This window comes from Pelophylax lessonae (genome assembly GCF_965119305.1).
Source record: "Pelophylax lessonae genome assembly, chromosome: 1".
NCBI classification, from domain to species: Eukaryota; Metazoa; Chordata; class Amphibia; order Anura; family Ranidae; genus Pelophylax; species Pelophylax lessonae.
Window position 1 is genome coordinate 772,601,727 of NC_138768.1, and position 72,089 is coordinate 772,673,815.

At 42.3% G+C, this 72,089-nt stretch overlaps 1 protein-coding gene across 1 annotated transcript; it reads right to left on the reverse strand.

The window, feature by feature from the left end:
• Window positions 1-25,185: 25,185 nt before the first annotated feature.
• On the reverse strand, window positions 25,186-47,263 carry SLC34A2 (solute carrier family 34 member 2). The gene is made up of 14 exons (XM_082261774.1): window positions 47,032-47,263; window positions 44,059-44,091; window positions 40,799-40,904; window positions 38,461-38,598; window positions 38,218-38,346; window positions 37,657-37,800; window positions 36,873-36,984; window positions 32,017-32,212; window positions 31,822-31,908; window positions 31,205-31,319; window positions 29,765-29,932; window positions 29,142-29,258; window positions 28,917-29,041; window positions 25,186-25,883 (listed from the first exon to the last, which is right to left on the reverse strand). Exons 2-14 carry the CDS (start codon window positions 44,068-44,070, stop codon window positions 25,311-25,313), a joined length of 2,022 nt encoding a protein of 673 aa, XP_082117900.1. The 5' UTR covers window positions 44,071-44,091; window positions 47,032-47,263; the 3' UTR covers window positions 25,186-25,310.
• Between the last annotated feature and the right edge of the window lie 24,826 nt (window positions 47,264-72,089).

Genomic DNA, 72,089 nt, shown 5'->3' on the forward strand with positions numbered 1-72,089 from the left:
GGAGCTTTTTTAGTCCTACGCATCGCCACAGCCCTTCGGGGTCTACCCTCAGAGAACGACTCGACCGACAGGTAGCAGACTACCTTGCCTTAACTGCAGATATCGACACTCTGAGGAGCGATGAACCCCTTGACTACTGGGTGTGCAGGCTTGACCTGTGGCCTGAGCTATCCCAATTTGCCATTGAACTTCTGGCCTGCCCCGCTTCAAGTGTGCTGTCAGAAAGGACCTTCAGCGCAGCAGGAGGTATTGTCACTGAGAAGAGAAGTCGCCTAGGTCAAAAAAGTCTTGATTACCTCACGTTTATTAAGATGAATGAGGCATGGATCCCGAAGGGACTGACAGTGGGGGATGCATTTGACTAAAAAAGGCCTGGTGATGACTGAGATGCCTTGGGCTAAAAATGGTCCACACGCTGCTGTATTTAATCATTCTCTGCATGCCGGATGACTTACGTGACGTCTCCGCAACCAACTACGGTTCAAGCCGCAATGTTTTAGTGCACTTTCTGCCTTGAAAACCTCAATTTTTCAGGCCGCTGCTACAGCAGCGGCTGCAACAATACCTACTTTTTCATGCATGTGTACATGGTTAATTTTTCTGGCCTCTGGTGCTACACTGTGGCTGCAAAAAAACAAAAAAAAAGGCACATACATGTGTCAATTCCCCTTCGTGATCGTTACCTTGTCATGGTGAAGGGGCTTGCGTATCACAATGAAGCGATCACCTCTAGGAGTGTGTTGGCACACCCCAGATGATAAGGTCGTTGCTTCATTGTGAACAGACCAAAAGCGATCCGCGGGATGATTTTTCATAGAAAAAACATTCATTTTCTTTCATTCTTTGGGTATTTTTTGGCCGCGTTACTGAATGCTCATGAACAATGGCTGTAGGCTCATGCGTCCCTTTGCGGAGGTGACAACCCTGGTGGTCAGTCGAACCCAAGGCAACATCATCGACCTCATCCCATATGCGTTTTTTCTGGAGCGTGCCCTGCGAAGAGTACTGGATCAGGCTGTAGATGAGCATGAAGAGGAAGAGTTGTGGTCCCCATCACCACCAGAAGCAGCCTTGTCGTTGTCAATTGCTGGACCTGTGGCAACGCAGAGAGAGGAGTCTGAAGAAGAGAAGTCAGAGGAGGAAGGTGGCTTTGAGGAGGTGGAATACCAGCCACAGCAGGCGTCCCAGGGGGCTTGTTGTCACCTTTCGGGGACCCTTGGTGTTGTACGTGGCTGGGTGGAGGAAGAGACCTTCAATGATGTCAGTGAGGACAAGGAACGGGACATGGCTAGCTTGGTATCCAATCTTGTGCAAATGGGGAGTTTGCGGTTGTGCAAATGGACTGACTGACTGTTAAACGGGGAGTTTGGTCTGTCAGAGTTTGGTCTGTCACTGTGAAGCGGGCGACGGGCGTAACCCTTACACTGCTTGACCGATAAAACATCATACCTGATCGTATTCACACACTGGATGTTTTAAAGCACGTTATTCCAAACAATTTAGGAATGTTAGGTGATTTCTGCCCTTTATGGATCAAAACCTGACTCTGCGTAAACTACGTAATTTTCCATGGGAGTTTTGCCATGGATCCCCCTCCGGCATGCCACAGTCCAGGTGTTAGTCCCCTTGAAACAACTTTTCCATCACTATTGTGGCCAGAAAGAGTCCCTGTGTGTTTTAAAATTCGCCTGCCTATTGAAGTCTATGGCGGTTCGCCCGGTTCGCCCGGTTCGCCCGGTTCGCCGGTTCGCGAACATTTGCCGATGTTCGCGTTCGCCGTTCGCGAACGGCAAATTTTAGGTTCACGACATCACTACCATACAGCAGTTTAACAGAGCAGGTTCCACTAAACCTGTCTAAAAATTACACTTTGGACTTTTATGATTAATTATTTTGGTCACTTATGAACTTTTTTTGCTTATTTTTGCACATATATTTCCCCTTACCCTTCAGTTCTCTGGGAATTCTGTCTTCTCTCCCTGATTCTCCACCTCTGGACTGGTAAATCTGGGAGTGTGAATTCTGGCACAGATTGCCAGTGAAGTGCAGAGATCGCAGCTTTATAAACTAGCCGCTTCTGTGTCAGTCAATGACAGATTCTTTTAGAGCGGAGATGATCAGCAGAGAACATGTCCTCCCCCGATCATCTCTGTTTCATAAACTGATAATGATCCAAGATAAGCTGCGATCATTAGGATCACAGCTCATCTCGGTTTAATAATGGACACCAATGAGAGATGATGAGGGAGTGGGGCCATTGGGAGGAACTATGACTGTCCTGAATGTCCTGAATTGGCAAAGTAACAATGTCTCTTTATAATAAAACAGTTTTATGTGTTAGATAAAATAGGGTAGTGTTAGAACTGGCTTTCTGTATTCTCATGGGGGAGATTGGCGCTAACTTCCTTTTATGTCACAGGGAAAAGAAGTGAGAAGAATAACTTCAACAGTTGCAAAGACAGCTAGTAGAGCCCCGTACACACGTACCGAATGTCGGCCGAACAATCGGCCGTCTTTTGTCCGGTGCTGTCCTGTCTGCTGAAAAGTGCAAAAGACTGCACACGAATTTTGTCGGCCAACAACAGCCGACTGCAGAAGTGATGTCATGTGATGGTTAACTTTCCGTGTGTTTTTTCTTTTCTGAGCATGCCCAGTCTTGCTAATCTGCTGTTTGTCGGCCGAATTCTGTACTGACTGGCGAACAATAGGCCGTTCTGGTGTCGGCCTACAAAAACTTTAAAGCATGCACATCAGATTCTATTCGGCCGAATGTGCGCTGTCGGAAGCATCATACTAACAAGCCTACAATCGGCCGATCGGTCGTCGGCCGAATATTTACGGCCGACAATCGGTACGTGTGTACGGGGCATAAGTGTATGTATAGTCAAAAGACTTTTTTTGTTTTAGAGTTTTAGCCAAAACTACTATTTACAATTATAAATTGATAAGCTGCAGCATATTACATTTTCGTTTTTGGGTTTATTGCTGCTTTAAAATGTATTAAAGAATTCAGAAAAGCAAAAAACTGTCTCCTCCCTATTTGTGATTCAACCCTTTAGGGGCTTAGTAATAGGCCATAAGCTAGATAAAATAAACATGTATGCACATGCAAACGCACAACTCCACAGCAAAATATGAACAAAATGCTGAAAGTGTGGGCAACTGTGACCAAGGACCCCTACTGAGGAAGTCAACGCCTGCGGTTGGGCTTCGACGTCACGCGTATAGGGGACAGAGCCTGCGTGCTGGAAGCTGTCTCTTCCTAGATACCGTTTATGCTGATTGCTATGCGCTTTGGAAGCGCCACCTTTGTGAGTACCATTCCTTTCACTCAATAAAGCGATTTACTGCAACCATGCAGAGAGTACTAGATCTCTTCCTTTGTTCCCCTTTTATGTCTATCGGTGAGAATCCCTCTGGAGGTGATAGGCTATCCATAGCCTTTACTATCTGAAGGTCCCTGTGTATATACAACGCTGTGATTGACCCAGCAGTGGGTCTATAGTGGAGGTGAGAGACCAATTCACCTGGTGGTGGGATTGCACTAATCACAAAAGCACTAATTAAGTTTTGCACAAGATTCTTTTGGACATGTGGATTCACCGTTTATTTGATTGATTGTATGGACATTGGAACATGTATGGACACTGATTTTGAGTTTTATTACACTATGTGTGCACATGACTAGCGCAACACTACTTTTTGGTTTATTTAGTTTACATTGTATGGTTTAGACACTTTTAGTGTGTGCAGCTGGTCTTTTTATCATTTGTTTATTGCACCATTCACTATTGATATTTTTTTGCGCTGATAGTTTTTGTTATATACTATTTGTGATTCAGCCCGTTAGGGGCTTAGTAATAGGCCATAAGCTAGATAAAATAAACATGTATGCACATGCAAACGCACAACTCCACAGCACAAATATGAACAGAATGCCGAAAGTGTGTGCAACTGTGACCAAGGATAAGGGAAAGTATGAGTGTGACATAATCCTCTACAAGTCAGTAATCCAAAAGTCCAAATTCCTCCATAAATGTAAAGGATGAACACTGCCAGCATCAGCAGATTCTTTCCAGATGACAGGATTGAGCTGACACCTGCTTGTAGACTCTCATATGTATAAAAGACAAAGGAAAGAGAAACAGCGCCACCGACTAAGTGTAGTCGTTTATTAGCTCTCATAAAACAAAGATAATATACACTCACAGTTTGTAATCCAAAAAGCAGCATGTAATGCAATTCCACTTGGTGGCAGCCTTTCCCCAGCCCAGGCACTTCCTCATACAGATAGCCTCTTGCCAGGAACCAGAATGGCTGCTGTGGACCACATAGAGATGGTCAGGGCAGCCTCTTGACGTTTATTACGTTTTCTTGAGAAAAGGGAAGGAACGCCCGAAACATGTTGCCACACCATCCCTGATGTCACCACGCCATTCTGGTGCCCTGCTTCCGCCCTGTCGATCTCCATGAGGTCCACTTTGGCCCTTCCAGTTCCTGGCAAGAGTCTATTGGCATTAGGAAGTGCCTTGGCTGGGAAAAGCCTGCCAACAAGTAGAATTGTATTACATGCTGCTTTTTGGATCACACACTGTGAGTGTATATTATGTTTGTTTTTGTGACAGCTGATAAACGACTACACTTAGTGGTGCTATTTCTTTTTCCTTTGTCTTTTACATACACTCACCAGCCACTTTATTAGGTACACCTGTTCAATTGCTTGGAAACACAAATTGCTAATTAGCCAATCACATGGCAGCAGCTCAATGCATTTAGGCATCTAGACATAGTGAAGACGACTTGCTGAAGCTCAAATTGAGCATCAAAATGGGGAAGAAAGAGGATTTAAGTAACTTTGATTGTGGCATGGTTGTTGGTGCCAGATGGACTGGTCTGAGTATTTCAAAAACTGCTGATCTACTGGGATTTTCGCGCACAACCATCTCTGGGGTTTACAGGGAATGGTCCGAAAAAGAGAATATGTCCAGTAAGCGGCAGTTGGATGGACAAAAATGCCTTGTTGATGTCAGAGGTGAATGGGCAGACTGGTTCAAGATGATAGACAGGCAACAGTAACTCTAAAAAACACTGGCTACAACCAAGGAATGCAGAAAACTATCTCTGAATGCACAACACATCGAACCTGGAAGCAGATGGGCTACAGCAGCAGAACTCCACACCGGGTGCCACTCCTGTCAGCTAAGATTAGGAAACAGAGGCTACAATGTGCACAAGCTCACCAAAATTGGACAATAGAAGACTGGAAAAACATTACCTGGTCTGATGAGTCTGATTTCAGCTGCGACATTCAGATGGTAGGGTAGGATTTGGCGTAATCAACATGAAAGCATGGATCCATCCTGCCTTGTATCAATGGTTCAGGCTGATGGTGGTGGTTCAATGGTGTGGGGGATATTTTCTTGGCACACTTTGGGGCCCTTAGTACCAATTGAGCATTGTTTACAGGGTAACTCCACTTTCATAGGAAAAAAAAAAGCAAATTAAAAAAATAATAATATTGGGTATACAATTGCGACACATGTCATATTGTAACTGAATGTTATTAAAAATGACCTTTCCTTTTTAGTCTGCAGCTCTGTGGCACCCCCTGCAACAAAAATGTAATTTTCGGTGAGATACTCCCAATAGGAAATAAAGGCTAAAGGGATGCAGACCCTGCAACTTTCCTCATTAGAGCCCTAATTCTGCAGCAGCTGATTGATAATTATGAAACCACATCATTAGACCCACTCAGCACAAAGGCACCAAGGAAATTACAGTGATTTCTTCAGAATAACAAAAGGTAGAAATCTGCAACAAAGTTTGGTAAAATCCTTGTAATGTACAGAGATCACCCAGAGAGGAATGTTTATTTCTCAACAAAAGTGGAGTTACGCTTTAAACTTATGATGGCTCCTTGTAGCAGGATAATGCACCATGTCACAAATCTAAATCATCTCAAACTGGTTTCTTGAACATGGCAATGAGATCACTGCAGGGCCGGCGCCACCTGTAAGGCGACCCAGGCAGTCATCTAGGGCGCAACTCGGCAGAGGGCGCCAGCATCCTGCTTGCTGCCTTCACGGCTTCACCGTCCGCAATGAGTATGCCGGCCGGGCGGCGCGCCGGCTCCCCTCTTGCTGTGCTAACCACCTTGTGTCGGCTCGGCGGCGCCCTCTCAGCTCGGCTGCGTGCGTCATCATCATCATCAGTCACACAGACACAGACAGGCAGCGTGAGTCTCCTGGCTGGCCCCAGCATCTGAAAGCTCTGCAGCGGTTGCTGCGCATGCGCACTAGGTTCCCCTGCTCTGCCGATGACATCACCCGGACCCGGTGGAGGAGACGGGAGAATGGGGGCGGGCGGGACACATCGCATCCAGCCCAGGACAGCGGGAAGGGACATTTTGAATCTGCACAAGAAAGGAAGGACCCCAGACCAGTCCCCAGATCCAGGAAGAAGATCCAGGAAAAGAGAACCTGTCCGACCCGGTGCTGGTGCCATTTGAAGTGAACACATATAAAAACACGGTTTATGGTAAGTGAAAATGGGCATTTTAAATGGGTATATTCAGTGAGGGAGGGGCTACATTACATTTATCCTGGGGATAGAGTATAATTTTTTTTATTGTGGCTGTTTTTTATTGAAAAAAATCTTCTCTGCTTCTCTTGTGCTCCCTATTTGTATTCTGCCTAGTGCCGGTTCACATTATTGCGGCTGCGGAGATCGCATGTAATTCGGAGCGCACTGCTCCTTCATTACATGCGATCTCATGTGCGGATGCGAATTCAGCCATACACTTTGTATGGCTGAATTTGCACCGCATCCACACCCAACACGCACAGTGGTTCACACTTGTGCGATCCGATACTGTGCGAACTGTCAGATCGCACTGCGATATGCGATCAAACTGGGGGTGTCGTTAACATTTAATTGACACCCCCTGCGTATCGCATATGGCAGTGTGAACTGCCAGATGTGCGGATGCGATGCGGGAACAGGCTGCGTATTCGCAGCCTTCCCGCATCGCACAAGTGTGAACCGAGCCACTGCCATATGCGATACGCAGGGGGTGTCAATTAAATGTTAACGACACCCCCAGTTTGATCACATATCGCAGTGCGATCTGATAGTTCGCACAGGATCGGATCGCACATGTGTGAACCACTGTGCGATCCGATCCTGATGTGGCTGAAAAAAAGGGTCCTGTGCCAGGGCCGGTTCACATTTGTGCAATGACAGAGATCGCATGTAATTCGGAGCGCACTGCTCCTAAATGACATGCGATCTCTGTGCGGTGCAAATTTCAGCCATACAGTTTGTATGGCTGAATTCGCACCGCATCCGCACCCAACACGCACAGGACCCTTTTTTTTTATCCACAGCAGAATCGGATTGCATAGTGGTTCACACTAGTGTGATCCGATTCTGTGCGAACTGTCAGATCGCACTGCGATATGCGATCTGATCTGGGGGCATCGTTAACTTTTAATTGACACCCCCAGCATATCGCATATGGCAGTGTGTATGTTGTATTGCACTTTCAGAATGTTTATGTATTAAACTATTAAGATTTGCACTTTATTTTACATTATGGCTTTTTGTGCTTTTGGGGGGGGGCGCAATTTTTATTTTGCCTAGGGCGCCAAAAATCCTTGCACCGGCCCTGGATCACTGCACTCCAATGGCCTCCACAGTCACCAGATCTCAATCCAATAGAGCACCTTTGGGATGTGGTGAAATGGGAGATTCTCATCATGGATGTGCAGCTGACAAATCTGCAGCAACTACGTGATGTCAATATGGACCAAAATCTCTGAAGAATGTTTCCAACACCTTGTTGAATCTATGTCACAAAGAATTAAGGCAGTTCTGAAGGCAAAAGGGGGCCCCACCCAGTACTAGCAAGGTGTACCTAATAAAGTGGCCAATGAAGGTGTATCTATGTCTAAGCCCCTTTTCCTCCTTCCAACAAACCAGTACTGGCAGACAGATTGTTGTGCGGGGCTGGGGATGACCCAGCGGTCATGGTGCATGTGGGCACTAATGACAAAGTTAAAGGTAGGTGGAGGATCCTTAAGAACGATTTCAGGGACTTAGGTAATAGATTGAGGAAAAGGACCTCCAAGGTGGTTTTCTCTGAAATACTGCCTGTACCTCGAGCCACACAGGAGAGGCAGAAGGAGATTAGGGAACTTAACAAGTGGCTGAGGAATTGGTGTAGGAAGGAGGGGTTTGGGTTCCTGGAGAACTGGGCTGACTTCTCAGTCGGCTACCGACTCTTTAGTAAGGATGGGCTGCACCTTAATGGGGACGGTACAGCTCTTTTGGGGAGAAAGATGGCCACCAAGTTGGAGGGGCTTTTAAACTAGGAGACGGGGGGGAGGGCTCAGAAGTGGGAATCAGTCAGGAGGGAGCAAAGGACTGAAGGCAGTTGTTGGGTCAGCAGCGACAGTAGGTCCACAACGTCAATTGGTAGGTCTGTGCGGGAGAACCTCAGACCGAACAGGAATAAACATAACCACCAATCACGTTTAACTTCCGTAATACTAAGAGGGGTATATGTTAATGCCAGGAGCCTAGCTAATAAAATGGATGAGTTGGAAATGTTAGTACATGAGGAGGACATAGACCTTGTGGGAATAGCGGAGACTTGGTTCGACCCCTCACATGACTGGCTGGCAAATATCCAAGGGTATTCGGTGTACCGGAAGGACAGGATAGGAAAAAGAGGGGGAGGGGTATGTCTCTATGTCAAGAACAATGTAAGGGTGATAGAGCAGAGTGACATTACGGAAGGGATGAGTATGGAGTTAGAATCCGTGTGGGTAGAACTCCTTAGGGAAGGAGAAAAGGGAAAAGTAATTGTGGGGGTTTGCTATAGGCCACCTAAACAAGGGGAGGAGGTAGAGCTGGAATTTTTAGCACTGTTGGGTAAAGTGATAAAGCTAGGATCTGTCATCATATTGGGGGACTTCAATTATCCCGACATTGACTGGGGAGAGGGGACTACACACTCACAGAAGGCCCGTCTATTCACGGAAACCTTACAGGACAACTACATGTCACAGTTGGTGGACTCTCCGACTAGAGAAAATGCAGTCCTGGATCTATTGATCACTAATGACCCAGACCTCATCTCGGAGGTAGGAGTCCAGGACAACCTGGGCTCTAGCGATCACAGGATGATCACATTTAGTGTAAATAACAATAGAACAAGGCAAGTGGGGAACATAAGAACCCTTAACTTCAGAAGGGCAAACTTTCCAAAATTGTTCTCATTGATGGAAAGGGTAAACTGGGACCGAACCCTAGGATGCCTGACCACAGAGGAAAAATGGGAATGCTTTAGGAACATATTAAGCAAAGGCATCTTGCAGTGCATTCCTATGGGAAATAAATTTAGAAGAGACAAAGCCAAACCTGGCTGGCTAAACTGTAGCGTAAAAAAACTTATTAGGGTAAAAAATTGGCCTTCAGGAAATATAAATCAGAAGGCACAGTATTGGCTTTCGAGCAATACAAGGAGGCAAATAAGAAGTGTAAACACGAAATCAAGATGGCTAAAATAGACTTTGAGAGACAAATAGCGGAGGATAGTAAAAAAAACCCAAAGAAATTCTTTAAGTATATCAATAGCAAAAAAACTAGGGCAGAGCATATTGCACACATAATTAACAATGATGGGAGGATGGTTACAGAGGACACTGAAAAAGCAACCGTGCTGAATGCTTTTTTCTCGTCAGTATTTACACAGGAAACGGAGGGGTACACTGACCATGACTGTTTGGTTAGTAGTAATACACAGGACTTGCCGCTATGGCTAACAGAGGGGGAAATCAGGGAAAGGCTGGATAAACTTAACACAAACAAATCACCAGGCCCGGATGGCGTTCATCCGAGAGTACTCAAGGAACTCAGTAAGGTTATATCCAGACCACTGTTCCTGATCTTTGCGGACAGTATTAGGTCAGGAGAAGTACCAGGAGATTGGAGGAAAGCTAACGTGATTCCGATATTCAAAAAGGGTCAGAGGCATATCCCGGGAAATTATAGGCCTGTCAGTTTGACATCGATAGTATGTAAACTTCTGGAGGGGATGATAAGGGACTATATCGTAGAGTTTGCTAAAGACAACAACATCATCAGCAGTAACCAGCACGGGTTTACAAATGGGCGTTCTTGTCAAACCAATCTATTAGCATTCTACAAGGAGGTGAGCTGTGAGCTGGATAGGGGCAAACCAGTGGATGTGGTGTACATAGATTTCGCTAAGGCGTTTGATACAGTTCCCCACAAGCGCTTAATTTATAAAATAAGGTCTGCAGGTATCGACAGCAGGGTGTGCTTTTGGATACGGAACTGGCTAAAAGGGCGTGTCCAAAGGGTGGTAATAAACAGCGCATACTCAGACTGGTCTGAGGTTGTAAGCGGGGTGCCCCAGGGCTCAGTCCTGGGACCAACCTTGTTCAATTTATTCATAAACAGCATTGAGGTCGGGGTCAGTAGTACAATAGCAGTTTTTGCAGATGACACAAAATTGGGCAGGGCAATAACCACACAGCATGAAGCAGATATCCTACAGAATGACCTGGACAAAATAACGGAGTGGGCAATGACTTGGCAAATGAGGTTTAACGTAGAGAAGTGTAAGGTTTTGCACTTGGGGACTAGAAACATAAAAGCACAATATACGTTAGGAGGGGAACCCTTGGGGGAATCAAAAATGGAGAAAGATCTGGGAGTGTTGGTTGATGATAGACTAGGCAACAGCATGCAATGTCAGGCGGCAGCTGCCAAAGCTAGCACAATATTAGCATGCATAAAGAAAGGGATGTATTCCAGAGATAAGACTATAATCCTTCCACTTTATAAAACTCTGGTCCGACCGCATCTGGAGTATTCTGCCCAGTTCTGGTCGCCAGTCCTCAGGAGGGATGTGTTGGAGCTGGAGAGAGTCCAGAGAAGGGCAACTAAACTAATTAGGGGATTGGAGGACCTTGATTATGAAGAGCGTCTGCAATCGCTTGATTTATTCTCCCTGGAGAAGAGACGCCTGAGAGGGGGACATGATAGCAATTTTTAAATATCTCAATGGGGATCTCAGCTTAGAAAAAAAGCTGTTTAGTCGAAGGGATTGCATGAGGACTCGGGGGCATACAATGCGATTAGAGGAGAAGCGTTTTAACCTCAGGCAACATGGGGGGTTCTTTACTGTTAGGGCTACAAGATTGTGGAATTCTCTACCACAAGAGGTGGTTTCTGAGGGTAGTATGGTGGCTTTCAAAAGACTATTGGACGTGCATCTCAAGGATCAGAACATTCAGGGGTATGAGAGATGATTACAGCCACACACACCTACACAGGTTGAACTGGATGGACTATTGTCTTTATTCAACCTCACCTACTATGTAACTATGTAGCTATGTAAGTACTTTGCGCTGTCAGAACAAAGTAACAGGTTTATTTTAATTCCCCCCACCCCTTCCCAGCAGCTACCCCGATGCTCTGTTCAGAACTGGGGGTCAAAAAACATTCCATACTTTCAGGTATGGAGGAGCATGTGACTGTCCCCTTGTGACAGTACTGCCCCAATCAGCACTGTCACACCAGTGGTCTATAGTCCTGTGCAACTATGATTCCATTGACCTGTCCCTTACACTGGACTTTGTTCCAGAAGATGAACAGTGTGGTGGGGAAGGAAAAGCAAGGTAAGTATATGCTACTGGAGAGAAGGGTGTTTAAGTAAACCTATTGTTTTGCCGTGTGTGGGAAAAGCATACATAAAATGGAAGTACCAATACCATCCAAGAAGTACTTGCTTTGCTGAAATCAAATCCCAGGAAGATGAATTCTGATCAGTTGCCATGGGTTTTTAGTGGGGAAGAAATAATAAGGTATTGTTTCTCGAATTAATCAATTATTCCTGTAGGTGGCGCCCACCCTCCCCTCTGATGCAGCCCCACACTCGCCCTCCAGTTTTTTCCACTCTCCAAATGCGAGCGGAAATTTTGAGGGTTGATATACTGTACTGATATACTGCAGCTCCCCAGGTCAAAGATGCTGTATCTGCATTTGCTTCTTTTTAGGGCTTTTTGTTTTCACCTGGTGATCCTGCCAGGTTCACACTTCCTATCCTAGGGTGACAACTGTATCTGTGCCAGAGCAGGCTTATTACCCTAGGATAGGAAGTATGTTAGGACTACACAACACTTCCACTCTCCTCTTTTATCTTACATAGAAGAGAGATGTTCTGTTGTCCAGAGAAGTGAGCTGGAGCTGGGCAGGGTTTAATATATCATTTCAGATAACACTGCAGAGGGCACAGAACAGCACTGGATCTCTGACAGGATCAACAAGTATTATTTTGCACTTATTAAATAGATATAACAAAATGCTTTCAATGGTATATTTTTCCAGACCAGAAAATAATAGGGAGCAAATGAGCAAAGTTTGTTGTTGGGGAATACATATACTTTATGACCACTTGTGGTAGGAATGAAGAACCTAAAACCAGACATATGTATTTTAAAGGGTAACTTCACTTTCGTGGGGAGAAATAAATAGCAAATAAAGAAAAAATAATATAGCATATACAATTGTGACACAAACCATATTGTAATTGAATGCCAATAAAAATTACCTTTCCTTTTCAATCTGCAGCTGCTGTCATTTTCTACAAATGCAATGCAATATGGCTACCTGGGGCTGTTCTGTACACAGAATGTTACTGACCACACCCCAAAAACATCATTTCCTACTTGGGTGATTGGCTTACTGATTTCCCAGAAGTCCGCCTAAGATATAAGTCAGATTTCGGGCATCCCCTGCAACAAAAATGTCATTTTTGGTGAAATACTCCCAATGGGAACACGTCTAAAGGGATGCAGGTCCAGCAGCTTTCCCCATTAGTGCCCTGCAGCTGATTGAAATTAATGAAACCACTCCCATTCAGGAACAGGGATTTCTTCAGGATAACAAAAGGTAGGAACAAAGCTGCAATAAAGTTTGTTAAAATCCCTGCAATGTACATAGATCACCCAGAAGGGAATATTTTTTTTCCAACAAAAGTGGAGTTACGCTTTAAGGGTGCATTGGATAATGCAGACAGGTCTCTTCAGATTTCAGATTTAGGGCCCATTAACACTGTTGTTTTGCAGTGTGCCATTCTATTTTGGCACCCCAGCAGAAGATATAGAAGGGCCCTTTTAGAAAAAAAAAATCAAAATGGATATTTTCATTTTTGATGGCCATTAAATAATTTGTGCTCTTCATTCTCCTTGAAGACTCCATGGAAAATATTTTGGTAAGAGGCACCGGAAACCCTTATAGAGATATGAGCCCTAATAAGTCAGCATGTGTTTTAGCCCAATAACAGGGAAAATTGCTAGAACACCACGCAAAGCCAACCAACTTTATCTCACCTTTTATCAATTTACATTGCTGGCTCTTTCTTTTAATAAAAGCTGAAAGGGTGTGTGCAGTGAAAATATAATTTGTATACAAAATGAAAGAGACAGAAACTCTCCCTGCTGTGATTCATAATTACCCAACAATTAATAACAGTAACATTTTAATGGTGTTGGGTTCAAGCCAAATTGTGGAGCAATCCAAAAAGATTGCTCCACGATTTGACTTGAACCCAACACCTATATGCTGCTGTTATAATTTGTTGAGCTAAAAGAAAAAATATAAAACAAATATAAGGGGGAAAACTCCATTGACAAATTGGTCTTTTTTTCTGCAATTACTTGTGTGTTACTTCTAGAGATTAATACATTCTTGAATAACTATTTTCATAAGATGAATTGCGGTAGATTTGTAACTGCAGGGCATTTCCTTCCAGTGTCCCTTGTGCATTCTACATTTTATTTGAAAATATTTAAAATGCAGACATCAAATTGGAAAAAGTCAGTACTGTAATTGAAGGAGATATATGGTCACAGTATACACTTCCATTTTATAACATCAGAATTGTAATAGCAATACAAACAATAGTTATTTTTACCAACCCAAGATAATCTTAAGCCCCGTACACACGTACCGATCATCGGCCGAACGATCGGCCGTCTTTTGTCCCCGGGCTGTCGTGTCTGTTGAAAAGTGCAAAAGACTGCACAAGAATTTTGTCCGCCGACTACAGCCGACTGCAGAAGTGATGTCATGTGATGGTTAACTTTCCCTGTGTTTTTTCTTTTCTGAGCATGCCCAGTCTTGCAAATCTGCTTTCTGTCGGCCGAATTCTGTATTGACTTGCGAACAATCGGCCGTTCTGGTGTCGGCATACAAAAATTTTAATGCTTGCACAACAGATTTTTTTCGGCCGAAAGTGCGCTGTCGGCTGTCGGAAGCATCATACTAACAAGCCGAAAATCGGCCGATCGTTCGTCGGCCGAAGCTTTTCGGCCGACGATCGGTACGTGTGTACGGGGCTTTACTTACAAAATCTCCTTTCATGTTGTGAGTTCTTCACCTCTGCTGATAATCTCTTTCCACAACTTCCTGGTTTTCCTGTATGCTTTGCAGCTTCTCCTCTGCTGTTTACTTTTCATTTCTAAGGACTACATATCCCATAGTACCTTGCTGCCTGCAAGCAGTGATTTCTGTACTGACTCCTGAAACGTCTCATCTCAGTACCTCTGTAGTTCAGAAGTCAGCGTCTGTGAAATGTGTGACACATCAATGCCTACATACAGGGTATAATGAATATTGGTCACAGATGTCAAGGAAGTAAATGAGTGGGGATCCTCACAAAATAAAGCCGGACAAAGATGGAGCCATGTTCATTCCTGCAACTCCAGAGGAGACATATTGGAGACATATTGAGCCCGATAAACAATTGTTTTCCCCACATTTCTTGGTGCACATGTGATACACACCAAAAAATGTATTGAAGGAATGTCAGTTTCTGTGACCTATAAACTAATATTTGTGCTACAATGTGATGCAGATTTTAGCTGACAGATGCTTTCCAGAGGAAGACTGAGCCAGAAGAATCTGCCTCCTCCTCCCTTCTCCCTCTGCCTACCTGAGCGAGATTGGAGACAACCAGGCAGCTTCTTCTGATGAATGTCTAGAACAGGCATCACTAAATGGCGGACCATGGTCCGTACCCGGACCGAATGACAGTTCTCTGCCATCCAGCAGTCTGGGTGTCCTCTCCTGGCTGATGTGATGTAAAAAGGGGGGCACTGTGGTGTAAAGGGGAGACTGTGATGTGAAATGGGCTTTCTTATAAATGGGAAGGGGGCTGTGATATAAAGGGGAAACTATGATATAAAGGGGTACCTGCATTGTACGGGGGTTGGAAGGGGCTGTGATATGAAAGATCTGGGTCATAGCACAAATATTTGACTCAGACCCCTGCTGGAAGAAAAATGATTATGTTCATTCCATACTCCTGGTCTAGACAGACACTGACCAGAGGGAGCCGACATTGGGAAGCTCTGTTCTGCTCTGCTGTCTGCACTTTTCTCTCCCGGCATTCACCACCTGATTGTGGGCCAGAGAAGGGAAGAAGCAATACATTAAACTGCTACAGCTTAATGTATTGCTTTGTGTAAAGTGAAAGCTTACCAGGCACAGGCATAGCTGGAAGCTTGTGGGCCCCGATGTAAAAGTTGACCTGGGGTCCCCACACTACCACCCGCTATTTCCACCTTCTCCCACCACACGCCAAGATACTCCAAGTGGTTAAATAGTTATTTCAGATCTTTATTTACATATTTAAAGGGTGATTCATTTTGGACAAACTGTTCACATTTTGACAAACCTTTCCAATTCCTTTGAATACCCTGGAAAAGGGGTAGGCAGGCTTTGAGAGGTGCAATTCTACCTAAAACACATAAAGAGATTAGGGATCCCCAAGGTAATTAACTAGCAAGGCATAACTAAATACTGTAGTTAGGCAAGCTTAGAGAAATATAATAAAACAAAAATATAAACTTAGCCTACCATAAAAGTGGACGGTGTCAGTATGGCAGTGAATTTTGTCAGTAGGGCAGAGGACGAGATATGTAGAGCAGTTGATGGTGTCAGCAGGGCAGTGGATGGTGTCAGTAATTTTTTATTTTTGTTATTTTATTTTTTTTGTTACTTTTTACCATTGTATTTGTTTTTTTACAATCTTTTTTAGCAGCCTTTTGGGGCTTTGGTGAAATACCAGGTCTAAAAAGACCTCTGATGTTTCACTTCTGAGACAGAGAAAGGAGACTAAGGACACAACCCTCAATCTCCATCTCTGCAGCATCAGATGAACAGAATGAATGCACAGGAATAGTTCTGTACAGAGATTCCCATTCATTCACAAACAGAAGCATAGTAAACACAGTTTACTATGCTTCAGTTATGAATTGAGTGATCGGTATCAAGCACTCACTGTGTTTATTCAGAAAAGGAAGGGGCTTGTTAGTTACATATTTACCAGCCCCTTCCCCCGCTCTCCATCCTGAAACATCCCCACAGCAGCCATTAGGAGAGGAGAGGGGGAAGCCATCAGCACTGCGGGGGGGGGGGGGGCAGGGGAGTACACAGGGGGCCTGGCCAGCAGTGATTAGTAACCTGGACAGGAGGGGTGGCATATACAGGAACCGATCCTCTCCAGTTTCCTCCTGCAGACGCTGAAAGCCGGAGGGAGGGAAAGGAGGAGAAGCTGGCTTTAGCAGTTGCAGGAGTAAAATGGAAGGGATCAGTTCCTGTATATGCTGCCCCTCCTGTCCATGCTACATTTGTAAAACGGAATGTGACCGGGAGGCTGCATGGGCCCCCTGGAGCATGGGGCCTGGTTGCAATTGCGACGCCATTGGTACCAGGAGTGCACTGTCACTGTGCAAAATTTGACCAATAAACAGAGATCCCTCAGGGGCTTCTGTTTATTTGCAATACTGTGCTATGTGTACTTTATTGGGCCCGTGTGTCTCCTCTGCAATAAAAGCCTTTCCAGCAAATTTTTATATATCAGGGCAGAGTTGCACTTTAAATTTCTCCTGAAAGTTAGCAGTGAGCTTCTTGGCATTTGAGGTTCACTTGGGCACTCCTGTTCTGTGGCCTCCCATTCTTGTGACACGTGTCCAGGAGGGAAGTTCATCTCACTTTCAATCTGCTGTTGTATCTCTGGGACAGATAGTGAAAGAAAATCCCCTGGAAGGGACACAGAAAGAAAAAAAAAAAAAACCCTGATAGGGGTCTTAAACATTTCCTACTCTATCCAAAGCTGAAACAATGTTTTGGCTTTATTCTGCTTTAAATATTTGTGGTATTGTTCTGTCAATGGCTGAGATCATTTTTGTCAGTTCTTGACTCTCAGAATACTTAGGCCCCTTTCACCCGGCTCCGTTCCGTCGACGGAGCCGTGCTGCTCAGCGGGGGATTGATCCGCCGATCCCCCGCTGAGCAGGCGGATGACAGCTCCGTGTGCGGAGATGGAGGTGTCAGATCCCCGCTCTTCTCTATGGGGGAATCGGATGAGAATGGACCACCTGTCTGTTCTCATCCGATCCGCTGGACGGATGGAAAATAGGGTTTCCATCTGTCCGGATTTGACGGACAGGATCGGATCAGATGTCAGCGGACATGTCTCCGCTGACATCCGGTGCCCCATAGAGATGCATGGGGCATCCGTTCAGATCCGCCTGAAAAACTGACAGGCGGATCTGAATGGTCTGCAAGTGTGATAGGGGCCTTACTGTAATGTAGCACAGACAGAAAGAGAAGCAGCAGATCAGTAGTTACATGACAAGGGGGGGGGGGGTGCGGAGTGCCGGTGGTGCGTGGAGGCTGTTGTCTGGCAGCCTGTCTGATGGTGCTGTGGTGGTGGAGGACTCTCAGTGGGGCTCCACTTCCTACTTCCTGTCAGCCCGACATCACTTCCTGTGAGGCGGAGGGAAAGATGGGCTTGCTAGCTTTCGGAGCATCTGTGCTCCTTCATTAGGCGGTCAGCACCATCAGCCAGGCTGCCAGGCAACAGCCTCCACACACCACCGGCACCCCGCACCCCTCCTTTCTGCAACAGTATCCAGAACAAGAAGATGGATGATCCCATTCACCTACCGTACCGGCCTTTACCTACCTAAGAGTAAGTCACTATGTGTTTTTTGTATTAATAAACCTTATGCTTCACTAAGCTGGCGCTGCTTTCTTTTTGTTTATTCTCCTCAGAGCCTCTCCTTGCTCCAGCTGGCAGCTGCTTTTCGTGGGCCCCCTCCCCCCTTCCACCTCATCCTTTTTTATATTTTTCTACCCATTTTTTACTTTCTATATTTTTACCTCTTTACCTCATGGTATGCCACCCACCATCAGAGAGCACCATGTAATCATTGACATGACAAGGGACAAGTGACTATCAGTCCTTGTTCACACACCCAAGTGAGGGCCATATTTTCCCTGCATGGGATGCACAGTTGTTCCGTGCATCCCTGTGCAAGCAATCCCATTCATGCCATTTGGTATGCAGTGGCTACATAGACACAGCTGCTGCTCCCAATTTGACATCCGTGTGGGTGCAGGTGCGTGTCCATGAACCCACACCGTCTGCGTTCAGGTACACGCACTTGCACCAATGTCAAATTGAGAGCAGTGGTTGTGTCCCTGCCGCCGATGTGTCCCAATTGACACAAATTGGACTGCTGGCACGGGCATGTGCTGACGTTTTCATAAAACTATCACTATTTTTAAAGGAAAATATAAACCTGATCTTTGTGCATAAAGCTAAAAGGTCCTTGAGTCTCTCCAAAACCGCTCCTACTGACTGGCTTAAACATTGGGGCCCAGAGTCCTTGTGCTGAAGCGCTCAGATCTATTGTATTCCATGGTTAACGGCATTAGTCCTCATATTTTTCCCCAAGTTAGGGTAGCGCTGTCCCTTTAAAGCAGATTAGGGTGGTTGTCGCTAGCAGCTTCTCACCATGCAGTCTGTAAGGAAGCCTACTGACACTCTCTGATGATGGAAACCTGTGGTGTTGGCGGGGACCTCCACAAAACCAGTGATGTCCTTCTCCTCCAGGGCGCTAGATCTCCCCAACAGCTGTAGCCTCTATGGTAATGCAGCAGCACAGTCTTACTCATCCTGGGCTCTGGAAAGAGCAACGTCTCTGACTCAGTTGCATCCTCAAACATTCACCTCTCATTCTCCAGTTAAGACTACCCAAGCCTTGGCTTCTCTTTCCATTTCTACTTTTCTTCAGCGCACCATTCTTGGGGACTTGTAGTCCCATACATTTTGGCTCTTAATAGAGGCTGTTTTCTGTGAACTATGTCCCCCACAGTTCCAAGAGGCCTTCACATGTCTAAGAGGCTCCCCATAGTCTTTTACAGTTCCCAGGCTGCACTGCAGTCAGTCACAATCTCCTTTGTACACTGGGTGACAGTGGCTCTCCTCTGGCGGCTGTGGCTGCAATTACAGGCCTATCAACCTGTGTTCTCTGGCCGATTATCTCTTGTTAGTCTTCTGTCACCCTCCAATATAAACAGTCTCTTCCCTGTATAAAGATATTCTTTTACAGTGGCCAGGCTGGAGTCTACCTCTCCCCAGGCCTTCTCTCCAACATCAGTGCCTGACCTCACAAATGCACTTCAGGAAGAATGGTCAAACATTCCCATAGACACACTCCTAAACCTTGTGGACAGCCTTCCCAGAAGAGTTGAAGCTGTTATAGCTGCAAAGGGGGGCCAACTCAATATTGAACCCTACGGACTAAAGCTGGGATTCCATTATACTTTTGACAATATAGTATATACTTTGCATATATTTCATTAATAATTACCAAAAATATAACTTCACTTTAAGACCCGGTTCACACTAATGCGAGTGCCGGGTTCGCATGTAATGTCGGAGCGCACTGCTCCGACATTACATGCGATCAGCTGTGCGGTGCGAGTTTAGCCATACAGTTTGTATGGCTAAATTCGCATCGCACCCGGTGCAAACACGCACAGGAGGCATTTTTGCAGCCGCATCAGGATCGGATCGCACAGCGGTTCACACTTGTGCGATCCCATCCTGTGCGAACTGCACGATCGCACTGCGATATGCGATCAAACTGGGGGTGTCGTTAAGATTACATTGACACCCCCAGCGTATCGCATATGGCAGTGTGAACTGCCGGGGGTGCGTGTGCGATGCGGGAACAGGCTGCGAATTCGCAGCCTTCCCGCATCGCAATAGTGTGACCCGAGCCTTAGTTGTCCGGAATTTCAGCCAACAATATTATTTATTTATGTTGGTACTTGGAAGAGAAAGCAAAAACAATGATACTTTAAAACAATGATGCTTTGTTACTAAGCTCTGGCATGTTTCCTGTCTTCATTAAAGCTGAACTTCAGGCAAACAGCTAACTGCTCAGGTGATATAAGAAAGTTGTTTTATCTGTCAAAGTATTTGTATTTGTGTCATCCAGTTCTGAGATTTACACAGCTCCGTTGCACAGCCAGATAGATAACACCACTCTGTTAGAATTATAGATGGTAGAAGGAATATACAGTAGTTAGCAGTAATTTGTTTGCTAATTCTGGTCTCTTCTTTTATTAGCATCCTGCTTGCCAGCATATCCTGATCATCTCCCAGTTCTGCCACTCCCTCTTCTAGACTGAGGGCTGCTGTATACAGGATTTCCAGTAGAAGATACCAGTTCAACTTCAGGAACCTAAGCCTGGTACACATAGGCCGATTGTTGGCCGACATTAGTTGGTTCAATAGAAACTGGTTAACATTTGGCCTGTGTGTATGGTAGCTGATCCGACAGCTGGGTTCTGTCGAAGGTTTATGACGGAAAAAGGTCTGCCGACCGAGTCCTGTTCAGCGCTCTCTGCCAATGGAGGAGAGAGCTGACCAGAGTGTGCCTGGTGGGGGGGGGGGGGGGGGACACATTATCACATTGGATTGTTAGTACGTCAGCTCCAACGGGACTAGTGGTGTGTACGAGGCTTTAGAGTAGTTGCATTTAAAAATAGATTTATAGATCTATTAATTAATTCAGTGCTTATATCAAGTAAAAAGCAATATAACTGGCCTGAACTGGGTGAAGAAACTATCAGAAAGGCCAGAAATCTGCTCCATGTACAAAATGACTCCGCTTAAGGCGCCCAAACAACCCTCCAGTCCCATCTCTGGTGCTGGCTTCCTACGGCTATTTTCCAGCCTATCTACCTGCATTTTTAAGATGTTGTGGACTCATAAATCCACTTTATTGAACACCCCACACGGACTTCTCCCTCTGACTTGACTTTCAATGTAAGTATATTATTTGCCTGACTCTGATATTGCCTGATATTTTAAGACTACTAATAATCAAAATCAAATTGTTTGCCAAAATGCATTGTAGTCAATGGTTTAGACCACTAAGATGTTTTTTTAAAGGAATCCATTGGGCATTAAATGGTTTCTGAGGATTAATGAAAGTGGTTTTAAAGCACCTACTGAAGGCTGCCTGTCTTCTCTTTTCTCTCTTCTCTAACTAAACTATATTGAGAGCAGTGGGAGTCATTGGCTCCTGTTGCTGTCAGTCAAATCCTGTGAGCAGAAAGTGGGGGTGGGGCTGAGCCACGCTGTGTGTGTCTGTAGATGCACACAACCTGACAGAGCACACCCACAAGATATACCCCCATAGCAAGCGGCTTGCTATGGGGGTATACAGAGAAGAAGAGAAGCCAAGAGCACTAGCAGGAGACCCCAGAAGAGGAGGTACAGGGCTTCTCTGTGCAATACCATTGGACAAAGCAGGAGAGTATACAATATGTATTATTTTTATTTTAAAAAATAGCCTTAAGTGCCGGTTCACACTTGTGCGATGCGGGAAGACTGCGAATTTGCAGCCTGTTCCCGCATCGCATCCGCACATCTGGCAGTTCACACTGCCATATGCGATAAGCAGGGGGTGTCAATTAAATGTTAACGACACCCCCAGTTTGATCGCATATCGCAGTGCTATCTGACAGTTCGCACAGGATCGGATCGCACAAGTGTGAACCACTGTGCGATCCGATCCTGATGCGGCTGAAAAAAAGGGTCCTGTGCGTCTTTGGTGCGGATACAGTGCGAATTCAGCCATACAAAGTGTATGGCTGAATTTGCATCCGCACATGAGATCGCATGTAATGAAGGAGCAGTGCGCTCCGAATTACATGCGATCTCGCAAGCCGCACAAGTGGGAACAGACACTTAGAAACACTTTACATTCTTTTCCACTATTCTGAATTTGTTGTTGTGCCAAAACTCAGCCCTTTACTAGACTCTTTATTTTATTGGTTTTATTTGTTTGTTTTTTTGTTTCACAGAGAGAAAAAATAGACAGTGAACAAAAATAAAAATTAAAAACAAATTGTACACAACTTGCAATCAAATATAAAAAAGGGAAAAAACACAATTCACCAAATGAATGTCTCAAGCTTTTACACAGCTGTCACAAATAATCCCTGTATTTGCCTATGTTTGTTTCCCATGATTGTCAGCTCCATCTAGAGTCCATAATGCAGTATTTTCCTGGAATATCTCAATCAGAATAATACAGCATTTTGGCCACTAGATTGAGGTGACAATCGCAGGAAATAAACATATTTGTCAAAATACAGAGATTTATCATGAGGACTGTGCAAATGCAAGTGGAGATCATTGAAGTAGCGATTTCAGTGATTTCCCACTTTCAGAGGCATCAGCCTGGTATGGTATATGCATAGTTAGTTTGTTTCAAACAGGACTAGTGTAACTTTGTATAAAATATCCATACTTGGAATTGTTATTTAGCAGTAGCAGCAATGTGGCTCGTTATCGTCCCTTGTGGGCGGCGCGCGTGCGCCGCCAGAGGCTCGCTCCCGCTGTGTTCAGTCACAGCGGGAGTCGGGCCAGGAGAGGAGCAGCGGCGATCGCCGCCGCTCTTCCCCGATCGTCGGGGGATCTAGTTTGGAGATCCGCCCGCTTGTGTAAACAGAGCGGGCGGATCTCCTAAGTGACAGGGAGTGACAGATCGGAGTGTTCAGCATAGCTGAACATCCGATCTGTCCCTGGCTCACTCAGTCACCTCCCCCCCACACGTTAGTAAGCCCCAGGCATACATTAACCCCTCCCTCTCCAATAAAATTAACCCCTTCCCTGCCAGTGTCATTTTTACAGTAACAGTGCATATATATAGCACTGATTACTGCAGTAATGTCACTGGTACCCCCAAAAGTGTCAAAAATGTCAGTTAGGGGTCCGATCTGTCCGCCGCAATGTCGCAGTCCCGCAAAAAAAATCGCAGATCGCCGCCATTACGCGTTAAAAAAAACACCAAAAATTACAGAAATCTTTCCCTTAGTTAGTAAACGCAATAACTTTTGCGCAAACCAATCAAAATACGCTTATTGTGATTTTTTTTACCAAACATAGGTAGCAGAAAACAAATTGGCCAAAAATTTAAAAAAATTTTGATTTTTACATTTTTTTTGGGGGGGAATTTCATATAAAAAAATGTTAAAAATATTGTTATTTTTTCAAAATAAATGCTATTTTTTTGTTTATAGCGCAAAAATCAAAAATCAAATACCACCAAAAGAAAGCTCTGTTTGTGGGAAAAAAAAGGACGTAAATTTCGTTTGGGTACAGCGTCACACGACCGCGCAATTGTCAGTTAAAGTCGCACAGCGCAGAATCGCAAAAAGTGGCCCAGACGTAAGACAGCAAAATCCTCTGGTGGTAAAGTGGTTAATGTACCTTTTTGTTTCGGTGAGAGTTGTCCATTCATATAGACAGTAGCGTATGTTGCATGGCCCATGTCAATATGTAATGTGTAAAGTAATATTATAGAATGCACAGATTTGAAATAATTTACCATAATGTTGTTATTTCAATCTAGTTAAGACATTGTTGTAATATAGAATATTTATTAGGCATTGGAAAACAACAATATCTTACAGTTTTTACATTTACCCCGGCAATACCCCAATGCCAAGGGAATACAAAGTAATACAAGGCACATGTCCTGCATTGAACATTACATTCAAAATATTTTTTGGATATATATACATAATCAGAACTATACTGAAGTATTTTAATGTACACAGTACACAATAAATTCTGTAGGAAGCATTTAAAACTTATTACTGCTCTCTTATCTTGTTCTTCCTGATATAAGTCCAATAGATTCATTAAAAAATTGATTCTGCCACTTTAAATGGCAGAGTGGGGCCTTTCACCTAAAATGGACTTTCAGCCAAAAATGTTTTAGTTTTGAGTAGAGTAGGGTAGGATTGAAATCTCTGGTATAGTCCCTATTTGGATGACTCACCACCACTTTCTGTCCTTGAGGCAGTTGTCACTAAAGCAAAAATTGATGGCAAATCTAAAATGTTTACAGTTGTCATGAGAACAGGAGTAGAGGGAAATCTCACGTAGAGGGCCCCCATTTCTGTGACAACTGAAACTGTGACCTCTTGGACAGGAAAAAAAGAATAAAAATCTAGGTCATTGGGGAAACAACGTTCACATTGAGGATGGTATTGGCTTGAGATCGACTTTAAAAAACACCACCAAATAGGCAAAACAGAAATGGCTATGATTTTGCCAATGCATTGCTGGCTGGCCTTTGCCAGCAATGGAACCACTCAAATCCTATTGTTATTATGACTTGATTGATAAGGAACTCATATGTAGGACAAGCTCTACTGGTTATAAAGATCTTTAAGTATTTGTGATCACCTAAAGAAAAAGTTTTTTCCGGTGGACTTTCAGTAGATAAATATGCATGGACTTTAAAATAAAAGAGCTAGCAAAAGACAAAAGGAACACAGCAGCAAACCAGGCAGTGCCACTCCTATTTAGACATTGCCTTTTAAGATTGTTCCCCTTTTCCCACAGAAACATGTAGGATCCCTTCTTTATTCACATTAAAAAATATATATATTTATTTTAAGATAGAGACTAACGGGTTTAATCACCCACCATCTTTTTTGATTTCTAAGAGACTTTCAGCGATCTTTAAGAAAGTGCGATATTTACATTCAGTTGCTTGTTATTCCACAGGTCTATAGCTATGATGTCACTCTCTCATCAGACTCCCCAATTATTTACTTTTTTTATTTAATAAACAATGGTTCATAGGGGTCTGACATCATTATTAGTATATGGCTGCAGCACTTAAGTAGCATTAGTTAGACGCTAAGAGATAGAAGTCAGAACTTGATTCACTTAGAACAGAGAATACGGGTTATTATTTAGGCACTTTCTGATGGGCAGAGCCACTCATAGCATGAGATAAATAGTCATTTTTATCATGTCATTAATAAATATGAAAGTATAATGATAGTCTATACATTTCTCATGGCGGACCTTCCTTAAACTTATCCTACAAGGAAGTAAGGCTCAGGTTCTTCCCTTGTTCTTTGCTGGCGATTTTTGGCAGTTCATCACTCAAGTCCACCACATTCTCATGACATTCCAAGGCCTCTGACTTGTCGAGAGACAACTCCTCGTCCTCACTGGGTTGGCAGCAACTACAGCATTTACACTTGCAGCAGCAGCAACAACGGCGTCCACAGAAGAGAGCAGTGTTGGTCATCCAAGAATCCCATGGGCTTAGAGAATGCATCCACTTGGGAAGGAAGTTCCATGTCTTCAGAAAGTTTGGCAACACACGTGGACATTTGGCTTGCAAAACGTTGATGATAATGGTGACAATTATCAAAAACACAATAGGGACACAAACTCCCACAAGTATCTTCCACCCAGCAATTGACAAGCCAAATATTGATAGAGGTAGCAAGAAAAAGCACATAATCAAATAAATGACAGCAAACCACCGGTATCTGGCTGTTTTGTCTCCCAGACCTTTAGCTAGCCTAATAGGTATTCTTGTGAAAGGAATGGGGTAAAAAAGTAGGATCCCGGATATATTGAAGAAAAAGTGACATAATGCAATCTGCAAAGAGAAAAGCACAACATTTATTTTACTTTTAGGTGAATTTAAACCCTAAATCAACATTTCATATTTGATTCCTTTTCAGTTTTGTGAATGCAAAATAAAATACTTGTTGATCCTGCCAGAAATTCCAGAGCTGCCCTGTGTCCTGTGCACTCTGCAGTGTTATCTCAAACAAGGTTATCAGAAAGTGGCTTAGGGCTACAGAACACCACCCCTCTATGTTAGGAAGAAGAGAGGGAGGTGACCTGTAGTCCTAACACACTTCCTGACCTCGGGTGACAACAATATTTCTCTATGAATACAGTACGCTGAATGTGCATTTTACCCTAGAACAGGAGGTGTGTTACTGCCAGGATCACTTGGTGAAAAATTAAGGAAGCCTGAAAAGGGAAAACTAATTCAGCCACAGCATCTAATTATTAGTAAAGTGCAATATATTATATTATTTTCTTGGTTTTAGATATGCATTATTCAAGCAGTCAGTCAGTATTCTTCAAGATAAACAAGTAAAGTTAATTGACCGCGCTTCAAGTGAACATAAACAAAAAAATATATATAGAAAGTGAAACACAGTGCTCAGAAGTCCCAATATTTGTTGTGAACGTTGCAATTCAAAATGTGTTCGATCTCCTTCAAGACCATCCAGTCTTAAGAAATCACCCGTGAATATGTGGGTCCTTTCTCCACCGACATTCACATGCAGAGAACACTCACCAGATGGATTTGACCCCCCATTACAGGTAGTCAAAATCAGCATAAATAGTAATCCATAAACATCTGGAAGAGCCTGACAATATGGGTACAGATTGTTGGGGTACAGTGTGGATGAAAAAAGAGAGATAGGCTTCTCATAGTATAGTATATGTCCAAACAATGCTGATGCTGATTTTATGCTGATTTTGACTGCCTGTAATGGGGGTCAAATCCATCTGGTGAGTGTTCTGTGCATGTGAATGTTGGTGGAGAAGGGACCCACATATTCACGGGTGATTTCTTAAGATTGGATGGTCTTGGAGGATATCAAACATATTTTGGATTGCATTGTTCACAACAAATACTGGGGACTTTTGAGCACTGTGTTTCACTTTCTATATATATTTTTTCGTTTAAGTTCACTTGAAGCATGGCCAATTTACTTTACTTGTTTATTTGTCAAGCTTTCTTTGCTTTATGACATGTTGCTTTATGTATATAATTGAATCACTATTTTTTTGGTAATAATTTTGTCCGCAAGTGTAGAGGTACCTAGTTACTTAATCCATCACAGTATTCTTCAAGAAACAAAGCATGGTAACACATAGGACCCAATCAAACATCACTTTATTAAAACCAAAAAGGATATTTATAGGTAATTTTGAGTGCTGCATTGTGCACTGCTTTTTAGCTCAGAGGTCATTGTAAGAACAGAATTTATAAGAAGAGCCTTGTAAAGTTAGCACTACATTTGAAAATCAGTCATTGTATTAGGAAAATAAATGTCTAACATATCATCCTTAAAAATGAATGATTGTGAAGTCTTGTTTTACTCAATTTATCAAAGTTTGAATGTGCTGACACTGAAAGAACTCCTGTTAGTAACTTGTTGAATCCCTGTTAGGACCAATTATATTGTCATGGGATATCCTGATAAACTTGAAAATGTACCTATGGCTCACTAAAACAATGAAAGCGATATTTTGTGAACTCTTTACTGCTGATCCCTGGAGGACAAGGAAACCCTGTAAAGGATAAATATTTTTAACAGAAAAATACCCCTTCATTCTAATAGTAGTTGATTCATTGCTGGATCAACAAATTGTTAATATGTGTGTTATTTGTCAGCACTGGTAACCCATTGTATGTTGTTCTTTTAACAAAAGCATCCAACCCTTACTAAAAGCCCAACCCCAGGCATGGATTAACTGCTCATTTTGTCTAGGAGCGAACACAGAGCCTATACTTACCTGATCCTTCAATCACGCAGAAAACAGCACTCCCCTATTTCCAGATTTGGACTATTCCTAAAGTCTTCACATCCAGAGCTGGTCTATGGGCGTGATGACGTCAGGAACAGTCCACTGCACAAGACCACGTGTGTGTGTGTGTGTGGGGGGGGGGGGAGCCCCAGGGACCAGTCTTGCACTGGGAGGATCAGAGGATTAGGGGAGTCTATCTCAGCTCTCCCATCCCCCCGACAAAAAAGAAAGCAGTTAACCCATGCAGTGCAGGCACAGCCCCACTTCATGGGGAGAAAATAATTGCGCAGAGTTCAGTCTTAAATCTCTCTAGCATTTCAGTTAGGCCTCGTTCACATGAGCTGCCAGGGAAAGCGAGGTTGCGCGGGGTTGAGATGGCACTCAAAACAGAAATGCAGCCGCTCAGAGCTGTACCCATGCAACGGCTGTGATGCTTTGCCATTGAAAAATTGAACATCATGTCCTATTCAACAGATGATACTGCCCCGTTCAAGGCCATGCTGCAACTGTCCTTCAACCACATACAATAAATGTGTTTGCAATGCTATGGGTGAGCATTTCGAAGGTTAAAGCAGGCAGCCAGGGTGTGACATATCACCTCCTTACTGTCTGTCAAATGCCCTCTGAAAAGAAAGCCACAGTGGTTCATTTTTTAGAGGGGTAGCAGTATAGCCACACGGAGGTATCAGCTGAAGATTAAATGTCTCTTCTTCAAACTTAGTTTAACAGCATGTAGTTTGGGTCAAAAATATAGAGGCTAAACCAATAACCGTTATGGGAACCTGTAAGCCAGACTTCTGTCAGCTAAAATTAGAAATCAGTCTGTTGTCATTTTACACTTAACATATGGGATGGAAAGGACCTGCCATTGTAATCTTTTTGAAATGTGTTACATTTTAATAAAAAAAAAAACTTTACAAAACAAAAATGCTCAATTTTTCACAGGACCCCCACCAATACACCAAATGATGTTCATCAAGAATCTTATACTTGATTTAGTTTTCTAGATGAAGCAACCTAAACACCATGGATCATATTGTGAGAAACGAAGATTATAAAGTCTAAGAAGACAAACCTGCACAGAGTTGTATAAGGTTTCCCCAGGACTGGCTAAGGCAGCTAATAGCGCAGTTGTTGTTGTTCCAATGTTAGATCCAAGCGTCAGGGGATAAGCTCTCTCTATGCTAATCACACCAATGCCTACAAGGTGACACAAGCCAAATGTTAGACAATGATAATAGCCACCCAATCATCATTTTCCCAAAGACATACAAAACTTCTGCACATTTATGAATCATACCAATGAGTGGAGTAATTGCAGATGTGAAGACAGAGCTGCTCTGTACAATGAATGTCATTCCAGCTCCAACCAAAATTGCCAAGTAACCCGTCAGCCATGAGAATGGGAAAGGGAAATCTGTGTAATTATAAAAAATGAGTTATGACACAATGAAGTGCTTAACACTCTAAAATATTGATGTATATGGGCAGCATGCTGTTGTAGCAATCTAGTAAAGTATCTAAAAAGTGTGGTGGTGAGGCAGGGGGATACCTGCGTCCCTAAAAACAGGCTTACAAAGGACAAGGGAACTAATTAGGGGAAGTGTCATGGAGGTGTAGAGGCTCTGAATATCGAAGAGCTCTCCTTTCTTTCTGATGGTCATATAGGCTTGCAGTAGAGAGACCAGTGTAAGAATAAAAATATAATGCTTTATTGTTTAAGACCAGTTGCGCCGGATTTAGTCAGTAGTGTTGGTAATGCACAGAATATGATGAAATGTTCAACAAAGTTAAATGGGAAGCTAGTGTTAGCAAGCACAATACACTGTGTGAGCCCAGTGGGACAGATTCTAGCCAGGTGACATCATGGCAAAAGGAAAAGCAGGAAAAGCACCAAATCAAAGTGATTATATGTATTATTACCAGTGTTAATGACTTTCTTGATGACTACTGATACTTGTCCCTTCAGCATTGAATTCAGGAGCTTGACAATTAGGATCAGACAGACGCAAAGCACTAGCAGTGACAGGGCCAAAAGGATAAGTCCAACTGCCAGGTCTGGGAGATTTGCCTTGGCGAACATGTGTGCACCTAAACAACAGAATATTGAAAAATGAATGTACTAGTTTATTCAATTTCTACATCCATATACATGGTAGCAGTGGTCTTTTATTTTTTATACAGTAAGTCATCACACTCAAATAGGGACCCAGTGTCCGCAAACATCCTTCAAGGCCAAACCGTGAGGCCTCAGAGATTTGAGGCTCCTTGTATTGTACTAATTGCGCTTTCAGGCATATTTATCCATGGTTGTGGTGGAAATACAAGGAATCTTCAAATGTAACATCTAGATAGAAATTAAAATGAAGGTTGTGCATTGAGAAGTGAATGGTTCCAAGAAAAAGTAGACTTCCAGATTAGTATTTCATTAGAAGAAAATGATAAGCAATTATTTTGCTTATGAGTTTTGCTTGCAGTAACACAGAGCAACATTAGACATAGATGCCAGTGGTCTCATTGTGCTTTTATTTTCATAACTGTTGTTCTTGTAACTTTTTTATTTTGTGCTAAGTGGCCCTTTAAATTAAACCTGTTATGAAAATTATTAAGGCACCGCCATCGCTGATATACTCTAAATACTAGGGGACTGGAGTTTATGTCAATCCACAACAAGTAGGCAGACCTAGAAAGTTGAAAAATAGCTAGTAATTCTTATCTACATTGTTCTAGGATGGTGACTCAAAGTATTGAGGAAGATGGTCAGCAAGCAGCCAACACTTCTAGGTCAGCAATGGCAGCTTCTCCTAACAGGTTTTCTCTTGGTATTTCAGTTCGCTTATTTCCATGTTTTCCTAATTTCATTTGCAAAGTGCTTTTCAAGGAGAAAAGGAACACCATGTAAAGCCTCGTACACACGCACCGATTGTTGGCTGACCGATCGGCCGTCTTTTGTCCAGTGGTGTTTTGTTGGTTGAAATGTGCTCTAGACTGCACACAAATTTTCTCGGCCAACAACAACCAACTTCAGAAGTGATGTCATGTGCTGGTTAACTTTCCGTGTGTTTTTTCTTCTCTGAGCATGCCCAGTCTTGCTCATCTGATGTTTGTCTGCCGAAATCTGTACTGACTGATGAAAAATCGGCCGTTGTGGTGACGGCCAACAAAAAATGTTATAGCATGCACACCAGATTTTGTTTGGCCGAAAAGTCACAGTCGGTTGTCGGAATCATCATACTAACAAGCCGACAATCGGCCGATCAGACGTTGGCCGAAAATTCACGGCCAACAATCGGTGCGTGTGTACGAGGCTTAAGGTCTGGCAGTTTGACCTGTATGATCTTAGTAACATGAATAAGTACTTACAAGTGGCTTTGACTTGTTCTTGGATCTCTGTCCATGTCACGTTGTTTTCATCTGTCCAGCAGAATCTACCAGAAGTGCAGTTTTCCATTCCCGGCACTGAAGCATTCACCCACATCTGTGTAGAATAGCAAACATGCATTTTCATATGTATAACCTCTGAGTAACAAAGATTTATATTTAAATTCATGTATAGTTTTCTCCATTTAGGACTGCAGGAGAATATTTGTGGCCGCTGTCTACAGCAGCCCCTGTGAGTTATAAAAGTGTAGCCACAGAAAAGCTCCTACCTCTCATCCACGGTAACATAACATTTACACTCTATATTGTGGGTGGTACTGAGTGGGTGGAGTATGTTTCCCTTAATCCTTCCCAAGAGGAGTGCTTATATTAGCCCTCTGCAGACAGTCAGCTTGGTAGGAGCCAGTTTTAAACAGAAATTGGAAATAATAAAAATAAGAAATTTCCATTTTCAGGAAAACCATAGTTCTAGCTGCATCACATATGATTTTCTGAATGGCTACAGTTCAGGTTTAGTCTCCACCTGGGCCATGGACAATGTAATGAATGTTATCTCTACTACCCATAATGATACATCTCTGAAATCACAGACACTTTACCTTCGTTCCACAATCTCTTTTAATCAGACTCTTGTTCTGAGCAGCCGGATCACCATTGGCAATTTCCTGTATGACTTTCTTATCAAGCTGCAATATAGAAATTTTATATTTAGGGTGACCTGTTTTTTTTTTTTTTTGGTTGAATTAGCATTAGGAATCTGAAAGAAGGCGACAAAAGCCTAAATTTATTCATACCTGGATGATTACTTTGGTGAGAGGCTCAGTAATAACCTTCAGCATATCTGGGGCATCCTCTCCTGACTCTAAGTTGAAGGATTTCACAATGGCATTGGTGAGATGGTACAGGTATCCTGATGCTAGTTCAATGGGTAGCAGGATCAGCACCGAAAGCCAGTTGAAGAAATCATGGACAGTAGCTCCAGCAAATGCCCTATTAGGAGGAAAAGGTAAGAGTTATTACATTAAATTCCAGTTTATGGCATGTTATTTGCAGATAATATAGAAGTCTGTCACATTATATGTGTTATGCAATTTAAAGTGCTATTAAAAGTCTTGTTTATTTCTTGTTTGTTTTCTTTTTTTTTTTTTTTTTAATAACAAACATGTTTTACTTACCTGCTCTGTGTAATGGTTTTGCACAGAGCAGCCCAGTTCCTCTCCTTCTCAGGGCCCACACTGACGCTCCAGGCTACTTTCACCGGCAAGGTGCCCCCACAGCAAGCAGTTTGCTCTAGTGGTTGTGCTCCCGAGCCACGGCTCTTAGTGCCTATTCACACACGGAGGCATGGCTCTGCCCCAACCCCTCCATCTCCTGATTGGCTTACTGGCTCACTGGTCAATGTCTCCCGCTGCTGCCAAATGCCAATCAGAAGTGTGAGTCCCAGGAGAGGCAAGGCTCTCGTGGACATCGAGAGGGGGCTCAGGTAAGTTTTAGGGGGGGCTGCTGCAAACACAAAAGGTCTATGCATGAAGGTAAAAAACCTTGTGCCTTTACAACCACTTTAGGTTTTAAACAAATTTATGATGGATTTCAATTTTAATCTATTTGCTAAAGCCATCAGTGACACACTGTTGCTGAATATTGATTTATTTCTATGTTATCAAAGATAAAATCTTAAGCAGAAATGTATCTGTACTGCAAAACTTTTAGGAACTTTTAGGAATAAAGCAGGGGTGGTACTGTCCCAGGAGGGCAAGCAAACACAGGGAGGGGACAGAATAGGTACATTAAAACAAATCTAAACCGCAAAACACAAATAAAATACAGCTTACTGGTCCTTAATTGTGATGACAGCATTCGTTTTATTTTTTTTAACTTTATTTTCACCTTAGGACCCAGCTAGTAAGTCTGTATTTTTTAACGTCCTTTGAAAGACCAATTTTTCGAGCCAAAGTAGCAGTTAGAGGGTTGACCTAAACCATTTTAAACTAACAGGGGTGCTTACAATGGTCAGCTTTTATTCATTTATGTAAAATATTTTCCCCAAAAGCAAAAAAAAAAATGTTGCTTTAACTGCTTGGAGTTTGACTTGAATTTGTAGGTCAATTTTATCTAAATCTGCTAGTTCATTTAACACTTCTATCTTCACAGGTGGGCAATGCTACTCTCAAAAGCTGTCTCCATTCTCCTCCATCGAAGGTTACATAGTTACATAGTTTGTCAGGATGAAAAAAGACACAAGTCCATCTGGCTCAACCAATAAAAAAACAAAAAACAGTAAAGAAAACCCAACCATACAATCCCATATACACAATCCTATACCCGCTGTTGATCCAGAGGAAGGTGAAAAAACCCCAGCAAAGCATGATCCAATTTACTACAGCAGGGGAAAAACTTCCTTTCTGATCCCCCGAGAGGCCATCGGGTATTCCCTGGATAAACTTTACCTATAAATATTAGTACCCATTTATATTATGTACACCTAGGAAAGGATCCAGGCCTTTTTTAAAGTAATCTAGTGAGCTAGCCAGAACCACCTCTGGAGGGATTTGTGTATTAAGAAAGAAATCAAATCAGCGCAATCACAAAATATCAAAACACTTATAAGATGCCAATGGCTACATGAATTCAGTGCTTTCACATCACAAATAAACCAGAATACCATAAGTAATGCTGCGCCATTTAGATTTTTTGATTTACAATATGAGGAGGACATTATCATTTTACTATTTATTATTGATGTAAATTTATAAGATTTAGTCACTGTTTTTGTATGGGGATTTTAGATTATTTATTGATCCATTCATATTTGTCTTTATGAGATTTTGAATATTTTTCATTTTTTCACTCATATACCTTTGGCGCAGCATTACTTACGCACCTCTGGAGGGAGTCTATTCCACATTTTCACAGCTCTTACAGTGAAGAAACCTTTCGGTATTTGGAGACCAAATCTGTTTTCCTCTAGACGTAAAGAGTGCCCCCTTGTCCTCTGTGATGATCTTAAAGTGAATAACTCAACACCAAGTTCACTATATGGACCGCTTAAGTATTTATACATGTTGATCATATCCCCCCCTAATCTCCTCATCTCAATAGAGAATAAATTCAGTTCCTCTAATCTTTTCTCATAGCTGAGCTCCTCCATGCCTGTTATCAGTTTGGTTTCCCTTCTCTGCACTTTCTCCAGTTCCCCGATATCTTTTTAAAGAACTGGTGCCCAAAACTAAACTGCATATTTCAGATGAGGTCTTACTAATGATTTGTACAGGGGCAAATTATCTCTCTCTCTCTCTCTGGAGTCCATGCCTCTGTTAATACAAGAAAGGACTTTGCTTGCTTTGGAAACAGCAGCTTGGCATTGCATGCTATTGTTAAGCTTAGCATCTACCAGAATACCCAGATCCTTCTCCGCTATGGATTCCCCCAGTTCTACTCTGCCTAGTATGTATGATGCATGCATATTCTTCCCCCCTAGGTGCATAACTTTACATTTATCAACATTAAACCTCATTTTCCACATAGTTGCCCAATTAAACAGTGCATTGAGGTCAGCTTGTAAGTTGGAGACATCCTGTTAGGAAGTTATACCACTGCAAAGCTTGGTGTCATCCTCAAAGACCGAAATGGTACTTTTAATCCCAGACCCTATATCATTTATAAATATATTACAAAGTAAGGGTCCCAACACTGAACCTTGGGGTTCACCACTGATAACTTTAGACCATTCAGAGTAAGAATCATTAACCACTACTCTCTGAATTCTATCTTTTAGCCAATTCCCTATCCAATTACAAACTGATCTTTCCAAGCCTGTAGACTTTACCTTACACATTAGCCATGTGTGGGGAACTGTGTCAAACACTTTTACAAAATCCAAGTCTATTACATCCACAACCACCCCCTCTATCCAAGGTTTTTCTTACCTCATCATGAAAATAAATCAGGTTTGTTTGACAACTTCTGTCTTTCATGAATCCATGCTGTCTGTTGCTTAAAATATTTTTTCCCAGCAAGAACTCATCTATGTGGTCTTTTATTAAACTCTCCAGTATCTTACCGACTATAGAAGTTAAACTAACAGGTCTTTTTGAAAAATTCCCAGTTCTGTTCTGTGTTCATCGATGCTAATATTCCCTCCCAGTCTAAATCCTGGAGAGCAGCCCTCATCCTTGGAAAATTTGCTCTCTTGAAGTTAAGTGTTTTTGTATTTCCTGTATGTGTTTTTTGCTTACAGCTAACATTAAATTAAATCATTTTATGGTCACTGCTATCCAGATGTTCTTTTATATGAACATTATTAATAAGCTCTGCATGGTTTGAGATTAACAGGTCATACAGAGCATCATTTCTAGTGGGGGCCTCAATAAACTGCACCATAAAATTGTCTTGTAATAGGTTTATACATTTTTGCCCTTTAACTGTTCCAGCAGTGCCATTACTCCAGTCAATGTCTAGGTAGTTAAAATCCCCATTATTATCACTGTCCCAGCCCTTGCAGCCCTTTCTATCTGTGCCAGGAGCTGAGTCTCCACCTCCTCAATAATACTGGTCTATAACAAGGGAAGTGGATACACCATAAAGAAGAAAGTGTGCTACTAGCCGGATCACCAGGTGAAAATAAAGGAAAAAAGAAAAAAAAATGCAGCCACAACTTTTAAGAATTAGTAAATTGCAATATATAAGTTTTTTTTTTGTTTGAGGTTTAGCTACGCTTTAAGTGACAACATGAGAGCTTTGCTACCTCAAAAGGTGTATAATGAAAAATAGTACAAGAGAGCTAAAAGGGGTATAAAAGATCTGTCCTTGTGATGCACAAACCTTCAGCATATCCATCCAAAACCTTTTTGCTCATATTTGGATAGAGCAGAATTAGTATTAGAATCCCTGTCACTGTTTTAATGGTATTGGGGGCTTGGTTAAGGTCACATCCTGCCTTACGTTTCACCAGACATGAATTGAGGGTAACTCTCCAGTCAGCTCTTGCCGACTAACTTTTAAAATGCTAATTGCCTGGCATCAATACCTTTTGGATCACTAGCCAAAAACAGACATGCAGCAAGCAAAGTCAAAGTAAAAGTTGTATACTTGTTCTGGATTTGAGAAAATGAAACCAATGAATCAGCAATGCTGACCATACATACAGATAGCAAAGCTGAATGGAAAGAATCAAAGAAAGAACAGATTCCTCCAACCAGGTTATATGGCATGGATGGACAAATCTTTCACTGTGGCCATTGTATTTTGACAGCAAGACCTGTCAGCTGTCATAATACCTGAACAGTGCCTGTATCTAACTGGATCTAATTGGACAATTTTCTGCCCGGCTTCTTCGATATTTTGATCAAGGGATGTCCAGCAAGAGAGGGCTGACAGGGCCACCCAGTGAGTGATATCAATTTCTAGCTTAAGAGTTTAAGACACCAGAAATGGCAGCCTCAATGCATTTTAGGGTAGGTTTTATTTAATGTACACTCTGTAGGCAGTGTTAATTTCGACGCAAAATTTTGACTAAATGCCATTTTAGATTTAGTCATATTTTAGTCATCTGAATTATTTTAGTTTTAGTTGTATTTTAGTCAACTAAAGTAGTGTTAATTTAAAATTGATTGTCAGTCTCATAGTCATGAAAAAGAAGTAGATACTGTACCTTCTAAACTCATCCCGGTCACCAGACTGCATCAGCGCAACAATGGTGTTTGTGACTGACGTGCCAATGTTGGCTCCCATGATGATCGGAATGGCTGTTCTGACCGTTAGAACTACCAAAACAGAAAATATTGACTCTGGTATTAATCTTATAGTGCAATCAGGGACACAATGGAAAAAACAACATGGTTGTGCCTTGTCACAACAGTCTAATGCAATTTGTTTGCCTATGAATAGTAAGTGGAACTCCAGGCAAAGAGCTAAATTCATAGTTGAAAAAATATGTTAATCATTTTACCTGCCAAAAGGATTTTAAGTTCTGATCAACCAGTCTTGTGACTTACATACTTCACAGCCAGGTAGATGATACACATTTTCTGGTTCAGCATGTTTTACTCCTCCATCTGCAGCCATCTCACTGGACATTGCACCAACATCATCACCTCTGCCCAGTGAGCTTTAAGAAGCAATGCTAAACCAGAAAGTAGGAGAATATTCTTCCTGACTAACAGAGAAGTACACCTTACATTAATGGCAGGTATAAATAACCAATCTTTTGGTAGGTCATACAGTTCCTATACTGTATATGTAATTGAAGTGTCTGTTTGTCTGGCGTATCACTTTAAATTGTCCTGGAATTGACCAGGTCAATGTACCATAAATAATCTTCTCACTATGGAGATTGTCAATGTGAATAAGACAAATTGTTTTGTTACAACAATAGAAAACCAACTGTTCTGACAAACACACATAGCTATGTTCTATAATTAGGAATTCCTACTCACGTCCAGATGACACCATGCTGACCACGATAGATGTGGATGTACTTGAGCTCTGTACAAGGACAGTCACCAGGACACCAATAACCAGTCCAGCAACAGGATTGGAGAGAACAGAGTGGTTCTTGAAAATCTCTCCTGCAGCTTTGCCTAAAATAAATCAATTAAATGAATGAATTAGTTTGTTGGTTATTGCAATAAACATTACAATCCTAGTCCAATCAAAATCTCCAGAGTGTAACCTAACTAAAAAATCTAACATGAAGAGTATGACCATCTTATGGAGGAGCTCTTTCAGCCCTTCATCTAGTACCATATACAAACTTGCTTAAACTCCTGAACCATTTCACATAGTGCAGTTTACCAGTCCCTTAGTCTATGTGCACTGGAAATTATGAAGTAATTCCCAGTGCACTGAATGCAACTCTGGAAGAGCAGCAATGAGAGAAAATACTCTCAGCCCCCCTCCCACTTTTACCCCCCTTCTACCCTCTTTAGATCTGTATTAGGATGACCTTTGTATTATAGCATGCTGCAAATATTAAGAATAAAGTATTACTCACTTACCGCCAACCAACTGAAAGGCAGAGCTTAACACATCTAGTGAACACACAAAGAAGTACAACAATCCCAGTAAGAGGATAAACCGAGCGATCGCCTTTAGAACAGACAAGACTCGTTGTTTTGTGGTCATTTCTAAAAAACAAGAAGACACTTAGTTTGTTAACCACAGTGAAAGAAGCACAGTCTTCACCAAGATCTGTGCTATAACAATCAGAGAAATAATAGCAAAGGCTCTGGCACACCTACCTGACCACTTTGGTCCGGTACTTTTAAGTTCCGGCATGTCCCATGGATCAAACTCCTTTTCTTTTTCAGATACATCTTGGCCAAGTACCACAGCGGAGTAACTTGGTGGCAAGTCTGCAGAAGCTAAACTAGTATTGTCTGAAAAACATATGAATAAGTATATGTCAAGAACAATACCATTGTGTGAACCTACATTTTAAAAGCTTTGTTTTCTGTTGGATCCAGTAACTAATGCGATCATTTATCTTATCAATTCGTATTATTATCATTATCATTTTATCAGTGCATAGTAATGTTTTAAAAAAATCCTATTTATATAATGACGTTAAATTATATATTTTATATATGTACATGGGATGGCTGTATTTGTCCATTACTTGTACATAGCCTTAACATTACATAGAAGGGGAAATCTAGATAGGATTTTAAAGTAAGTAAAAAGTTAAGCAGCAATTTTTAAACATTTCTGTTATGCCATGTGAATGGATAGGTAAAATAAACATAAAGTCGGTGTTATCCCAATTCAGCTGCAAATGTGAAATACACTTTTAAGATACATTTCAGGTATAGATATTTTATACATAGTTACATTGGTCCAGCTAGGACCAATGTAACTATGCATATTATACCTGATGCCCCTTGAAGCTGGAAATCACTGAAGTAGATACCCACTACTCCACTTATCTCCACTTGCTTCTGGATCCTGTGCTGAATGACTGGCCTAATGCGTTCTGACCGGAGGTTGGCTGCTCGGCAAAAGCGCCATTTATAAAATGCTTTGCATTTTCTGAATAAATGCAAAGCATTCTCTGATAGGATCAGGTGGAGAGTCATCACCCTACCTCATCCAATCAGAGAAGGCTTTGCATTCATTCAGAAAATGCATAGCATTCCCTAAATAGTGCCTGTGCGGACCAGCCCGCCTCCTGTGTAAGGGACCTGGAAGCAGAGGTGTCTACTTCAGTGATTTTCAGCTTCAGGGGCATCGGCCAGGTATGGTATAATGCAAGCTGGACCAATGAAACTATATAAAATATAGCCATGCCTAGAATTATTCTTCAAAGTATATACCCACTGAAAATGAAAACAATAAATAAAATAGTTTTTTAGCAAATAATGTAACACAAAAATTGCTAAAAAAAAAACGTTCTCTGATGTTGCCTGAAAAATACATTATCATCTACTTCTAGAACCAACTGATGCCTTATATAAGAGCAAATACTAATATTTTTAAATTAATACAGTATGTAAAGTTTAAGAGAACTTCTAGAACTAAAGAAACTGAGATAAGATTCAGGTCATGGGCTGGGGCACTTCCCAAATGCAGCACATTTCCCGACCTTAATTCCCTAATGCTGACTCTTAATGAACCCCTTGAAAATAGAATGGCCAATAACATAAACCAATAAGTTCCTTGCATCTTTATATACAAAAAAAAAAAAAAGAGAAAGATTGAGGGTAAAGTAATTAAAGAAGTACAATCAACAAGGCTTTATACACTGACAGATTGCAATATCCTGGCTATTTCTTTGATTTATGCCAATATAGATAGATTTGTACTTATGATCATGAAAGGTTTAAGTAGCTCTCTTATGTTATGAAGATATATTTTAGTCTATCTGACATAATAGGAATCTGCCAAGAAAGATTTGTCTCTAACATGACCATAAAACATAACCTTGGTGTAGTTTAGTTTTAGAAAAACAGCAACTAATTCTATGAAAAAACAAAAACAAAACAAAAAATCATTGCTTGAGGGCCTGCTGTGCAATGGAGGAATTAAGTAACTCTTGAATATTTTATTAGCTCTTTAAGGTTATATTTAAAAATCAAAATGGCCTAGTCATTGGATTTCCCAGAAAGGTTTGTTTAAACTAGATTTCTTCTTTAAAGCCCCGTACACACGTACCGATCGTCGGCATACAAATGTTCGTCTTTTCTCCCCGGGATGTCGGTGTCTGTTGAAAAGTGCAAAGACAGCACAAGGACAGCACAAGAATTTTGTCTGCAGACTTCAGCTGACTGCAGAAGTGATGTCATGTAATGGTTAACTTTCCCTGTGTTTTTAATTTTCTGAGCATGCCCAGTCTTGCAAATCTGCGGTCTGTCGGCCGAATTCTGTACTGACAGGCGAACAATCGTCCGTTCTGGTGTCCGCAGACAAAAATTTTCATGTTTGCAAGAAAGACTTTTGTCCGCGGATTGTGCGCAGACAGCTGTCGGAGGCACCATACTAACACGCGTACAATCGGCAGATCTTTCGTCCGCCGACGTTTGTATGCCGACGATCGGTACGTGTGTACGGGCCTTAACACACCACTTTGTTGGAGGTACTTACCAGGTGGAGGGAATGTACTGCCATTAAGGGACATATCCGTGTGTTTTTTGACATCTTCCAGATCATCAGCAATATGGTTCTGGAATTCCGGAAGGGGAGCCATTTTCTGGAAACAATACAGTTTACAAGTGAAAATGCTGGCAGGAGTTTTTAGATCAAAAACATACAAACTTTCTATCAGTAGAAGGCAGCGACCCAGCAGCTTTTGTCAAAGATCCTGTTCACCATCAATAAGTTTATCCAATAAAGCAGCATCCAAGCAATAATGGTGTGCAAACAACCGATACCACATAACCCAAAAGCATTTCTCCACCTATTAGTATGCAGCTGGCAGAACAATTTTAGTTGCATTGTGATTGGTTGTTGTACATGCTTGTTGCGCATTAACATTTAACACAACGAAGACTCTTTCCTCCTTAAAGTATGGAATCCAACCATTGTAGGTAGTAACCAAATCTCTGCATAAAGTGGAATATTTCTGTGTCCAATGTGCTGCTTTGCTTTCCATATCTCTACCATATTTTTTCAAATGTTTACTTTACTTACTTTTTTTACGCATACAATGATTTTGCACTTTTGTATTCAAACTGAGACCCAAAGAGGGGAATTTCAGAGGGAGTAATTTCCTCCCAAAATCTAATTCTGAAATTCCCAGTGATGCTTGTATTTGTGTTTGTTTTACTGGAACAGACTTCTAAAGTACTTCAGGTAATGTGATGGCCATAATACAATGGTTGGATTCTCTCAAAGAAGACTTTGTATTAAAAAGTTAATGAGTTCTTTACACACAATGAGCTATAGAGTGTCCTGATTTATTGACTTGTCACACAGTGTTCCTGGTGCCACTGTGTCTTTCACAACAGCCCATGAGCTATCAGTATGTGTTTTAGGAAACAAGGGACAAGAATATGCTGTAGAACTCCCATGTATTGATCAGTGACTTTATTTTTAATCTGATTTTCTTTTGCATTAGAACTTCAATAGACAGTTCATCATCAAGAATGTGTGAACTAGTAAAGTTCACAAACATTCCCTATTGAGGGTGGTCACACACACCCTAAAAACAAGCTATGTCACAGACCCAAGCATCTCTTCTCCAGACTGTGCAGTGTAAAATTTGACTAGACAAGCAATACTGAGAACTTCTGAGCACCTGGAATACTGCATAAGGACTGCATGGCGAGATTCTATGATGCGGAAACATCTTTGCACAACTAAGCAGCAATTTCTCCTGTTTTTATGGAGAAAAAGAAAGGGATTGTTGGCCAGATGTATGTTTATTAATAATGTTCCTTCATGTCAGAAATTAGGTTCTATAAAGTGTTCTTTTTTGGAGAAATCTGGTGAACTGCATAACTGTTCAGGACATCAGCATTAAAGACCAGCTTCTAATGCACACATATCCAGATTTAGGGAGCTGCCACATATCTTTGTCTATATGTAAGCATACTGGTCAAAAAAACAAAATGCATTTTCATAAATACACGACATACACCTATTTATTACATAGAAGGTGAAGTATGGACACAAGCTCTTGCGTGCTCATAGAAAAGGCAATAGTAAAGTAAATTCGAAAGCAAGGCACATAATCTAAATTTAGTCAAATGAATGAGAAGATAAAAATACAAAACAAGAGTGACATGCTTCTGAGGTCTATGGCCTATTCAGATAATGATACTGGGGTTGATTTAATAAAACTGGAGAGTGCAAAATCTGGTGCAGCTGTGCATGGTAGCCAATCAGCTTCTAACTTCAGCTTGTTCCGTTAAGGTTTAAAAAAAATACCTGGAAGCTGACTGGTTTCTATGCAGAGCTGCACCAGATTTTGGACACTCCAGTTTTAGTAAATAACCCTAACTGAGTCTCGTGCTGCAGTCACTATGCTCATTGCATGTATTGTTCTACAACCTATATCCTATGATCTCAGATTTTCCAAACAAGGGAGGGAAATGTATAGAGGACAATGCCAAGACCTGCCTATAAAATCATACACTGAATCTTTTCTGTCATCGATGTTTATCCTGCGCCATTTCCAACAAGTCAATCCTACTCAACCTGCCGGTTCACTTTTTTATAATTACCATCTCCACCTCCACTCTTTTTTACCTGGCATACAATTATAGCACCTTGCAGGAGTACATGGGAACATTTACTGTACTCCATGCAATAAATCACTGTGCAAGTCAAGATATTGGGTGTAAAACGTGAGTAGTTAATTGTTTGGGTTGGACAACAACTCTTATTACATTCAGGTGATCACTATAAAATAGATGGGAGTGGAAGTTTCATGGGAGTGGGAGTACCAACATCACTTCTGGGTTTTGAGAATTTATAGAGCAGAGAGGAGATCCTTTATAAAAACAATGCAAAAAACATAAAAACGCGATGAAAAAAAAAAACTTCAGCAAACCAAAGGAAACCCTCACATTTGTATAATATATATTAATTATACCTGCTCAGACACAATTTCTAAATGTCTGCTAGGGGTTCCTACACTTTGTATATTGCCTAGGTACTGAAGAATAAGGTTGTTAGAATTGCTGTGCATGTGCATGTTACAACTATGGCTTTTAATTGCTAAATGGTTACATAAGTTTCAGTATCAAAGGGCAAGCATGATTGAAACATTGCTTCAATTCACGGACAATAAATTAGGCTCTCTGTGCTGCAACTCTTCTGATTTTTGTTTTGGTGGTCACTGAGGACCCCTGCTTGCTGTTGACCCATATATAATACGTATTGGGGGATATGAGTATATATATATATATATATATGGCCAATATTTTTTTTTTTCTTGTGCTTGGCTCTTCAAGTTTTCCAGACTTGACACCAGTGAAATCAAATAAATCAATCTCTTTTTTTGTACCCCAAATGTTGCAATAGTTTCTTACCCTCCAAATTAGTTTTTGTTATTGGGTTTTAACCTTAAAGTATTATAAGACCGGTATACTTTAACTCTCTGAGAATATTGTTAATGTTATGGCCGATTATTCACCCTATGTAATTTTTTTTAAGCATTTAAACATACAAAGATTATAAGACCACAACATATAAAAATGAACAACACCACTGCACCAGCATAGCAAGTGAAGCTTCCTTTTAAGACAATATTCACCTGAGCAATTTAGCCCTTGTGCGGAGCTTCCTATATACATACACCATAGCCCCTTCACCATAGAGAAGCAGAGCAAACTCTAGCAATAAAAGCAATGCCCTCTGCAAAACAGAGCTCTATCCTTCACCATTAAACTCCAAAGTACCTTCTTATCCATGTTTATGGCTGGAGTCAAGTACTGGAAGGCAATTAGTATAAATTAAATAAACGTGGAATATATATAATGAAATTACATAAGCTTTATCATTTTGTAAGTCTAAGTAAGATTTTCAAAAATACCTATAAAAAGTAACCTGACATTTCCTTTTGGCTTAGACATTACCTCTTGTTTCTTTCCCAGTCTAATTTCTTGATTTATCACTAGTTCTGCTGCTAAATGTGCAATCCCAGTTCCAGTCTTGGTTCCATCATTTAAAAATTGGGAACCCTCGTATTTGAAGAACTACCTTAATTACATTCATTTTTTTAAACATTGTTTTTTTAGTTTTTACTAATCATGGCTTTCGAAGTAAAAGTGACCTCATCATATCCCACCTTACCTGTCTGAGACAAGGCGTTCTCTAGAGGTATTTATACCCCCCCCCCCCAGCACTTTACTGCTTCTATGCCAGGCTTGTCCATGTCAGTAAAGCTAAACAAGTGTTCCTGAAGAAATAGATAGCTGGGGGCCAGATGAAAGCTGCTTTCAGTAGATGTTTTTAGCTTGTAAGAAGGGCATGAAAAAAAAAATCCCTTTATGTTTAATCTGTTAAAATGTGGACATTTAGATCAAAATCCATTGGAGTCAATTATAGGGATGACATTGTAGACCACTTTTTGAATATACTAGTTGTCTTGATGTCATAATTATCCTCAGGCATCACTATTTTCATTGACCTGTAACAAGTACTTTCAGGTAAGTGACTCAAAAAATGTCAAAGTAAAAGACAGCCAAGAAAGTAGCATTTTCAGGAGGAGGTGGTCAGCAAAGGGCACATCTGTATGTCTATTGACATATTTTCTTGCTTAAAACATATTTTGATCTTCTGTAATCTACAGTCATCCCATTCTTTGACAAGATTTCCTGGAAATTATTTTAAATGTTGAGAGCCTATACACTAATTTGTTCAAAAATAAAGTCACATACCCATAAAGTATGTTACAGGAGCAGTAAATGTTATCAGCAGGGATGGTAAATCTGCCTTTGGTCTATAACCAAAGTAAATTAGTAAATTGATTTGACTTGTTAAACATTCTTCATTGCCTGTGCCTGAGCAGGAAATTAAATGAGCCCCAAAAGTTTGAACTGAGCAAACTTTAAGTAAGAAAAAAAAACTTGAATGACTAAAACTTCGGCTCACATTATAGGTGAATTAAATAAACAGTGGCCTTGTCTACTGCTCTGATGCACATCAGGAATGTGGAAAATGAGAACACTGGGGCAGATAACAGAACATTACTATGCAATGAAGCAACAGGTTCACGCCAGGAAGGGACAATTTAAATACAATCACTTCAAATCCTTTTTACTAATTTGCTCAACAGTGTGGAAATTGCAAAACACAATGTGAGCACACTGTGCCAGCCAAATTTACTCATGCTTCAATCAACCTAAAATAATTATACCCAATAACTGAATATAAAAGTAATACATTGAAAGTATTTAATGCTAATGTTATTAATTTATAGAGTACAATTGTTCATAGGAACACAAGATTAGGTAAAAGCTGTCAGAGCAAATAAAGTTGTTGTATCTGATTAATTGTTTGATTGATCGTTTGTTTGCTAGGAGTTACTACTGTCTACACATTGCTGTGTGCCCTTAAGCCTCGTACACACGCAACGATTGTTGGCCGTCTTTTGTCCAGTGTTGTTGTGTTGGTTGAAATGTGCTCTAGACTGCACACAAATTTTATCGTCCAACAAAAACAAACTTCAGAAGTGATGTCATGTGCTGGTTAACTTTCCGTGTGTTTTTTCTTCTCTGAGCATGCCCAGTCTTGCTCATCTGATTTTTGTCTGACGAAATCTGTACTGACTGACGAACAATCGGCAGTTCTGTTGACGGCCAACAAAAATTTTATAGCATGCACACCAGATTTTTTTATAGCATGCACACCGATCGGACGTTGGCCGAAAATTCACGGCCAACAATCGTTGCATGTGTACAAGGCTTTATCAGCAGGGCAACTATTAATATTTGAGCTTTTGCTTCCCATTAAAATTTGAGTTGCAATGTGCGTATTGAGCATGATTATTATTTAATTATTTGGCACAAACTTAATAGAAGTTTATACTGAGGAAAACACTTTGATCTTCTTGGTCCTCTAGAACAGTACTTAACAATGTACTAGCAGTGCAGCGTCCCTTGAATTTATTTAAAAATATTTTTATATTTACTTTTTTTTATTAATTGGATATTAAATGAAGCACTATACTAAATTCATAACAATGAAATTACAATTAATATCAAGGGGCAGCACTTTTTCTAAAAACTATTCTCCATATGCCTGACTTTGAAAACTAAAAATAAAAGTGTTATATATTTATTTCAAAATATATATTTTTTTTTGTGCTGTTAAAGAAGTGTGCGACATTAAAAAAAAAAAACTGAAATAACCTTTATATAGATGATATAGTAAAGCAACTTGGTCTTTTAAAACAGTGTAGCAGTGATGCAGTGCCCCTGGAAAATATTTTAAAACATTTTTATCTATGCCTTTGTTTAATATGCTGACATCAAATAAAGCACCATAAGGAGTTCATAACATAAATAAATGAAAAAGGACTAAATTAACAGGGACAATGCTATTTCTAAAAACGTCATGAAAATATCCCTGCTTTTGAACACAGATCAACTTTAAAAATGTAAGCTATTATATTTGTAGTTCCAAATACATTTTATTATTTTAGGCTGTTGAAGAAGTGTTTGTCATTTAAAAAAGCAAAAATACAAAAAAAAAAAAAAAAAACAGAAAAACCCTTTATATGGGTGATTTTCATAACAATTTTATCTATGCTTTTATTTATTATTCTGGCATCAAATAAAGCACTATAATAAATTCATAACATGAATCAATGAAAGTATTATGCTCATGTACAGGTAAAGACCATAATTTTGTAATAAGTGATGTCTTACCTTTTGATCCCGTGGTAGAGGAAGCAGGGGAAGGAGAGATGAAGTGCTGGAAGTTGGGATGCAGGTACCAAGTATTTCAGCACTTATATACAGGATGAGAGGTGTACCTACACACCCAGGTCACACTATGGCATCCCTCCCCTTTACCCTTTAGCACTGCCTCCCCTACCTGATTCCTTACTCCCAATCTTCCCCATCAGCACTTTTCAATCAAGGAGATGATAAGTCACTTGCTCCCTCTGTCTCTGGCTTATCAGCGTGTGCTCCATGCTGATCCCAGGGAGGCTGGCTTATCCAGCACCTGACAGCAGAATTTTCCTGTAGAAGGGAGGGTGTCTGGCTCATCATGTGCACACTAGTGCTGTACTCAACACACACATGCCGAGCTGTTCATAACCTGAACTGCTACTGAGGAACCCAGTCTCCCATCACAAGGAAAAGATAAAGGAAATCAATACACCTGAGATTACCTGTCCATGTCAATGTTATCTGGGGTACCTGGCCTTGGACCTGGCAAAAAAAAAAAAAAACTGGGTTATGAGACGTAGAAAAGAGTCAGCGAGGGCTTTGGATTCCCTTGATGAAATCATGTAACAAAAAGCAATCATCGAATTAAAATAGAATGATATATAATAGAATATACTGTATAATAGAAGTCATTTCCAGGAAATTAAGATATGTTGATAAACATGTTATTGGTTTTCAATGGTGATCAAATTCACAAGAAAATGAATGTTTGTGGTATGTTTATAGGTACTCATGAACATTTTGCATTTAAAGAAGGGCTCCGGAGTTAGAAGATCTCTGCCTCTGGGTGGGGTGAGTGGAATAATCTGGTTTACTTTTGCCTCATTTGTTTCCATTATTTTCCATTATTCAGATATTTTCAAATGTTTTTCTTATGCTGCGATATGGTGGTCTGAATAATCCTGTAGACATCTATGGGGCTGACAACTAATTCTGCTTGGCTGCAGATTATTCTTGTAGTTCATCTTTAACCACTTTACCACCGGAGGATTTTCCTGCTTTACCTCCAGGGCACTTTTTTCAACTTGGCACTGCGCGACTTTAACTGACAATTGCGCGGTCATGCAACGCCGTACCCAAACGAAATTTACGTCTTTTTTTCCCCCACAAACAGAGCTTTCTTTTGGTGGTATTTGATCACCTCTGCACTTTTCATTTTTTGCGATATTAATAAAAAAATGGCAACAATTTTGAAAAAATAACAATATTTTTCTACTTTGACAGTTAAAAAATATCCAATATATTAAATTTTTGTCATATATTTAGGCCAAAATGTATTTAGCTACGTCTTTGACAAAAAAATTCTCAATGAGCGTATTTTTAACCGCTTTAAGACCAGAAGATTTTACCCCATTTCTGACCAGGCCATATTTTGCGATTCGGCACTGCGTTTATTTAATGGACAATTGCGTGGTCGTGCAAAGCTGTACCCAAATTAAATGTATGTTTTTTTTCCCCCACAAATAGAGCTTTCTTTTGGTGGTATTTTATCACCTGTGCGATTTTTACTTTTTGCGCTATAAACAAGAAAAGAGGGACAATTTTGAAAAAATAACAATATTTTTCACATTTTTTTTATATGAAATTACCTAAAAAAAAATGTAAGCGGGTTTTGATTGGTTTGCGCAAAAGTTATCGCAGCTACTAACTATGGGAAATTTATGTCATTTTTATTGTTTTTTTTTTTTTTTTAACTAGTAATGGTGGCGATCTGCGATTTTTTTTGTGGGACTGCGACATTGCGGCGGACAGATCGGACCCTTGACTGACATTTTTGAAACTTTTGGGGGGCCAGTGACATTACTACAGTAATCAGTGCTATAAATATGCACTGTTACTGTAATAATGGCACTGGCAGGGAAAAGGGTTAACTTTATTGGTGATTAAGGGGTTAAATGTATGCCTGGTGCTTACTGACGTGTGTGGGGGGAGGGGATTGTGTGACACAGGCACAGATCGCAGGTTCAGCTATGCTGAATCCTGTAATCTGTCCTTGCCTTTGTTTACACAAGCTGGCGGATTTCCTCACTCGATCCCCGACAATGGCGGAAGAGCGGCGGTGATCACCGCCTCTCCTCCCCTGGCCCGACTCCCGCTGTGTCTGAATACAGCGGGACTGAGCCTCCGGCGGCGCGTGTGCGCCGCCCTGAAAGGGAGGAGTCCAGCGACGTAGGTCTACGTCGCTGGACGGAATTGAGCCACTTTGCCGCAGTATCCTCAATGTGAGCGGTCGGCAAGTGGTTAAACTCAGTTGGGGTACACACCCTACATGAACAACAAAGTTTATTAAATATATAGCTGGGGTGAGCTGTACTGGTGCCCAACTCTTTCTGCTAAAGCGTATCTAGTTTCACATCTTCAAGTAAATGCACAAGCTGTTTACATGGGCCGATATTTTGAACATTTAAAGTTTTGCGAAATAAACACAATTTTCGACACAAATCTGTTACTGAACATGTTTATGTTTGTTTATTGACATTTTTGGTGGGTAAGTGGCTGGCTAGCACCCTTTGGTGGATGGGTGGCTGGCTGGAACCCTGTAGTGGGTGGCTGGCACCCTATGGTGGGTGGCTCACTGGCTGGCACCCTTTGGTGGGTGGCTGGCTGGCACCCTTTGGTGGATGGGTGGCTGGCTGGCACCCTTTGGTGGGTGGCTGGCTGGAACCCTGTGGTGGCTGGCTGGCACCCTCTTGTGGGTGGCTGGCTGGCACCCTGTGGTGGGTGGCTGGCTGGCACCCTTTGGTGGGTGGCTAACTGACACCCTGTGTGGTGGGTGGCTGGCTGGTACAGGCCCAGGGCCTGTGGCTGGCTGGCTGGTACAGGCCTGTGGGTGTGTGGGTGGCTGGCTGGCTGGCACTAAACAGCTGTGGGTGGGTGTATGTATGGTGGCTGTGTTAAACACACTGTGTGCCCTGTGTACACTGCACTGCACACTCACTGTCCCGAGACTCCCTGACTCCAGACGAGGCTGAGAGAGGTGGCCTAAGAAGGCAGAAGCTGTCCCAGTGTGCGGGGAACGTGGCGCAACATACACAATAACGTCACGACAATATCGGCAATATCGGTAACCTCCGGGGCCGATTCCGATATATCGGCCTTGCCAATAATTGGTCAATCCCTAACACAGAGACAGGAAGTGATGCACAGAAATAATCCCCGTAAGTGTTAAGGAGCAGAGCCACTTACAGAAAAAAGGGGGCAGCAGATCCCTACACTTTTTTCTAAAAGCGGTATTAAACTCCAAAGCAAATATTTATTTTTAGGTGTGTTGGCTGCTATAGGTTTTTCTAGGCTTTATTTTCACCTGGTGATCCAGCCAATAAATCTGTTGTTTTTTAACAGAACAAGCCGTCCTGCCGATGTGGCAGCTGATGACAAAGCATTTACCACTGACAGGGGTGCTTACAGTGATCAGCAGTTATTTATTTATGTAAAACCTTTATCCCAAATTAAAAAAAAAAAAAACCTTTGCTGTAACTGTTCATAATGTGTTAGCTGGAGTTTAGCTTCAATGTGTTAGTGCATTTAAATCTGCTAGTACATCTAACACTCCTCTCCCCCGCACTTCTGCTGTCCAAAGGAGTATCTGTTGCTCCTTCATCCAGAGTGTAGACATCCTAAAACAGGAGGTGTGATACTGGCCAAATCACCAGGTGAAAACAGAGGGAAAAGAACCTAAAAAAAGAAAACTAATGCAAGCACCACATCTAATGATTGCTAAGCTGCAATATATTACATTTTTGGTTTCAAGTTTAATACTTCTTTATTAAAGTCTCTGATTCCCACGTGCCAAGTGTCTCATCCAATAATCTCTTTAGTGATTTTAGGGGCAATGTATAGGCACATACTTACTGGAAAAAAAACTGTGAAAAAAACTGCTGAATGTGGCTACAATGGATTACATAAAGTTCAAATTTTGGAAAAAATTAGTTTGGCAATGTTTCATGTACAGCATTCATCATTTCGTTTTTAAATGCACTTATTGCCATTGGCATGTGCTGTCTGTTCATTAATATCTTGGTCTTATTGTTCAATTAAATGGATTTCAGCTGTACACTTTTTCTGCACTGAGTCCTAGTTATATTGTGTTATGATTTTGACTTTTTCTTTGTAGCCCCTTTTGTTAAACTTGTCATAAAACCCAATTGTACAACATTCTGTGTTCTGCCTGATACTTTTCTTTATGCTGTAGTTAGTTACAAATACCAATCAACCACTTGCCGACCGCCCGCCGCAGATATACTGCGGCAGGCTGGCTAGCCTGCACTCCTGGGGGTGCGTCCGCCCCCATTAGATTAGACAGTGGAGAAGCTGATCCACGGGGCGGCGGCCATGATAGCCTCCGGGCACCCGCGATCGCTCCCTGTGGAGAGAGATCGGCGGTCTGCTGTTGTAAACACAGCAGACCGTAGTGCTCTCTGGAATGAACACAGAGCGCCTGTGATCCTTCTATTTAGGATAACAGGTTTCTGTGTTGATTCCACAAGTCCCTCCCCCATGCAGTTAGAAAACACTCCCCTAGGCTCATACTTAACGCTTTGATCACCCCTGGGTTAACCCCTTCCCTGCCAGTGTCATTATTACAGTAACAGTGCATATTTTTAGCACTTATTACTGTAGTAATGTCACTGGTCCCCCCAAAAGTGTCAAAAATGTCAGTTAGGAGTCCGATCTGTCTGCCGCAATGTCGCAGTCCCGCTAAAAATCACAGATCGTCGCCATTACTAGTAAAAAATAAATAAATAAATAAAAATGACATCAATGTTTCCCCTAGTTTGTGGACCCGATAACTTTTGTGCAAACCAATCAAAATATGCTTATTGTGATTTTTTTTTTTTTACCAAAAATACGTAGCAGAATGCAAATTAGCCTAAAAGGATTAAAAAATGTGATTTTAAAATTTATTTATTTTTTGGGAATGTTATATAGCAGAAAGTAAAAAATATTGTTTTTTTTTTCCTCAGAATTGTCTTTTTTTATTTATAGCGCAATAAATAAAAATATCAGAGGTGATCAAATACCATCAAAAGAAAGCTCTATTTGTGGGGAAAAAAAAGGACATCAATTTTATTAGGGTACACCTCAAATTGTCAGTTAAAATAATGCAGTGCTGAGGCGCAAAAAATGTCATGGTCATTAATCTTCCGGTCCAGAAATGGTTAAAGTGATTGAAAAGTGTTGCTTTTTTTCTATTAAAATTCCAAACATATTATACTTACCTTCTCTGTGCAGCAGTTTTACACAGAGCAACCCAGATCCTCCTCTTCTCGGGTCCCTGGCTGGAGCTCCTAGCCCCTCCCTCCTGTTGAGTGTCCCCACAGCTTGCTATGGGGGCACTCGAGCCGAACTGCAGCTTTGTGTATCCATTCAGACACGGAGCTGCCATTCGGGCCACGCCCCCTCTCTCTCCTGATTAGCTAGCTGTGTTTGATTGACAGCAGCAGGAGCCAATGGCCCATCTGCTGTGTCTCAGCCAATCAGGAGAGAGAGACTCCTGGATGGCTGAGGCACTCGTGGACATTGCTGGATAGAGAGGGGGCTCAGGTAAGTATTAGGGGGGCTGCTGCACACAGAAGGCTTTTTATCTTAATGTATAGAATGCATTAAGATAAAAAAAAAAAAAACTTCTGACTTTACATCCCATTTGAGGTTTAGCTAAGTCAGTTAAAAATCCACTTAACCCAAACATAGCTTTGAACCCTATTAAAGTCCATAGGAGCCAAATCTTGTTACTTTTTTTCTGGCATTTTTCCAGATCAGTTTGCAAGCTTTTGGTCAAAATGGCATGAATAGCTGGGAGATACCATCCATGCAAAAAAATAAATAAATAAAATAAAATAAAATACAGTCCAATGGGGAGAGGATCTTGTAATGTGGCTTAGCAGGAAACATTAAAATACAAAAGTTCTTTAACCACTTTTGGACCAGAAGATTTTCCCCCTTAATGACCAGGCCATATTTTGTACCCAAATAAAATTGATGTCCTTTTTTCCCGCAAATAGAGCTTTCTTTTGGCGGTATTTGATCACCTGTGCGATTTTTATTTTTTGCGCTATAAACAAAAAAAGAGCGACAATTCTGGAAAAAAAAAAAAAAACAATTTTTTTTACATTCTGCTATATAACATTCTCAAAAAAAAAAAATGTAAAAATCCAATTTTCTTACCATTTTAGGCCAATTTGTTTTCTGCTACATATTTTTGGTAAAAAAAAATCGCAATAAGCGTATTTTGATTGGTTTGCGCAAAAGTTATCGCGTCTACTAACTACGGGAAAGATTTATGTCATTTTTATTGCTTTTTTTTACTAGTAATGGCGGCGATCTGCAATTTTTAGCAGGGCTGCAACATTGCGGCGGACAGATCGGACCCTTAACTGACATTTTTGACACTTTTGGGGGGACCAGTGACATTACTACAGCAATCAGTGCTAAAAATATGCACTATTACCGTAATAATGACACTGGCAGGGAAGGGGTCAACATTGTGGGTGATCAAGGGGTTGAATGTGAGCCTAGGGGAGTGATTCTAACTGTGGGGGGGTGTGGCTTGTGAAATGATCATAGAGACCTGTGATCCTATATAGAAGGATCACAGGGGCTCTGTGATCATTCCAGATAGAAGAACTGTCAGCTGTGTTTTCAACAGCTGACCGTTCTTCTCTCTCAGCGAGAGCGATCGCGGGCGTCACGCAGCATTCGGAGACGCCTGACCCATGTATCCGTGTATGTTGCCGAGTGGGCCCCCTAGCTGCCTGCACGTGACTGACGTAGGTCTACGTCGGTTTGCGCAGGAGATCCACCCTGCCGCAGTAAAAAGGCGGGGGGTGGTCGGCAACAGGTTAAATAAAGAAGTACTCCTTTAAAGCTGCTAAATGTCAGATCCCTGTTGACTTGGGTTTGCCAACAAAGCACTACCGCCTCTAAATGACAGATCCCTGCTGGCTTGTTTGTAAACCCTTGCCTTGCGTCGTGACCATATTTAGATATTAATGTGACCCACCACTGTGTTTACATTTCAGCAATGCCAGGGAGCTGTCATTTGCAAAGTAAGTAGTTGCAGGGCAGCAATATTGAGGCGGTGGGTCAACATTTTCGGGCAACACTCGTCGTGATTGGTATGGATCAACATCATTAGACAACGTAATTGACATTATATTTTTTCAGTAAAAGTTTTTTAGTTTTTCTTTTGCTATTTATTATATAAAATTGGTCCAGTTTGCTCTAACAGGGTAAAAAAGTTCCTGATCTTCTTAAGCAATTGGATATTACCTGGATCAACAACCTCTGTTATTATTTATAAATGTTAATATTGAGGTGTATTCTGTGAAGTTAGTAATGTATTACACATTTTTAAAACAATCAGCTCAGCAAAACTAGCTCCTAAGTGTCGGTTCACACTCATCCGACCCGACTTCGGGCGACTAATGCCGTCTCCCATGCACCTAATGAAACATAATGGAAGTCAATGCAAGTCGCTCCGACTTTGCAAAAAAAAGGTGCAGGAACCTTTTTCTAAGTCGGAGCAACTTGAGTCGCTCCTATTAGAACGGTTCCATTGCACAGCATGGACCGCTACTTGTCAGGCGACCAAGTCTCCTGACAAGTCGGAACAGTGTGAAACGGCAGTAAGAAACTCTATTCAATATTTTACAGCTACTGCTGTGACTTTGTATCTACCAGTAAATTGAACTGTATACTGTAAACTTGATACTTATATCAAACAATGTCACCTTCGTTCTAAGCTATCATCTGAGTCCTGATTTGGACTGCATTTATGGTTCAAACTAGAAGATCAGCCTAATGTGACTACCATGGCTTCCTTCATAGATACAGTGAAGCGAATGTGCATAGCCACCCGAGGGCAGGAAGTGAGGTTTTTTTTTTTTTTTTTTTTGCAGGATCAGAGTAAAGATAAAGGATAAAAAAAAGGGGGCCAAAAATAAACTTCAAAGAAGAAAACTAATGCAGCTCTGGATTGGTAAACTGTAGTATATAACTTTTTTTATTTTTGGGTTTGAATGGATTAAAAATTCATCAAAGTAATTTGTTTTTCTGTTTCTTGGGTTCTTTGTTTTTTCATGTAAATGTAGTGCAAAGTAAAAATCAGGCAGACATCCTTACATAGGCTTACTTGTAATCTATTAAACGGAATGACTTTCACAGAGCTTCTATTGATGTATCCATGATCCATGATGAAGACCCTCCACACTCCACATGGAAATAATGGGTCTGAAGGTATTGCACTTAGACCTTGAGCTTTGACACTGTTATAAAGCAAAATTCTGAATTAATTAGACCTGATAATATGGGACTCTCCTTAAAGTATACAAAGGTCAGGCAGGTGTGGACTTTGCTCCAAATCACAAATTCCCAAGAAGATAGTACATGAGTAACTAGAGATGTCAATGCAGTAATTTGATCATGATTTTATTTAACTACTACAGTAAACGTGTGACTGGAAAATTTTACACCAAGATTAAATTGTAAAAGAATAGTCCTTGGAATGGGTAGGCATAAAGACGTCATGTACATTGGCATAAACGGTATTTGCAACAGCTCTGGGCAATCCTTTTGAATCTCGGTTTACTCAGTTGTTACTTTTTTACTTTTCAATTTGTTAAATGTTAAATGTTTAGTACATTTGTCTATAATGTTGTATAAACAAACAGTGACTCCTGAACTTTTGTGGTATAAATCTAGGTACCCAAAATTTTCTCAGATTTAGATCCTATAGATACACCATAGGCAGGGCAGACACTACCGCTAGGCAAACTAGGCAGCCGCCTAGGGCCCAGCCATTGCCATAGGGAGGGAGGAGGTGAGGAAGCATCCATCAAAAGTGACAAGCTGACAAGCTGGGAAGAACGAGCCAATGGAAGAAAGGTATTGACGAGCCGATGGAAGAAAGGGTGTGAGGAACCGACAGAAGAAAGGGTGTGAGGAGCCGGCAAAAGAAAGGTGTGATGGGCCAGCCAGCTGCAGTAGCAAGACTGGATGACAAGGCTGTTTGTGACAGAAGTAACAGTTGATGGGAGAAGTATGTGAGGAGCTGGCTGGCCACGGTGGCAGGGATGGATGACAGGGCTGTTTTTAACAGGAGCGAGAGTGATGCTGACTGTGAGAACGGGAGTTTTACAGGGGGGGGGGGGGAGAGAAGAACACTGAAACAGCGCTGCAGGAGCAGAGATTATGCAGCAGCGATGCTGGAGTGATGCTGGCGGGGTCGGGAATAAAACTGTGGTAGCACAAGAACACTGGGTGGTGGAGAGGGAATCCTGTTTGCTGTTGGGTAGGAAGAGGATGGTGGTGAAGGCTGTTGGGGGGGCACATTGAAAGGGGAGAATACTGACCAGACAGAAGGATGTCTGAGTGTCAGCTATGCTAGCTGAGGCAGCTAACTTGACAGGTGGGTGTGACCAAAGAGGTTGATAGATGTGGGGGCGGGCTGTTTGGAGGATATGGCGAGGATAATAGGGATATGTGAAAGGGGTATGTGACCTAATGGGGGAGAGTTTGAACTGCATTACAAGAGGAATTTTTTCTGGGGGGGGGTCAAATAGCTGGTCTTGCCTAGGGCACCAAATAGTCTAGCACTGGCCCTGAACATAGGAGTCCGTTATTCCAAGCATGCCCGTAGTTTGGACCTTATTTCTGCATTCTACATTCAGAATTAGCAGGAAGGAATACATTTGGGGTCCAAGTCTCAGCTCTTATCTACTTACTGTAGTTTATTGTTATACAGATCAGATACTAGGAACGACATGCATGGTTTACTAAGATAAAAGGCTTTTGCGTAACAAGCATTTACTTTTATATAAGAGAAGAGTAGAAGAATAATAACAGCACTGTTTTTACTGTAGTATGAAAAGCACAAATGATTACTAAAGGCTGTAGTTAAGGAAAGCTGTAATTTTATATGATTTAGGATATAGCTAAATGGCACTTTATTTAAAGCGTTACTCCACTTTTGCTAAGAAAAAAACATCCCCATCTGGGTGATCTCTGTACATTGCAGGGATTTTAAAGCGGAGTTCCGGGCAGAGAAACGTTTTTTTGCTGAACATACCCCCGGGACAGTCAGGGCTAGTACATTCCACAATGGCTAGCCTCTGATCTGTCCCGGTTCGCACTTACCTTTTAGAAGAAATACTTACTTAGAAATTTTCTTCCACAGCGTTTCCATCTCGTTTGTGGGCAGCTGAAGCCGGCGCGGTCCTCTTCTGTGTCTTCTTCCGCGTCTTCGTGTCCCAGAATGCACCGCACCGGCCCCTCTCGTCACTTCCGGCGTGGCGCCGCATTCCTAAACAGCTTCTGGGCATGCCCAGAAGCTGTTTAGCAGGGGAATGCGGCGTCGCCCGGAAATGACGAGTGGGGCCGGTGCGGCGCATTGATTCCTGGGAGCGATGACGTTTAGCTCCCAGGAATCATCGCGAGGCAGGAAGTGACGGGGGGAGCCTCGGCGCTGGAGGAGGAAGCTGTCATAGGTGAGTATTTACGATCGTCAATAAAAAGGTGAGTAAACAAAAAAAAAAAAAAATAACTATCCAATTCCTTTTCAGGTGCGGCATACCTAGCGGAGGGGCACAAAAAAAAAAAAATCTTTTTTGTGCCCGGAACTCCGCTTTAACAGACTTTGTTGCAGATTCCTACCTTTTGTTATTCTGAAGTTCCTCTGTGTCCCTGTGCTAAGTGGGTCTAATGGGAGTGGTTTCATAATTATTAGTCAGCTGTTTCTATTGGGAGTATCTCACTAAAAATGAAATTTTTGTTGTAGGGATGCCAGAAATCTGTTTTATCCCTTTAAAGCAGATCTTCACCCTCTGAGTTAAAATCCCTCCAATCCTCCTCCTACATGAATAGCGTTGTTTTTTTTACCTTGTTTTTATTCAAAAACGTGCGCCCTCCATGCACATCACTCACCTAGGTGAATGATGTGCACAGTGCTTGCACATCACATATCTTCGGAGGCATAGCCCTTCATTTAGAAAGAAGGAAGGGGGCATGCCATCATCAGGACCCTATTAATGACATCACAAGCAACATGGCAGCATGGGACTGAGCAGTGGCAGAAGACCAAAGGATCTCAGCGGGACAAGGTTTGATCCTTTAGGTGGGTGAGTATCTGAAATGTGCATAGCACACCGCCTCGTAAGCTCGGTTAAAAAAAAAAAATGAGGGGAGGAGAAGGGGTGGCTGAACAACCGCTTTAAAGACCCTGTAAGGACAGAAAAACATCCCTTCATGTGCCAGAAATGCACCGTGCTCCTAAGTTATTGTTTGGACTGACAACACAGAGCCTTTTCTGGGCTAAAGTCCCAAACAATATTGTTAGCCCTGCCTGCTAGACCATAGACCTCCACCGATCCCTGTCCCTCTCTCTCTATTATTCCCCACATGCAATAGGTTTATTTACTAAAGCTGGAGAGTGCAAGATCAGGCTCACTTCTGCATAGAAACCAATCAGCTTCTAGGTTTTATTGCTAGAGCTTAATTAAACAAGCTGAAGTTAGAAGCTGATTGGCTACCATGCAGAACTGCATCAGATTCTGCATGCACCAGTTTTAGTAAATCTACCCCAATCTTTTCTTGCACTGCAAAACAATGCTGTTTCCTTGACTCCCAAAAGCCTGTCTACATACTATGTGTAAGGAAAGTTCTCTTGGGAAATGTAGTTCTGTGGGCATGGGTACATTAGAAAAAAACTTGCCCTGCAACAATTTTACAAGCTTGATGATGATGTCAAAGGGTGTAAAAAGCTGTTTCTCAATACATGAACAAGGTAAAAAATGCTGGCACATGCGCTAGAGCAGGGGTGTTAAACTCAATTTCATCATGGGCTGCATCAGCATTATGGTTGCCCTCAAAGAATTGTATCTGTAAGGCTCCATAAATGTATCCACTCTTTATCGTATTAAGTAATTGCCTCTGCATTCAATTTATACTAATTTTAGTAATAACTTATGGTACTGGGGGCATGTCCAAGATGGCGACTGAGATGGATGCATATGCTTAGAGCTCTGCTGCCGAGGGGAGTCTTTTATCCCTTTTCACTTACCTGTAGGGTTGATATTCCTGGAGGGAAACGCCAAATGGAAAAGGATTAAGGAAAACTAGAAGAATGGTCAGAACTCTGGCAACTGAAATTTAATGTGGATAAGTGCAAGATAATGCACCTGGGGTGTAAAAACCCAAGGGCAGAATATAGAATATTTGACACAGTCCTGACCTCAGTATCTGAGGAAAGGGATTTAGGAGTAATTATTTCAGAAGACTTAAAGGTGGGAAGACAATGTAATAGAGCAGCACGAAATGCCAGCAGAATGCTTGGATGTATAGGGAGAGGTATAAGCAGTAGAAAGAGAGAAGTGCTTATGCCGCTGTACAGAACACTGGTGAGACCTCACTTGGAGTATTGTGCGCAGTACTGGAGGCCATATCTCCAGAAGGATATAGATACTCTAGAGAGAGTTCAGAGAAGAGCTACTAAACTAGTACATGGATTGCAGGAAAAAACTTACCAGGAAAGGTTAAAGGACCTTAACATGTATAGCTTGGAAGAAAGAAGAGACAGAGGGGATATGATGGAAACTTTTAAATACATAAATGGAATCAACTCGGTAAAGGAGGAGAGCATATTTAAAAGAAGAAAAACTACCACAAGAGGACACAGTTTTAAATTAGAGGGGCAAAGGTTTAAAAGTAATATGAGGAAGTATTACTTTACTGAGAGAGTAGTGGATGCATGGAATAACCTTCCTGCAGAAGTGGTAGCTGCAAATACAGTGAAGGAGTTTAAGCATGCATGGGATAGGCATAAGGCTATCCTTCATATAAGATAGGGCCAGGGACTATTCATAGGATTCAGATATATTGGGCAGACTAGATGGGCCAAATGGTTCTTATCTGCCGACACATTCTATGTTTCTATGTTTCTATGTTTCTGTCCAACCTGCTATCTCCAACTCCTTCTTGCCGACACTATCGAGCCCCGGAAGCACGATACAGTACCAACTAAGCCTGACGTAGGTTGACAATATGGCGATGGAGGACACGGAGCAGGCGAACTTCACTGCAAAATGCAGGCAATATCGGGCTGTCAGAATGCTCTCACAGCTAAGATAGACTCCCTGCAAATTAATGTGGGTTTACTGAGAAGGGATGGACAAGTTCCGAGGCCACCTCATGGAAGCAGAGAGCAGGATTGGTGGTACTAAAGGCACCCTAAGGGAATCACACTGCTCGGTTACACACTCTCCAAAGCAAGGTAAAGGCCCTTGAATCTAGTGCTAAGGATGCTGAAACCGTAACCGCTGTAACAATCTCCGTATTAAAGGGTTGCCTGAGGAGGCAGGGTAATGACCCAGTGGAGTTTACTGAATGCCTCCCATGTTCTCTATTCCCGCAAGCCACTTTCTCCTCATTCTTTGCAGTGGAGAGGGCCCACAGAATGCCGTCAACTAGAGGCCCTGTTGGAACACCTCCATGCACGTTCATATTTCCCCTAGCGAATTTCTGGGATAGGGATCTGATACTCCACGAGGCGCGCAAAATGGACACTATCTTTTTTGAAGCTGCCAAATTGATAATCTTCCCGGACTTCTCAGTAGACACCCAGAAGCAATCTCTCCACCAAAAAGGTATGAAATTTTTCAAGTTTGTGCCCCAGGCCTAGGCTTAGGCCGGGTGAAAGGATTGAGGATATTCCCCTGTGTCTGACAATGACAGCATCTTGTCCAGGAAACCTTGTCTTTCCTGACTAAACTTTTACAGCCCTTAGTGTTAAGCTCCTTAGTATTTGCATATGTGCAGTCCTACAGCCCAGACATTTGCATCTTTCAGGCCACGCATCCGACAGGAAGTAGCATTTTTAGTCTTAAAAGACCCTGTGTTGGCCACTATTATCATGCTACCTATTCCTTCCGTATATGCTAGATGAGTGAGCATCCTTGGTCGTCAGTCATTGTCCTCTATGCTTCTGGACCTGCACCTGGACCCCGAGGGAAAATTGGTATTAATATATGAAGTTATTGATAATGTGCCTATGATAGTGGTGGGACTTTATATCCCTCTATCTGCTACTATTGCTTCACTTACTAAACTGACTCAATTGCGGGATAACTACTGTACTACCTGAAACTTTACTTGCAGGGGATTTCAATATGACTCCATGTCCACATCTAGATACATTTACACCTGATGTGAATATGGACTCCCCATTGGGTAAATGGGTATCCACATTTAATTTTACTGACGTTTGGCATTGGAAGAACCCACATCTTATAAAGGTATACTTGTCACTCAGCTACCTATGCCACAATGTCCCTCATAGATCTAGTTTGTGTCAGTGACCAGGTCTTATCTAGGTTGCAAGAAATATCCATTCTCCCTAGGGGGATTTCTGATCATGCCCCACTGTTAATAAGATTTACCTCATCAGTTGCTGCCATGTATGGCGCTTGTCAAGATATAGGATCTCTGATACCCGGGTGGAAACTCTGTTGGCAGAAGCAGTGAAAGACTATTTGCGGCACAACCAAAACACTGCTAATCCAGAAGTAGTTTGGGACACCTTTAAGGCTTATGTTAGGGGCCAATACCAAGTGACTGTAGGCTCGGCTTGCAGGCAGTCTGCTGAGGCCTTGTCTACAGCGGAAGCCAGGACTGGTGACTTAGAAACTCGCTATTCAGAATTGGGTGACAGAGGGGTATACAATGACATGGCAGGTGGCGCTGCGAGAGGTTTCCCTTCTTAGAGTTGCAATGGCCCTTTAGTGAGGATGACTAGACTGAATTCTCTACTACTTACCATAAATGATCTCCTGATTCAGCTCAAAGTGTTTCATCAGAGTCATTTTACCCCTAGTCGACTACATGAGTTGGGCATGCGTCCCACTCCTGATTGTTTTTGGGGCTGTGCTCTGCCGGCCGACTTTATTCACTGTTTCTGGTCCTGTCCGATAGTGGCTAAATTTTGGTCTGAAATTAACTCCTTTATATCCACGGTTCTTGGTCTCCCTAATGTCCTTCATCCGAAAAGTTGCCTATTGGGAGTGTTTGGGGACCTGTCGGTTGCCGGACACGTCAAACGTCTGCTCCGTATCCAATATTTCTATGCTAAAAAGGCGATACTCCTGAGTTGGAAGGGGTCCGCGGGGCCCACTGTTGCTACCTGGCTCCAATTAATTAATAACTGTCTTCCCCTTTACATACTTACTTTTGAGCTGAGAGGTCGTCCACACTTATTTGAAAAATATGGCATGGCTGGATTTCCAGTCCCCTTACTCTACCTCCTTCAAACTTGGTGGAGCGGGATCCCGTCTCTGCTACTCCATAAGGGAACGTTGCTGACATTCCATATACAGTGTATACTTCTTCCAGAATTGACCTAAGACTGTTTTGTCATACTGTGCTGCTGTTTTTGCTCCTATGCAAAATGTATTGGGGGGATGACCGGGGAGCACCAGCGTTCATAGTAAAGTTTGGTTAAGTTGAATCTGTTTTGCCTTCTTTGCTATGAGGGTTTTGTGTTTTTTTTTTTTTTTTTATATGTTCTTGTTTGCAAACTCAATAAAAACATCTTAAAAAAAAAAAAAGAGTTGCAATTGCCAAGAAGCAGACGTTATATCAATCTCAGAGGATATTTGAGCAGGGGGAGAGGACTGGGAGACTTCTGGCATTGTTGTCTAAGGAACAGTCCTCTTATACACAAACTGAGTCCATTAGAGATGTGGACGGGACGTTGTTGACAGATCGGAAGGATATAAATACTTGCTTTGCAAAATATTATGCTGACCTCTACTCCTCTACCTCTGCTCATAGTGTTGAAGGGTTGGACTCTTTTTTGGGTAGTATTGACTTCTTAGTTCTCTCAGATCAAGCTAGACAGATGCTTTATGCTCCAATCACTTTGAAGGAAATCAAAAGGGCACTGGGCTCCTTGCAGACTGGGAAAACCCCAGGAGATAATGGTCTCCCCTATGAGTTTTATAAATGCTACAGTGACCCCCCCCTTGCTGATAAACTACAAGAGATGTTGGTGACATATTTGGATGCCACCACTCTTCCTGCATCAGTGCTGTGTGCTATTATAGTTGTAGTGCCAAAACCGGGTAAGGATTTGGATTTATGCTCCTCGTACCGCCCTCTTTCCCTCCTGAATGTCGATGTCAAGATATTTACTAGAGTATTGGCATCTCACTTAAATAAAGTGATACTTTCCCTAATCCATAGAGACCAAACAGGCTTCATGCCCAGTAAGGGGACAGATATCAATTTGCGACAGTTATATACTATAATTGTCCATGCTGGGAAATCTGGGGTTCCAGGGGTGGTGGCACCCCTGGATGCTGAAAAGGCCTTTGACTCGATGCAGTGGGACTACTTATGAATGGTATTGCAAAAATTTGGTTTTGGCTCCAATTTCATCTCATGGGTGCAAACGTTGTACTCAGCCCCTACAGTGAGAGTGTGAACAAATGATATTCTGTCTAAGTCTTTCCCACTCCATCGAGGAATGCGACAGGGGTGTCCACTCTCCCCGAACCTCTTCGCCTTAGCTATTGAACCACTTGCAATAATAATCAGAGCAGCTCGCAGTATTCTAGGTATACAGGTTGGACCCCTGATGGAAAAAGTGTCGCCTAATGCCGATGACACCCTATTATAACTTAATGATGCTCAAAAATACTTGGCCGCAGCCCTAAAGATTATTAATTATTTTGGCTCCTTTTCAGGTAATGGAAAACACTGGGGTAAGTCTGTATTATTTCCTTTGATTCCTACAGCGATCCCTCCAACCCTGCAGGCCCCATTGAAATGGGTATCCTGATTTAAGTATCTGGTAATCCAGATTCAAAGTGACCTGTCTAACTATTTAAGGGATAACTTATACCCTGTTTTGCATCACTTTACAAAACAATATGGGATTTGGAAGTCTCTGCCTCTTACTTTGGTAGTAAGGGTGAATCTGGTTAAGATGCCCTATCTTCCTAAATTTTTATATATTTGTAGACAGACCCCTATAATGGTGCTTAATGCATTTTTCCTGAAACTAGAGCGGATCATTACATCTTTTATCTGGTCAGGTAAAGTCCCTAGTTTACCCAAAATTACTTTACAACTACCTTTGACTCAGGGAGGCCTGGCCCTGCCTTGTTTTAAGAAGTAATATTGGGCCGCAGTTCTGGTAACTGTGCAGTGGTGGTTCGAACAACTTGAAACCAATCCAGCTGTCAACCTAGAGGCGGAGCTCTTGGGTTCTTATTCGGAGCTCAGCAATCTTGTCTATAGGGGCCCCCGGTCTAATCCTAACATCACTCTTCCCATGAAGACCACTATATTTGTTTGGAGACAGATGACTTAGGCACTGAGCGAGGCCCAAACTGTCTCGCCCCATACTCTGATGTGAGGTAACCCCAATCTCCCCATCTAAGATCTGTCCCAGATCCACAGGTGTGGGCAGGTCGCAGCATCAGGACTCTGCGTCATATTATGCCTGAGGGTCACCTTTTATCTTTTGATGAAATTAAATGACAATTTCAACTAGCCTCCTGGATGTTCTTCAGGTTTTTACAACAAAGGCATGCAGTGCAGACACAGTTCCCGGGTTTGGTTGTCCCGACCTCCCCCTCAGTGAAAAAACAGTTTGTAACATTGACAGGCTGTTGTCCTCCATATATCTTAGACTTATTGTTTCTCATGACTCTAGGACTGACCAATTATTTCAGAAGTGGCACTGGGACCTTCCCACTTTAACCAGAGAGGACTGGGATGCAGGGACCCAGCAGTACCTTCCTCTGATGGTTTTGGCCTGGGACCAGCTAGTGCAAATAAAGTTTCTCCATAGGGTCTACTATACCCCCCAGAGATTGCCAACCATCTATCATACTTCACAAGCTAACTGTCCCAAATGTCAAACAGAAGTGGGAAGTTTTATTCATATGGTCTGGTCCTGCAGATATATTCAGGACTTCTGGGGGGCAGTGGTGGCTGACATAAACAAACTGGGTGCGGTACAGGTTACATCAGACCCTTTAATTCTGCCATTGGGTATAACCAATAATCTACAGGCTTCCACACATCAAAAGCTGTTTATATTTTACGCTAGAATTTTTTGTTTGTCACATGGAAGTAAAGGCTTGAGTCATAGCTTTTGATGGAATTTTGAATATGTGTTAGATGATCTGAGGATAAAAAACTACTGGTAAATGTTAATTTATCCACTGCTAATGTCTGCTTATGTGAAATTGTAGATTGCAACAAATTCTTCTGGATGTTACAAGTGTAGTGCTTTAATTGTCCTAATAAAGTTTAAATGTTAAAGGTATGGTACTAGAAGAGTATGACCCTCCTTTTCAACTTGCATAGAATTGTAATATTCTCACAAAAATTATAAGTAAAGATCCAGAGCACCAACAAACCCCCCCCCCCCCCCACATCAGATTTTAAGAGTTCCACTACCATCAGCAGTAAAAAGTCCCCCCCCCCCTTATATCTCAGTGCACCCCCCCTTACCTGGTGCTGATGTCAGTAAGAAGCTGGGGGCGTAGCTGGGAAGCAGAAAGTACAGGGTCTGGAGGAGGACCAGAGGAGGGCTGGAGTCAGCTGCCGGAGTCTGCTGAATGCTGAGACCAGGGTAGGCAGAGATGAGGGGATACTGCAGGAGCACTGAGAAATGCAGGATCTGGTGGAGAAGTTCTGTCCTCCTCTCTGCTGCTGACTACTGAGACAAGGTGGGGGCGGAAACGAGAGGGGGTGCCACAACTGCAGGAGAGGTGCGAGGGCAACAGGAAATGGTCTGGAGGGACGGATTCAGTCCGCGGGCCTTGTGTTTGACACATGCTCTAAAGGGAGAAAGAGTGGGTTAATCACAACAGCACTGTATATCATAAACAGTTTCCCTGCTTTTTTAAATGATTATTAAAATACTGTTTTGACCTTTTCAACTTTTTTTTTTTTTACACTTCAGCACTACTGATCTCCTCCATACTCTTTCAATCACTTTCCTTCTATGTGCAAGCGGTTCAGCATTTGCTGCACAGTGCTGCTCAAGGCATGCTATACAATGGCGAAAACTGCAAAATGTGCCCAGGCAATGTGTGTCAATGCAACTGCTTGTCCTCTCTATTGGGAACACATGTGACAAGGGTGACAATGAAGGAGAGCAAATAGGAGACAATGATCACCATATAAGAGGAAGTACTTAAACAAAGGTCTTTACAGCATTATCACTAGGTATTGTTTTAAAGTGGATCTAAAGACTTAAGGTTTTCTACCTAAATGCATTCTCTGCATTACGACACAACCCCCCCCCCCCCCATCCCAGCTCCTCATTATACTTACCTGAGCCTGGTCTTAGTCTAATGCTATGCCCAAGAGTAGCGGCTCTCTCTCTCCTCTTCTGGGGCCCTCTGCTGATGCTCTTGTCTCCTCCTCTTCCGTGAGTGCCCTCATAGGAAACCGCTCATGCAGTCTTGATCAAGAGAGCGGCTCACCTCTGTCTTCAACTCTCTCCTCACAGGAATTGATTGACAGCAGAAGAAGCCAATAGCCTCCACTGCTGTCTCCATGGCCAGTGAGTCGCAACCGGAAGACCCTAGAAGAGGAGAATCAGGGCTGCTTGGTGCAATACCGTTACACAAAGCAAGCTAGTATGACATGTTTGTTATTTAAAAAAATTAAGCTGCAGATTTAGAAGGATTAAAGAAATGAAAAGACATAAACATGTTAAGGCTTATGTGAGATTATGATGATCTTGTTTAAATCCAATGTATTACTGTACCTCTGCTTGAATTGGCATTTTACTGTTGCATAGGACCTGGCACATCTATGGCTTTGAATTCCCCTGCACACTCTAAGGCTCCAATCACACTTTTTAATGCAACTTTGGACATCAAAGTCACACTCCAAATGTGGCTATTTGCTTGCCAGCTAGAGACCGTAAATAAATCGAAAACAAAAACGAATCTGTGCCAGAATAAAACTCAAAAAGCTTCTGAACACAGTGTTCATGATACAAAAACACAACAAATATAAAGCAAAAAATAGTGCAGTGCTGTGAAACAATTGTCCAATAATCATATGTGAAATCCCAAAATCCAGTGAAGATTTTTTTTCTATGAGGATACTAAGAAGCAATATTTTGGCTCATAGCCCTAGATTCATGCAATTTATGGTTTTATCTGACGTTGACCTTTTCTTACCACTGTGGCTGGTGAGCCGGTATACACACAGGCCTTTGTTGACCACTCTAATAGAGTCACACAAGATCTGTACTTCCTGGTTTTATCTGACATTGACCTTTTCTTATTACTGTGGCTGGTGAGCCAGAATAAACACAGGTGAGAGGTGTCACTGATTTTACAGCTGCAGACCATAACCGAGGAGATAAGAGCCTGAGACTAGGAGTGAGGACACCTGGGGGCAACGCAGCATTGCCACCCCACAGCACCTGCACCACTGCAACAGGGAGACTGGATCACCCACTTCCCTTCTGCTTCCCACTGCTGATCACCAGAGGCTTTCAGGGAGAGACTGAGGGGGCCCTCCCCCTTTGCAGCGACAGGTCACCACAGCATCCTGGGGACTGGTAAGAGGGCTATTCGCCCACTGCTGATATTGCTAGCAGGAACTGACCCACTTTGAGCAGGACACCAATTATATTCAATTCATACCTTACCCATACTGCACCCTATACGGCACTTATTGTAAACCTAGATTGCACCTGTACCATCCCTATACCACATTATATTAAACCCTTAAAATATCTGAACCTCATATACCTTGCACCTGTGCCGAGACTGTACTGTACCTATACATGCATGCAGATTAACTGGGACTGTCGTTAAATGCAAAGATGCACTTAAAGGGCCCAAACGAAAGCCGGCAGAAGAACATCTCAAAGGACTGCCCCTCCTGTAATAATTATTCTGCAAGCCTCCTTTTTCCCCTGCCCCCTCTGCTACCTTTGCCGCCACAAATGCGCTCTGGCACTATAGTTGCAGCACTCATTGGATTAAACTTTACTACGGGTCACTGCTGCATTTGGGGTAGCCTTGCTACTGTTTATGCTGATCTGGACACCAAATGTCATCCTATGTCTAGTCCTTACTGTTGTAGCAGGTTTTCCAGGCCTGTGGCCTGATGTGGGTCTGCCATCGTTACCGGTTACCTCTCCAGCCCTGGGTGTGAGAACTGACACATGGACAACTCCGGCATCTTTGTTTTGTTGTTTTTATTATATTTGAAGGGGATGGGAGAAGGGAATGAGTGGGATACTCCTTTCGGCTCAACTAAGTACAACTTGGGACTTTTTCCTGGAAATGTCTGTTAACGCTGTCTTGATGCCAGCCGACGCTAGCCAACGCTCACTGACGCTTGAAACACTTTAACCTGGATGAAGTCCTGAAGACCCAGGACTGTGAAGTATTGAACTACTGACACTGCTGCACTGTGAAGTCACTGACTACTCCCTCCCAGCCTTGCACTGGCTTGAGGTAGCTTGACGTGAATTCCTGTATGGTTACAACTCTCAACTGGCACTCTGTATCAGTGCTGGTACAAGGCCATCCAGCGCCCAGGGCGAACATTTCAAATTGCGCCCCCCCCCCCCCCAGGCCACATATGACTAATCATCTTACCTATACCTGTTAGCCACACCTGATCATTATACCTACATATAGAGTGCAGAAGTCAGGATTGGATAAATTAGAAAGTGCAAGGGTTGGGAACAATAAAAAGTGAGTGCAGGAGTCAGTAACGGGGTTATTTTTAAAATAATAAATTGGGACCTGCTTCTAGAGGAAAGTGCAGCGTGTGGCAAAAATTAGATGCGGCTTTCACTGTGCTGACTATTGGGTGTGGCAAGAGATGTAAGGGCACGAACAGTGCAAGGGCTCAGTAGCAAATGACGCAGAGTTCAGACTTTTATGATTGTGGAAGGGGGGCATTCAGAAGATCCAAAGGTTTTTAGGGTGGGGAGGGTCCACTTTAAAGTTCTTTTACTGTTTGTTCCGAATATCTACAATACTTTAGGGTGCATAAACTGGGGAGTGGTTCACTTAAAGAAATAATTACCTGAAAACCAAAAATGTAATATATTGTAGCTTACCAATTATTAAATGTGGTGGCTGCATGCGTTTTCTTTTCTTAGGCTTTTTTTCTACCGTTTGTCATCTGGTGCTCTGGCCAGTAGCACACCTGCTTTATTAGAGCGCTCCCACTCTGGATAAAGAAGCTCAGGCAGCACAGCAGACAGCAGTGCTGTCAGTCTGGGGGGAAGGGAGTGTTAGATGAACTAGCAGATTTAGATACACTAACAAATTGAACCCAAACTCCAGCTCCCACTTTATAATCATTAACTGTTACATTTTTTTTCTCTTAGTATAAAGGTTTTACTGAAATATATGCTGACCTTTGTAAGCACCCCTGCCAGTGGTAAATGGTTAGTCACATCTCTAACTGCAAGTGAGCTTGTTCTTTTGAAAAACAGACTTGCTCGCTGGATCACCAGATAAAAACAATTGGAAGAAAGAAAGCCTAAAAAAGGAAAACAAATGCAGCCTTCACAACTAAGAATTGGTAACCTGCAATATAATGTTTACTTGTGGGTTTAATGTCACTTTAATGTCTACTTTACACTTGTGACCCTGTTGCTGGTGACAGGTTTGCTAGTGAGAGCAGAGAATGTCATCACCTGACATTGCTACCATGCTGACAGAAAGTGTGGAATGTCCTTTGTCAGTATGGCTGGTGAGGAATTGATGCTGTAGGAACGGGTCAGTAGTTTCCCTGTCCTCTCCTCTTGCTGGCTAGTTGACACCAACACCAGGATCACAATGTGATTGTGACAAAATGTATTTTGAATTTGGTTTGCTAGGAGTGAAGTAATCCTGACAGTTTGATCTGTTACTACATTCCTGCTAGTTTCTAGACCAATTCAGAACATACATCCAGGGCCATCTTACTGAATGGGCACGCTGGGCAGTTGCCCGGGGGCCCCACCTGCCCAGCAACCCAGCCCCAGCCAAGCATTAGTCCTGATTCCCGTGTGCATCCCACCACCAAACTTAACAGGTGGCAAGCGCCTCTCGGCCCTGGGCGGCTATCAGGCCACTTGGGCCGTGGAGGGGGAGCCCACAACTGCAGGAATGTCTGTCTACCTCCAAGGGAACAGGCACACACAGGACAGTCCAGTCTGACTCCCGCCTGTGTGTGTGTTCACCGGACCCAGCTGAAAAACTTGGAAGCTGTCATTAGCCTGGCACTGCTGTACCAATAAATATCGCATTATCGATAATTTGTAATTTTATTCTCGTGGGTGATTGTGTAGGTGGGTTCCCATTGCACTGCATTGCCCGGGGGCCTATAATGCGATTAAGATGGCACTGCATACATCACTAGCCTATGGAAAGCAGGACCCACCACTCCACACCAGCACACCTCTGCTTCTTCTCACCTGTTTGAAGTGAGTGTGGGAAAGAGAATGAGGAGGTCACACTATCGCACAGGGAGCTCTGATTCCCAACAGGGTATATGGCATTTGCAGCTTGCTGAAATAATGTGTTTCTACAGCTAGAAACTCCCAAGATTTCTCCCCAGCACTGCCCCAGTCTGTACATGAAGAGCTCTGTGCTTCAGGACAACTCCTCCATCTTTGCTGAGATCCTGGGGCTATCAAAGCAATTCTGCACATTTCATATGCTTGCACTGGGCTGTAATGTAGAGGCAGGGGATAAATGTAGCAGGACACACAGGAGGGAGATCAGGAGAACTGTCACTGCCATGTGCATGAAGAGCACAGAGAAAAGAAACTTACATAGCAACCAATTCTCACTGTGCTCCATCACCACTATATCCATCTTTGCTGCCTGCAGCTACAAGTGTCAGTCACAGAATGGAATGGAGTTATTTTACACTTTGTAGAATACTGAAACATCTCAGTATATTCCCACTATATGAATCCATTTTACTTTCACTTTCACATCTAGCAAAGTACAGGGCAAGTTTACAGCACAGCCAGGTACAGATTGGAAGGCAGACTAGATAGGGACTCACAGGTGCAGAAGACATCCATCCATCCATCCTGTCACATCTTCATTCTGCCATTTGTTGAGCTCTGATGTCTTCAGTGCTGGGCGGGAGCAATGATCGGGGCTGCAGAGAAGTGTCCTCTTCTTGCTCCGCCCCCTGCAGAGAAGCTCTTCCTGTGACAGCCCAGATGGAGCCGAACACAGTAAGGAACTAAAGCCCGGGAGAAAGCTTTCTTCTCTCTTCTGTAAAGGGAAGTGAGAGCCATTGTACAGAGGAGGCAGCCAACAGATAAGGGCGCATCCTTTAGTAGCAACAACAGAGGTTGCAGCATACAGTGGAGTGAAAGCCTTCCTATTCTGTGAGTCTTCTTGCTGGCAACCCAGCGCCCCTCCCATACTCCGCCCAGGGCACCCGCCCCTCCCGCCCTCCCCTTGTACCGGCCCTGCTCTGTATAATTCAGGGCCCAAACTGTAGGCGCCCCCTTTACATTTTTAGCTCTTTGGGGTCCACTGACTATGCACCCCCTCTGTAACTTCAGGGTCCTAAACATAGGTACCCCCTTTACAGCTAGCTGACACTGGATCCCAGAACCTCCTCCCGAGCAGCCTCCTCTAACACTTCAGGCAGACCCCCAGGGGCAATCCTCAGTACTCACGACCTGTGTAGGCTTTCCTGGGACTGGACCCCTCTCACTCTCTGCTGGTTCTCGGCACACCGGATCCCCTCAGCTCAACTCAGGCGACACCCTGAGATATCCGCTTCCTCAGACAGGAGGAGAGACAGCCATGCTCTCCCTCCTGGGACTCTGCTTACCACTAAAGACCACGAGTCATGCGCCCCCTTCAGACTTATACCCCTCTCCAGAATTCTCTGCGGCAGAATCTGCCTTCTGAGGTAGATACAAGTCCGAATGTATCTCTGATTGGGTTTCCTCCACTGCACTATCAGAAGCCTCTAATAGAGCCAGTAGGGAGACTCCCTTCTCAGGAGACACACTTAGA

Bases quoted from the DNA above. Each gene is read 5' to 3' on its own strand.
- SLC34A2 (XM_082261774.1), bottom strand. The intron at 31,320-31,821 runs GTAAAGTGTCTG...TATTCTACACAG, and splicing joins AAAGAGATTGTGGAACGAAG to ATGTGGGTGAATGCTTCAGT. The intron at 29,933-31,204 runs GTAAGTACTTAT...TCTGTTGTTTAG, and splicing joins AGAACAAGTCAAAGCCACTT to GTGCACACATGTTCGCCAAG.